Source organism: Monodelphis domestica, chromosome 6 (genome assembly GCF_027887165.1).
Source record: "Monodelphis domestica isolate mMonDom1 chromosome 6, mMonDom1.pri, whole genome shotgun sequence".
Classification (NCBI taxonomy): domain Eukaryota; kingdom Metazoa; phylum Chordata; class Mammalia; order Didelphimorphia; family Didelphidae; genus Monodelphis; species Monodelphis domestica.
The window spans coordinates 301533453-301605541 of NC_077232.1; the positions used below are offsets into that span (position 1 = coordinate 301533453).

Genomic DNA, 72089 nt, shown 5'->3' on the forward strand with positions numbered 1-72089 from the left:
AAGAAATCAAAATGCTGGGAAATATACAGCTAGTAATCATAACTCTGAATGTGAATGGAATGAACTCATCCATAAAACACAAGCAAATAGCAGAGTGGATTAAAGTCCAAAACCCTACCATATGCTGGCTGTCTAGAAGAATCACATATGAGAAAGGTAGACACACATAGGGTGAAAGTAAGAGGGTGGAGCCAAATCTATTGGGAATCAACTGACAAAAAGAAGGCAGGAGTCGCAATCATGATATCCGACAAAGCCAAAGTAAAAATAAATCTAGTTAAAAGAGATAGGGAAGGTAATTACATCCTGATAAAAGGCAGTATAGACAGTGAGGAAATCTCTGTACTCAACATGTATGCACCAAATGGCAGAGCATCCAAATTTCTAAAGGAGAAACTAGAGGAACTCAAGGAGGAAATAGATAGAAAAACTATACTAGTGGGAGACCTGAACCTTCCTCTATCTGAACTAGATAAATCAAACCAAAAAATAAATAAGAAAGAAGTAAGAGAAGTGAATGAAATCTTAGAAAAATTAGAGTTAGTAGACATGTGGAGAAAAAGAAATAGGGACAAAAAGGAATATACCTTCTTTTCTGCAGCACATTCACAAAATTGACCATGTATTAGGGCATAAAAACATTGCAAACAAGTGCAAAAGAGCAGAAATAATAAATGCAACTTTCTCAGATCACAATGCAATGAAAATAATAATTAGTAAGGGAACATGGAGAGGTAAATCAAAAATTAATTGGAAATTAAACAATATGATTCTCCAAAACCAGTTACTTAAAGAACAAATCATAGAAACAATGAATAACTTCATTGAAGAAATGACAATGATGAGACATCCTTTCAAAACCTATGGGATGCAGCCAAAGCAGTACTCAGGGGGAAATTTATATCCTTGAGTTCATATATTAACAAATTAAGAAAGGCAGAGATCAATGAATTGGGCATGCAAATTAAAAAAATTAGAAAGTGAACAAATTAAAAATCCTCAGATGAAGACTAAATTAGAGATCCTAAAACTGAAAGGAGAAATTAATAAAATTGAAAGTCAAAGAACTATTGATTTAATAAATAAGACTAGAAGCTGGTACTTTGAAGAAACAAATAAAATAGACAAAGTACTAGTCAGTCTAATTAAAAAAAAGAAAGAAAGAAACTAAATTGACAGTATCCAAGATGAAAAAGGAGACCTCACCTCTAATGAAGAGGAAATTAAGGCAATCATTAAAAACTACTATGCCCAATTATATAGCAACAAATATGGCAATGTAGGTGATATGGATGAATACTTACAAAAATATAAATTGCCTAGACTAAAAGAAGAAGAAATAAATTACCTTAACAACCCCATTTCAGAAAAAGAAATTGAACAAGCCATCAAAGAACTTCCTAAGAAAAATTCCCCAGGTTCAGATGGATTCACAAATGAATTCTATCAAACATTCAAAGAACAACTAATCCCAATATTAAACAAACTATTTGACAGAATAGGCCAAGAAGGAGTTCTACCAAATTCATTATATGACACAAACATGGTACTGATCCCAAAGCCAGGCAGGTCAAAAACAGAGAAAGAAAACTATAGACCAATCTCCCTAATGAATATAGATGCAAAAATCTTAAATAGGATACAAGCAAAAAGACTCCAGCAAGTCATCACAAGGGTCATCCACTATGACCATGCAGGATTCATACCAGGAATGCAAGGATGGTTCAATATTAGGAAAACCATCCACATAATTGACCATATTAACAAGCAAACTGACAAAAATAACATGATTATCTCAATAGATGCAGAAAAAGTCTTTGATAAAATACAACGCCCATTCCTATTGAAAACACTAGAAAGTATAGGAATAGAAGGACCTTTCCTAAAAATAATAAACAGTATATATTTAAAACCATCAGCAAACATCATCTGCAATAGCGATAAACTAGAAGCCTTTCCAATAAGATCAGGAGTGAAGCAAGGATGCCCATTATCACCTCTATTATTTAAGATTGTACTAGAAACACTAGCAGTAGCAATTAGAGAAGAAAAAGAAATTGAAGGTATTAAAATTGGCAATGAGGAGACCAAGCTATCACTCTTTGAAGAAGATATGATGGTTTACTTAAGGAATCCTAGAGAATCAACCAAAAAGTTACTCAAAATAATCAACAACTTTAGCAGTTTCAGGATACAAAATAAACCCTCATAAGTCATCAGCATTTCTATATATTTCCAACACATCTCAGCAGCAAGAAATAGAGAGATAAATTCCATTTGAAATCACCCTAGACAATAATATACTTGGGAATCTATCTGCCGAGACAAACACAGGAACAATATAAACACAACGACAAAACACTTTCCATACAGCTAAAACTAGATATAAACAATTGGAAAAAACATCGATTGCTCATGGGTAGGATGAGCTAACATAATAAAAATGACAATCCTACCCAAATTAATTTACTTACTTAGTGCCATACCCATTGAACTACCAAAAAACTTCTTTACTGAATTAGAAAAAAACATAACTAAGTTCATTTGGAAAAACAAAAAATCAAGGATATCCAGGGAAATCATGAAAAAAATGCAAAGGAAGGAGGACTTGCAGTCCCAGATCTCAAACTATACCATAAAGCGGTGGTTATCAAAACAATTTGGTACTGGCTAAGAGACAGAAAGGAGGATCAATGGAATAGACTTTGTGTAAATGATCTCAGCAAGACAGTTTATGACAAACCCCAAACCCCAGGTTTTGGGACAAAAATCCATTATTTGATAAAAACTGCTGGGAAAAGTGGAAGACAGTGTGGGAGAGATTAGGTTTGGATCAACCCCTCACACCCTACACCAAGATAAATTCAGAATGGTTGAATGACTTGAACATAAAGAAGGAAACTATAAGTAAATTAGATGAGCACAGAATAGTATACCAGTTAGACCTTTGGGAAGGGAAAGATTTTAAAACCAAGCAAGACTTAGAAAGAGTCACAAAATGTAAAATAAATAATTTTGACTACATCAAATTAAAAAGGTTTTGTACAAACAAAACCAATGTAACTAAAACAGAAGGGTAGTAACAAATTGGGAAACAATCTTCATAAAAACCTCTGACAAAGGTTTAATTACTCAAATTTACAAAGAGCTAAATCAATTGTACAAAAAATCAAGCCATTCTCCAATTGATAAATTGGCAAGGGACATGAACAGGCAGTTCTCAGCCAAAGAAATCAAAACTATTAATAAGCACATGAAAAAGTGTTCTACATCTCTTATAATCAGAGAGATGTAAATCAAAACAACTCTGAGGTATCACCTCACACCTAGCAGATTGGCTGACATGACAGCTATGGAAAGTAATGAATGCTGGAGGGGATGTGGCAAAGTGGGGACATTAATTCATTGCTGGTGGAGTTGTGAATTGATCCAACATTCTGGATGGCAATTTGGAACTGTGCCCAAAGGGCGATAAAAGACTGTCTTCCCTTTGATCCAGCCATAGCACTGCTGGGCTTGTACCCCAAAGAGATAATAAGGAAAAAGACTTGTACAAGAATATTCATAGCTGCACTCTTTGTGGTGGCCAAAAATTGGAAAATGAGGGGATGCCCTTCAAGTGGGGAATGGCTGAACAAATTGTGGTATATGTTGGTGATGGAATACTATTGTGCTAAAAGGAATAATAAAGTGGAGGAATTCCATAGAGACTGGAACAACCTCCAGGAAGTGATGCAGAGTGAAAAGAGCAGAATCAGGAAAACATTGTACATAGAGACTGATACATTGTGGTACAATCGAAGGTAATGTACTTCTCCAATAGTGGAGATGCAATGTCCCTGAACAATCTGCATGGATCTAAAGAACACTATCCACAAGCAGAGGATAAACAAAACACAGATGTAAAGCAACTGCTTGAATACAGGGGTGGAGGGGATATGACCGAGGAGAGACTCTAAATGAATACTCTAATGCAAATACCAACAACATTGAAATGGGTTTGAATCAAGAACACATGTGATACCCAATGGAATTGCGCATGGGCTATGGTAGAGGTGGTGGGAGGGGGGAGGGAAGAAAAGAAAATGATCTTTGTTTCCAATGAATAGTGTTTGGAAATGACCAAATAAAATTTTTTAAAAAATTTAAAAAAGAAAGAATATCATGTTAAGTCTTCTGCTCTTCCAAAGTGGAAGATGCTAAATTTTGTATGAGTCTGATTGTAATTTCATGATATTTGAATTATTTCTGCATGATTCCAATGTTTTCTTGTTGATCTGGGGAAACTGGGATTTGGCTAATACACTCCTTGGTGTTTTCATTTTGAAATTTCATTAAGGAGATGATTGGTGGATTTTTTCAATTTCTATTTTGCCTCCTAGATCTATGATGTCAGAGTAATTTTCCTTGATAATTTCTTTTATGAAAAATTTATTCACCACATTAAGATAAACAGTTAACTACCCCCCCTCTCCACATTAGAGCAGGTATTCTTTGACAAAAAAGATATGTGCTTGTATAAAATTATGCCGTGCTTATTTGTATTATCAAAAATTCTTTCTCAGGGTGTGAGCATATACAAGTCATTCTTTAAACAACATTTCTTTTCTAATATATATTCTCTTTGTTCTCATTTCATGCTTCATAATTTCTTATAGAACTTTTCACTTTTTTTCTCAATAAATAATGTTTATCATTTTTTATGGCTCTGTGACACTTCATCACAATTAAATGACATACCTTATTTAGCCATTCCCCTAACTGACCAGTACCCTTTCAATTTCCATTTTCCATTTCTTTGCCACCACAAAGAATGTTGCTATTTTAGAACATATAGGCTCTTAATTTTTTACCTAATCATCTTAGGAAACAAACCTAATAATGTTATTTCTACATCAAAAGAGATATATAGTGTATAAATGGAGATTTCAAATTTTCGACTTCATTCCCCAGAAGGCCTTAGTATTTCCCAAAATTCCCTATAATCTCTCCTGTGTCTTCATGTTGGTGGGATCACATTATTGGTATCTGATAGTAACTCCTCCCATCTTCTCTTTGGGCAGGATGCAAAAGTCAGCAATGATGATGATAAGGTGGGAATTTTGAAAATAGCTAACCAGCCATGGGCATGTGGTTTTTATTTTGTATCCTCTTTATTCCTTGATTTCTAATAATCATTTAACAAATCTAAAATAAAATATAATATCTTTATTATTTGAGATTTAACTTTAATTTGTATAGTTTGGTGACCAGAAAGAATGAGAAAAACTCTCAATTGTTTTTAAGAATTTTATTTTTAGTCCATGTTTCTCCTACCAAGGCTTTTTGCCCACCCCACACACCCACCCACCTTTTCAAAGTCGCTTCTCCTGATTCCACTCGCTCCTGCTGCTAAATCCCAGCAGCTTGTTTCTACTCTTGCTCCTGCTCCTGTTACTGCTGCCCGCTCTTGTCTCCTGGGTTGTTTCAGCCACCCACTCCTGACCTTCTTGACCCAGATCATTCACAAGGCCTAGACCCTAGCCCTGGTCCCAACCTCAGGCCATAGCAACTCTACTCCTGATCTCTGGCCTCTGACCCAGATCACTCATTCAATCCCAGGCCCAGCCCCAGGACCCAGACTGCCAGTAGCTTCCACTGTGTCTTTGGAATCACAAACCAACTAGTAAAAACTGGTATGTTCTTTCCTTAGGCAACAATTAGCTTCCACCTGGCAGGGGACCTGGGGGAGGGGGAATGTGGGGAGACTCTTCCAAACATGAAGTTGATTACAAGCATGGTGCACTCTATGAAAGAGCAGTGCATTGTCTATTTCAAATAGTTTCTACCATTCATGAGTGCACTGATCCTTTTGATTCTCTTGCCTGACATTCAGAGGAGAAATTCAAATCCCTGCAACCCTTTGCCATTTGGGCCTGCCCAGTCTGAGATTTCTAAAACCTATGTTCTCCCTCACTATAGGAGATCCAAGAGTGCTGATAAAAGAATAATCTTAATAATAAAAGAAATCTCAATGTATAGAAAAGTAACTTTAAAGAGACTAGAGTTTATGTTTTTAAGACTTTTCAGACTCAGTTTTTTTTAAATGAAAGTCTCTGTATGTTATTGTATTTTGCTGATTGTTTTGTTTAAGATTTAATTTTGTGGTTTTAAGTTCATATATTAATTCTTTCAACACTATTCAGTTATACCAAATCATTTTAATGTACTGGGTTTTAACTACTGTTATATTCTGTTACCTTTGCCCTATAACTATACTGGACAAATATTATTGAATAAAACCATATAAAAAAAGCTTTTTTTCTATTTTGACTTTGTAAATTGTCACATAGAGAATGAATGAATTTCATCAATAACTGGTTACAATTGTATAACAACCTTTGGTAAATTTAATGAACTAAATATCACAAATTAATTTTAAGGGGTATTTAGACATGATTTTAGATTTTTTTCCAATAACTCTGATCATTTTGCCTGCCTCTAACAGGAAGTAAAGTCCATTTTAGTAGCTGAAGTGAAATACAATATACTGAGGGGGAGCTGGGAAGTTGATCCCAGAGCATGGTACCCCTGGATGGCTCCCAAAAGAGGGGGCATTGCTCATTTGTAACTCCTCAGCTCACTTCATCCTTTCACCAGAATGATCTCTAGATTGTTGGTGACATTCTTAGACACAACAAGAACAGTACAGAGGTTTTGATTTTTCTAGACCCCTCTGCCACATTTTTGTAATGATGCCAGTAATAGATTTTTAAAAATATCTCAGCCAAGCTTGAAACATTGGTGTACCTGAAAAACTTGTGACAAGTATACATTCTCTTTAAAGGGCATACAGCAGATTCATGTAAAATATGATAGTAGGTTTGTTTACTATTGTCATTAAATGGGCTGGGCTATTAAATTTGAGGATATTGATACTTTTTGAATGTGTACTACTGTTCTTTATTAAAAAAAAAAACCTGTTACTTTGTGAAAATAATTTGTTTTTCACTCACAGTGGATCATGGCCAGGTTTGAAGAGTAAATGGATCTCATTTTTGGTGAGAAACCTTTGTATTCCACCTTTCCTTAACTGACAGTGTGTCAATGATTATAATCTATGTTTTTTTATTTTAAAACTTTTTTTATTATTGTTTTTTTTTGCATGTGCAATATACTATTTCAGTTTAATTTTTCCCTCCTGTTTGTATTTGAAGCACATATCACCAGTATTAAGATTTTCTTTTGCTTTTTTTTGCAGTAATATAAGTTTAAGATACATTTGCCCTAAAGTCAATACATACCCAAAAAGCTTTAAACTATAAAAATTATACCACTGATTGTATAAAAAAATTTATGGTACTTTGCTTAATGAGAATTAAGGAGAAGGGAATACAAATAGAGCCAATGCCAAAGAAGCTAGTTGCATAGTGCCAATCGAGCACAAAGTCAGAGACCAAACCAATCTTATGTGGATTGATGACATTCTGCGCAAAAAGCACAAGGACTTAATCATGTGTGAGACTTGAGGCTGTGGTGCTTGACATATGTTAAGACTGTGACAGAGGCTGGCACATAAGAAAAAGTGCCAGGATGAAGAGTGTGTGAAACTGATCACCTCAATGCAGGAGGGGTCCCAAGGTTTTTGAGTCTTGAGGAGGAGAAGACTCCAGTGGGTAGAGGAGTTGGTTTCTATCAGTCTTGAGAAGCCAAAGACAGAAGGTGGGAAAATAATTTCTCCTGAGGGTTACCCACTTTTCCTGCTGGTGACTGGAAATATTTCCCCCCCAACACTTGACTTTACTTCAGCTCCTGTTGCCCTGAGTCTGAACTGTGGCCAAGGGGCCAAACCCAGAGTGAGTCAACCTGACTTTCTCTCAGGAGGCTCAGGCTGTCAAAGCCTGAGCTCCCCCCAAACTCAAGGAGGAAGGAAAAGAGTTTTAGATAGGGACAGGGATCCCTTTTCCCCACATTCCTTTCCCATTCATCCTTGCCCATTATTCCTTTTCCATTACCTGATTGAATTGACATCAAAAGTTATCTGTTCCCCAAGTTGAGTGAGAGTGAACAGATCAAGGAGAGATCCTTTGGTCTCAAGTAGTGGAGGGGGAACAAAAGGGACAAGAGTGAATTGGGGAAAGCACCTTTAGTTAAGGAGGGAAGGCAGAAGGGGGAAAATCTTCAAACTCCTCCTCTCTCTGAGCCAACCCTAAACATCAATTGTTTCCCCTATACTCTGCTTTGATAAGGGGAGTCTCCACTCTCTTTTTCCTCTCAACACTGAAAGTCTGAACCCCTAGGGGTACAAGTTAATTTCCCCCTTTTTAAAACAAGACACAGGACTCCTTGAACCAAACCCCTTGTGAAAAATACTTTCTATGACAGTACCTAACAATTGGCCATTCTGGCTCCCCTATCCCTGAGAGTGAAGGTAAAATTAGTCCAGGGAAGGACATTTCCCTATCAGTCCTTTTTCCTCTCTTATATAGTATGGCAACTTCTTGTAGTCTTGACTGCAAATGGGTAAGTGAAATATTACTACCTTTTGTCCTACAGACTTGTGGGATAGACATTAATTGGGTCCTGATTCAAGGACCTGTTATGGATTTATTTTTCTTTTACTTAGGATTTTTACACATTAGATTTTATAGTCTATATTTCATCCAGAAGTTATCTTTTCTCTTCTATTTGGATTTTTTCATGATTTTTATTTCTCTTGCCAATTGATTCATACACCTCATAACTCAACCATGCATCCATAAGTGATCCCTGTGTTTTTCAATCACCCTTTTCAGGGGGTATGTGTAATTATTATTGTTTTAAATTGCAAAGTGAATTCTTCTTGATGGTAATTTTAGGTTAAGGTTAAAAAACATTCTATCTATGAATCCAGAAAATTTTTCACTTATCCACAAATTATTATTATTTCAAAGTTGGTATGTTTACAAGACCCACTGGAGAAACTAGTCTTCCACAAGTCTCAGGCAGGTATGTTTAAATGGAGCTTTTGAATCTTTGACTTCATTCCCAAGAATTCTTTAATATTTCCCCAAATTTCCTATAATCTCTCCTGCATCTACACACTGGCAGGATCATATTATTGGTATTTAACTGGCAATAACTCCTCCCATACCCTCTTTGGGCAGGATACAAAAATCAGCAATGATGGTGGAAAGGTGGGAATTTTTTAAATGGCTAACCAGCCATGGGCACATGGTTTTTATTTTGTATCCTATTTATTCCTTGATTTCCAATGATCATTTAATAAACCTCCTAAAATAAAATATAATGTTTTTATTATTTGAGATTTAATTTTAATTTTTGCAATAATTTCCTAGTGCTTTAAACATGAATTCCAGATTTCTCCCCACAGGTTGTTTCAGTCCCCATGGAATTCCTCCACCTTATTGCTTTGAGCACAATAGTATTCTGTCACCATATTCCATTCCATCACATATACCACAATTCTTTTCAGCCATTCCCCAACTAAAGGGCATCCCCTCATTTTCCATTTTTTTGCCACCACAAAGAGCACAACTATGAATATTTTTTTACATGACTTTTTCCTTATTATCTCTTTGGGGTACAAATTCAGCAGTGCTATGGATAGATCAAAGGGCAGATAATCTTTTAGCGCCCTTTGGGCATAGTTCCAAATTGCCCTCCAGAATGGTTGGATCAATTCACAACTCCACCATCAATGAATTAATGCCCCAACTTTGTCACATCCCCTCCAGCATTCATTACTTTCCTTTGCTGTCATGTTAGCAAATCTGCTAGGAGAGAGGTAATACCTCAGAGTCCTTTTGATTTGAATTTCTTTGATTATAAGAGATTTATAATGCTTTTTAATGTGTTTTTAATAGTTTTGATTTCATTAACTGAAAATTGCTTATTTAAGTCCCTTGCCAATTTATCAATTAAAGATGGTTTCATTTTTTCTTCAATTGGTATAGCTCTTTATAAATTTGAGTAACTAAACCTTTATCAGAAGTTTTTGTTATGAAGATTGTTTCCCAATTTGTTGCTTCCCTTCTGATTTTAGTTACATTGGTTTTGTTTGTACAAAAACTTTTTAATTTTATGTAGTCAATATTATTTATTTTACATTTTGTGACTCTTTCTAAGTCTTGCTTGGTGTTAAAATATTTCCCTTCCCAAAAGTCTGACATGTATACTATTCTGTGTTCACCTAATTTAATTATAGTTTCCTTCTTTATGTTCAATTTATTCACCCACTCAGAGTTTATCTTGGTGTAGGGTGTGAGGTGTTGATCCAAACCTAATCTCTCCCACACTGTCTTCCAATTTTCCCAGCAGTTTTTATCAAATAGTGGATTTTTATCCCAAAAGCTGGGGTCTTTGGGTTTGTCATAGACTGTCTTGCTGAGATCACTTACCCCAAGTCTATTCCACTGATCCTCCTTTCTGTCTTGTAGCCAGCATCAAATTGTTTTGATGACCGCTGCTTTATAATATAGCTTGAGATCTGGGACTTCAAGGCCACCTTCCTTCATATTTTTTTTTATTATTTCCCTGGATATCCTTGATCCTTTGTTCTTCCAAATGAACTTTGTTATGTTTTTTTCTAATTCAGTAAAAAAAAAAGTGGTTTTTTTTTGGAAGTTCAATGGATATGGCACTTAATAGATAGATAACTTTGGGTAGGATGGTCATTTTTATTATATCAGCTTGTTCTACCCATGAGCATTTAATGTTTTTCCAATTGCTCAAGTCTAGTTTTAGTTCTGTGGAGAGTGTTTTGTAGTTATTTTCATATACTTCCTGTATTTGTCTAGTCAGATAGATTCCTATTTTTATATTGTCTAAGGTGATTTTGAATGGAATTTCTCTTTCTAATTCTTGCTGCTGAGATGTGCCGATGACTGATGTGGGTTATATTGCTCTCTTAATTTTTACTTCATTTATTTAATTTGTGCCAATTTTTTAGATTTAATATAATTAATTATTCATTTTTTCTTTGATTTGTGCTCTTGTTTGATCACAGAATCTTTCCCCACCCCAAAATCCTCCAAACTTCTTATGATATTACTCTTAATGTGTGAATCATTTATGCATTTTGAACTTATACTGTTATAGAGGGTAAAAAATCTATACCTTATTTTTGCCAGCAGTTTCAGTTTTCACAGACAGTTTTTCTTGAATAGTTATCCAGCCCATGAGGTGGAATACTTGATTTTTTAACACTATGCTGCTATTTGTTTCTGTATTATATTTACTTGATCTGTTAATAATTTTGATAATTACTGCTTTGTAGTACAGTTAGAAATTTTATACCACTAGCTTTCATTTCTTCGTATTTTTACATTATTGTCCTTGTGATTTTTGATCTATTGTTTCTTCAGATCAATTTAATTATTATTTCTTTCTACATTTATCAAATAATACCTTAGTATTTCAGTATGATAATGAATTAATAAATTATATAATATAATATTTTTATTTATTACAGTGACATGACCTGTTTATAAATAATGAATATTTCTAAGAATATTTAGGCCTGATTTTATTTCTATTAAGTGTATGTTATTATGATGTTCATATAGTTATAGTGTATATCTTATTAGATATACTTCCAAAAATATATTATGTAATTATTTTGATTTATTTTCTATCTTTTCCTGTTGGATTTGATTATCTATGTATAAAAATGCTAGAGATATGTTGATTTATTTTATGTCCTAAAACTTTGCTGAATATATTGTTTCAAATAATTTTTAGTTTATTCATGTGCATTCTTTAGACCAGTGATAGTGAACCTATGGCATGGGTGCCAAAGATGGCACACAGAGCACTCTATGTGGGCACACAGCTCTCCTCCCCGATAGTTTGTTATTGGAAAGGCAGAGGGACTCAGACAGAGCTCCTCCCTTCCCCCTTTCCATTGGTCCTAATGACATTTTTTCACTTCATCCACCCCTCTGCCCAGCAGCTGAAGGGCAGCACACAGTGAGTGAGGTAAGTGGCTTATACATGGAAGAGCTGGAAGGGAGCAAAGTGTTTGGGCCACTCCCCTCCCCCTCTCTACACTCTCTGAGGACATTCCTCATTTCAACCACCCCTTTGCCCAGCAGTTCCCAGCAATGGGAACACTTTCTCTCTCCCCTATGTGGGGTAAGGGGGCACAGGGCATGGCACTTGGTCTCAGGAGGGGTCTCTATCTAGGCAAGGGGTTGGGTGAGGTCTGGTACTTGGTCTCTGATATTCTCTTTTTTTTTAATGTATAGCCCCTCAATTTCCTTTCTTGATTTTTTATTATATCTAGTCTTTCAAAAACTATGTTAAAAGAAATTGGTCTTAATGGTTTTGGAGGTGATTTTTAACACTAGAACTAACTTTGTTCTAGTGCAACATTAGGTACAAAATGAGGCACTTACAAGTCAGTAAATAGTTAAGTAGAGGAGTTTAATTCACCTTAACACATCAAGGATATTCAAAAAGCATGATATGTCTCTTAGCTTCTCTAACTTCTACCTACCTATTTCCATATGGAAACATATCTGGTAACCAGATCATAATTACATGAAGAAGATGATGGTGTCTTATGCAATCTTCAGAAATGCACCAACTTTGAAAGGTCCCAGTCCCATTGCTAAGGGTTTTTATGCCTTTAGATTATTAGGGATCTCTATGTAGGAAGCTTGAAACAATCCAATTATGGTTGTAACTTTGTTTTATTTCAGGGAGAATTAATCCCTAAGAATTTGGAAAGGAGGAGGGGCCCATATTATGGTTGACACAAAAGAAATTCCATCAAGAAAATGTTGGCAAACAATAGTATTCTCAAAACTAGGCAACCTTTTTTACCCTGATGTTTGAGGAATAATTTTCAACTAGGAAAAATTATTGTTCATTTTAAGGGAAAAATTCATGCCCATATATCCTTCTATGTTCTCGTATTTTAAAAATGGGTTTGGACTTTATTCCAAAGGTTTTTTTTTTATCTTTGATCATCAACTATTTATGGTCTTTGGATATATATATTTTTTGGTGAATGGCTTTTGTCTTCTTATTTATTTGAATTAATTCTTTAAATATCATGGATAGGACAATTTTATCACATAAATTTACTTCAAATACATTTTAAAGTTGTTTCTCTTTAAATTTTAACAGTATTGATGATTTTGCTTATTCAAAAAATTTTTATGTAAAAATGTCGATATAAAGGGTGATATCACAAATTAGAGAAGCATGGAAAAAATTACCTGTCAGATCAATAGATAAAAGTTAATGACTAAAGAAGAAATAGAGAGGATCACAGGAAGTATAATACATAATTTTAATTACATGAAAGTAAAAAAAATATTCTGCACAAATAAAAACAAAGCAGCCAAAATTTGAAGAAGAGCAAGAAATAGGTAGAAAAATATTTATAATATTTCTCTGATAAAAGCCTTTTCCCCAAGTATATAGGGAATTCAAAGAAATTTATAAAAAAATAAGAACCCAATTGATAAATGATCAAAGGATATAAAAAGGTGGTTTTCAGAGGAAGAATTCAAAGCTGTCAAGAGTCATAATTGAAAACGTATTTAATAACTATTAATTTGATGAATGCACATTAAAATATCTCTGAGCTATCACCTTAAATCTATCATGTTGTTTTATGTGATACAAAAGGTAAAGAAATATTGAAGGAGCTATAGGAAAATAGAGACACCAATGCAATGCTAGTGGAGTTATGAATTGATGTTGTAATTCTAGAGAATACTTTGAAACTAAGTGTAATGTGTACCCTTTGATCCAGGAGTAACACTACCAGGAATTTATTCAAAGAGAAAAAAAAACCCTATATATATAACAAAATACTTAAAGCAGATCTTTTTGTGGTGACAAAGAATTGGAAACTGAGGGGAATCCCATCAATTGGAGAATGACTGAACAAGTTGTGATATATGAATTTGGTGGGATATTATTGTATTGGAAATGATAAGCAGGATGATTATTTCAGAAAAAAACTGAAACTATAACAGAAGACTCTATAAAGTGATGCAAAGTGAAGTGAGTAAAACCAGGACGACATTGTACACAGTAATAGCAAGGATGATCAATTGTAAATGACTGCTATTCTCAAAATGCAATAATCGAAGATAATTCTGAAAGACATATAATGAAAAATGCATTCCATCTCTAAAGAGAGCACTGATGGAATCTGAATATTTTGTAAATTCTATTTTTCTTGTTTTGTTTTTGTTTTTATTTTCACCTACATTTTCATTTACAACATGACTAATATGTAAATATGTTTTACATGACTGCACATGTATAAGCTGAATCAAATTGTTTGCCTTCTCAATGAAATGGGAGTGGAGGACTAAGAGAGAATTTGGATCTCAAATTTTTTTTTCATTAATATAAAAATAATTTACATGTAATTAAATATTTAAAAAGACAAAATAATAAAGAGAAAGAGAGAAAGAGTGCATACACTTCAGTCATGAAGAACAGCAAATGAATACAGTAAAAAATGTAGGAATTAGGCATGAAAAAGAGCAAGAAGGCCAATTTGAACAGCCTACAGTGTCCCTGAAAGGGACATTAAGGCATAACTTTATGTAATACATGCAATAGCCTTAAAAATGTTCAATAAAATCACAAAAAATTTTGAGTATCAGAAAAGATTTCATCCGTCATCTACTATAATATTGGCTGTTGGACTTTCTACTCAAAAAGGACCAAAATTACCTCACTGGTGGTGTCTTTTGACATGTATTAATTGAGTGAGGCAGAGTTGAGTAATGTCATCAGCTTCCTTCTCTCTTTCAGAGTCCTCAGAGTCCAGTGGCAAGACAAAAGACAAGATGTATTATACTTTTTCATTGAAACTTTTCAAAGGACACTAGAAATAAGGACACAAGGTGTAAAATCAGACTGATATTAATTGTATTTCTTCACATCCCTCCCCTTCTTCTTTCTATCCCTCAAGGAGAAAATCATTTTAGGTCCCAATAGTAGCTACTAGTATAAGGTAAGAGTACCAGCACAAGGTCATAAAAGCAATGAACTCCTGTCAAGTGTTTTTATTCCCGAAATATTATGTCATCCTGGAGAATCATTTGGGAAAATTGTATAAAGAAGTTCAATATTACTTGAATTATTTTGCTATGCCTATTTTTAAGATCTTGGATTTTTTAAAACTTCATTTCCCAATCTTCTTTCAGCTTTTATTTTTATTGATCCAACCTATTTAAATCCTCCTGTGCCTACTACATTCAGGATATGTCCTTTGTCAATATCAATGTGTAGCCATATGATGGGTTGTAGTAAAGCTTGGCCAAAACTTTCTACATTCACTCAAACTGATCAACTATTTTATTCTCAAGTGGAAGATACTTTTCTTTCCTTGGAGACTTAGCTTCACTATTGCTGACTCAGTAGCCTTTATGTGTTGCTCATAACTCATTTCCAAACTCTACAAGCTAATTTGGGTGCCATAAATAACAGTGAATATTTATGACACCATTATGAGAAGGATTTAAGAAAATCTAGGCAAATCTTCAGCAACTGCTAGAGGGTCTCTATACATACAGTTCTAGGCAGGTGGTGGTTAGATACCAGCTTTTCTTCTGTGCCACTTTTCAACCCAAACCCATCTTGGAGGTCTTTCTTTAAAGTAGCTTTTTAGTGTCTATACTTCACTTTTCTTTTTTGGCACAATGAACAGATCTTTGAGAAAAGAAACTTTATTACTCAGCATGAAGGACATTAACAATTCCTTCTAAGCAAAATTATATAATAGTATGGCCTATTTGATTACTTAGTTTCATGATGGCCTGAGCAGATAATTCAGAAATGCTATCTTTTCATTCTTTCACCTGTTTAGTGCTAACAAAAAAAGTAAGTTTCATTTAAAAAATATGTATATGTATATATATTTCATTGATGATTTTAAGAGGACTGATACTTCCCAATGATTCAATTCCTCCATGCCCCATCATTATAACAAAATAAATTAAGCAAAATAAATTAACACCTTCAAATGTTTAACAATTTAAATTTGTAGTCCATGACATTTTTATTTAGGCACAGGAGGCAATTTCATCATCAGTCCTTTAACATCACCAAAGACAATGAAAACTTATTCACCTTTATGTATCACTGTGGAAATAGGAAGAACTCAGGTTAAATTTTAAAATTTCACAATTATTAGTCTTTTCTCTTTATTTTCATATAAGGATGTGATTTGTAGGGTCCAATAAATTCCAGAATATAAAAAGAAAATTAAGTAGAAAATCAGTCATATGAATAAGATCAAAATTTTAAAATACCAAGGAAAATACATTTAAGAGTCTTGGTACTCCCCAGTCAGTGTTTCCCTAGTCAACCTAAGCAAACCAATGGTATATGGCCAGTATTGTAGACAGACAAGCGGGGGTACATGGGTTGCTATCCACATCTGGTATGCAGGTGTCTAATTCTCAATCTGGTATTGAAACAAGAAACAGTCAGATTTTTGGATTGGCATTTCTGGTTTCCCCCTGCTTTAGAAAGAAGAGTGTGAGTCCCTAAGGGATTTTTGTCAGATGTCAATAATTTAAAAGCATCTTTTAATAACTATTAACTTTCTAGTCATGATATATGCTTGATTTGTTTTAGAGAAACTACTCCTTTGGAAATGGTTTGGCTAAAAAAAAAGTAGTTCAAATTTCCCCACTTCATCTGTATATATCCCCATAGTTAATAGAGACAGAATGAACTCTGTTCATTTTTGCATACCCAGCTTCCACTAATGCTTGACAGTGTGTAGTTTGTTGCTTGATTTCAAAATCCACTGCTAGAACTCTACCAGATAAGGTTAGGTTGGACAAACTTTATATTTTGTTAGAGGGGTCTTTGACCTAGGGAACCAAACAATCTATGATAGCAGAGAAGAGTTGAATGAAAATAAGGGTAATACAAGGTAGAATGGGTGAGGGATAAAGGAAACATTGAGCTAATGTGAGAATGAGAAAATTTAGGAAGGGTGACATCCTGCTCCCATAAAGGTAGAAGTCCCACGTTTTGCCTTGGTTCAAAACAAATTCAGGTTATCCAATCTGAATTGGGCTTTCACTGCTGTAAGACAGTCTTTGATCTAGTTCTTGATTATATCAGCGATGTCAAATCTTCTCTTCTCTTGTCAGGCCATCTACAGCATCCCTAACTCCCTCTCAGAAATGTCTCACCTCATACTTCTGGGAAAAAAGGAAGCTTTTCCTTAAAAGTTCCTTCTCATTATTTCCACAAAAAAATCACTTTTTTTTGTTTATTTTTTAAATAAACCCTTACCTTCTGTCTTGGAATCAATACTATGTATTGGTTCCAAGGTAGAGGAGTGGTAAGGGCTAGCCAATGGGGATCAAGTGACTTGTCCAGGGTCACACAGCTAGGAAGTGTCTGAGGTCAAATTTGAACCTAGGACCTCCCATCTCTAGGCCTGGCTCTCAATCCACTGAGCTACCCAGCTGCTCCGCACAAAAATCACTTTAATATCATAGGCATCCTCTAATTATTGGCTCCACTATCAGGAGATAAGGTGGAATTTTTCATTACCAATACAAATCCTTTTATTTCTATACTCTTGTCCCTTTCTGACTTTTTATGCAGAACTCATACATTTCCTCTCCCTAATATTCAAATTCTCCTTAACCCCTACCTCCTTTCCTGCTGCTTTCAAATATATTTAGATGTACTTCATTCTTTAAAAGTCTCCATTTGGTCCTACCATTCCCTCTAGCTGTCCTACCATACTTTCACCTTCCTTACACAGCCATATTACTATAAATACCTGTCCATCCTCCATTTCTCACCTTCCACTCGCTTCTCAATGGCTTTCCCCCTCCCCTAATTTTAGTTCATAAAAACTGCTTTCTCTTTTTGACTAAATCCATAACAATTTTTTTTAATTCTTATCTTCTGCCTTAGATATTAAAGGGGCAACTAGGGTAGCTCAGTGTATAGAGATCCAGCCCTGGAGATGGGAGTTTATGGGTTCAAAAATGACCTTAGACACTTCTTAGCAGTTTCCCTTGGTCAAGTAACTTAACCCCCATTTCCTAGCCCTTAATGCTCTTCTGCCTTAGCATGTAGGATGTGAATTTGATCATACTAATCCGAAAGCCAGTGTCTTTTCATTGTGCACCAATAAACTACTCAACTCATAAGATTATAGGATTGAACAAACAAGGATGTTGAAAGTAGAAGTAGTATGAAGAACAAGAGAAAAGTTTGTCTATTAAGGAGACTCCTGTCAGTTAGAAGCAGAACAAATGAAGAGGAATAAAAGCAAGAGTCTTCATGAATAACTAGATAACCCCTGTTATCTTTCTATATTCCACTTTTTTATGAAGTTAAGAACTAATTCATAAATAGTATCCACTAAGACATAAAAAGATTGCAATCTATGTTTAGTGCCAAGGAATACCTATAACTGCAGATAGATAGATGGATAGATAGATAGACAGATAGACAGACAGACAGATAGATAGATAGATTTACATACACACAGATATATATATATATACATATATATATACATATATATATGTATATATATATATATATATATATATAGGCAATATCAAGTAGAAAATATGTTGGGTTCCTCTCCCCACCCCTCACCATATATACTATGTATTTGATAAAAATGTGAATGAGGGTCAGACAGAATAGATCAGCATGGTGGACATAATTGATCAAGTTTTTTCTTGAATAATAGGAAGAAATGATACATTGATGGGATCACAGATTCATTGGCATACTGAGATGTTGGAGAGTAGCCACATTGCAAAAAGGAAAAAAAAAACAATTGCGCAAAGTTTTGAAATACTACTTAGACTTCAACTTACATTTATTTTGAATGGTAGGGTAGGATAGAGGGGTGACTCTCGAGATGAACCCTAAAGGTTCCTTTAAAGTGTGCATTTGTAGCCTCCAGCAACAATGCTGCTTATCCATGCTATAATATATCAAAACCCCATGGTCAATTACTGGTTGAAAACCTAGCATTTGAAATCCAACTGACCTCAACCTTAGATGTGCTGAGTTTTAAATTATACTCTATGATTATGTCTTTTCTGTATGAAATCTCATACTAATATGTGTATTTTGGCAAAAGAAGAAGAAAAACAGGAATTGATACATAGGCTAAAAACAAAGATAATAAGGTTGGAGAAGCCAAGTCATTCTAAGTGCCCCTTTGCATCCAACCAGAGCTATCCACATCTGTTTTCTCTTGATTGTAGCTTGCACTTTCATTTTTGAAGAAAATGAAAAAAAGTAAAAATTAATGTTTTAGATATTTGGGGTTAAATATAGACCGATTCTCAAGCCTGAATTTTCTTAGATTTGACTGATCTAAAAAATGAGTACCTCATGTGTCCTGGAGGATAATCAAATATTTCCAGATATTATATATACATATATATAATATTGATCTGCTATACTGTTTAAAATGTATTTTGACAGTACTTTTTATTGAGGTTAAAAATAAAATACTGAGAAAGTAATTTTCCAACATATCCCTCTTCATTTTCATTTTAAATTTCCTTTCATGGTAAGGACAAGTTTCCAAACATCCCTGGAAAAGTGGATATAGGTTTTTTTTAAACCTTACCTTCTGTCTTAGTACCAGATCTAAGACAGAAGAGAGGTAAGGGCAAGGCATTCAGGGTTAAGTGACTTGCCCAGTGTCTCATAGCTAGGAAATATGTGAGGTAAAACTTGAACCCAGGTCCCCCAACCCCAGACCTGGCACCCTATCTACTGTGCTACTGAACTGCAACTGAGTATAGTTTTAAAGTATAAGTATGAATATAAAGCAATGACATAGACTTTCTTTTGGAATATAGAAAATAATCTCATGTATTATACATATAAACCATTTCATGGGTCATCATGGCCAAAGAAATCATCCACTTGTGATCAACATTGTGAAAAGAAATAGTGATTTTCCTTTAATGAGAAACAGACTATCTAATCATCAAGCATTTCCCATCCAGCAGGCCCAGCCAGAGAAGATGCCTTGGGAATTGCTGGTCACCTCCATTTCAGAAACAGCCATCAGAGGAAAGAGGAGTTAATAAACCATGACTGAAATAGGATGCTTTTTGCAAGCATTTCCCCCATGAGTCAAAGGAGCAGGGAATTGAGATCAATCTGATAGACAGTAAGCTCAGAAGTCAACTATTCCCAAAGGCCTCATTTTAAGAGAAGGAAATGGAGCCTTAGAGAAAGAATGGGACTTTTCCAGAGTAACACAGATGGAGAAGAGAGGAGAGTCAAGACTGGAACCCAGGTTCCCTGCTTCTAAATCTAATGTTGGCTCATTGTAGCAGCATTAAGAATTGTACTAATATGTTAAATGTTGACATCAGCTAAATATTCCCCTCATTGCTCTTTTTCTCACAAGAAAAATCGTGTCAATAGCACAAAGAAAGAAATAAAAATATTTGATTTGGAAACAGTGGCCTGATATTGATATATATTTTTTTAGAAATGAAAACAACCCCATTGATCTTAAACATCTTCTCCTTCTCCCCTGGGACTTAAATGAGAAGAAATGAATGCAAATGATTATTAGATAGTTGAAAATTATTGAGAGCATAAAAAAACCCATAATTCTTTCCAAATATCCACACTTGAATATCTTAAAATCTCAACTTTTCAATGTCCTCAATGGATCAAAGAAAATAAGATATATATAAATAAAACTCTAATCTGACCACACCTTACCTGGACTATTGTAATATTGCAATATTCTCTGGTCTTTTTGCTTCACCCCTCCCTATTACAATCCATCATAAAATAAATAAACAACAAGAAAAATAATTTAGTAAGCAGTTACTATGTACCAGGAAATATAAAAAGCCCTGGAAATACAAAAAAATAGCAAAAAAAAATGACAGTATCTACCCTCTGGGAGCTTATTTTCTAAAGTAAGAAAATAATATATAAAAAGAAGTTGAAAGGAAATGATCATGGTGAGACAATATAGGGAAAGCTGGGAAATTCAGGAGTATGGTCTAGAGAGAAATGACACTAAGGTTATCCAGAACCGCCTCCTTACTATGGAGGTTCCAGGAAGAATCAGTTGAAGATCTTGTAGGGTTGTAAGGTATGGATATAGAGAAGTCCTTCGATAGATAGAGAACTTCCAAAGCTAAAAGTTTTTTGTGACACTGTAAAGAAAAATGTCAGGAAAAAAGAGGAAATCAACTTGGACATAGAATTGACCTTGTGATCATATTGATCATATTTGATAAACCAACAGATCTCCTTGGCCTCTTAAATGAGTCCCTTACTCTGGTCCCAGTTGCTCATACGCAGAACTCCATCTCTAGTCTCCATTCCTTTTTTAACAGCAAGGGTCTAAGTCTGGAATGCACTGTCCTCACCTCTACTCCCAGAAGCTCTAATTGTCAATTGTCAGAGGAGACAATTCTAGAGAATCTGCAAGTAAGTAAATTGAGATCACAAAAAAATTAACAACTTTTTAATTTGTCAAGTCTAATTCAAAATAACGTTATAATGCATAAAATAAATAGCAGTAAACCTGCCAAAGACCATTCCAGACCATTAGGGCTAAAATTACAAAAGACTCACTGAAGAAATAAAGAATGACAAATAACTTGAAGATATTCAAAACTCATGGTTGACCTTGACCAATATAATAAAAACTATGACACTACCTAAATTAATTCAAAGATTCAGTGGTAAACTGATTAAACAGCTAAGGAAATGGTTTAGAGTTAGAATAATAATGAGATCACTTTAAAGAAAAAATATTGGGATTTTACATAGGTTATTACTGAGCGAATTTAAAATTAAATTTAAAGAGAATTAAAAGGGCATAATATAGGCCTCAAACTAGACAGTAAATCAGCAATCATTAAACTATTTGCTGCTGATTTTAAAATAGAAAAAGATTAATGGAATAAACTCAGCAAGGAAGAATTAGAAATAATGTTACTCAAAGAGCCAGAGTTCAAAACCTCAAAAATGTTATCTAGGAAAGACTTACCTTTGATAAAAAACTGCTGGGAAAACTAGAAAATAATCTGGGAAAAAATAATCTTAGAGTAATATCCTATACTATATTTCACAATTAATTCCAAATAGATACATTTTACTTATAAGATTCATTCTATTGAATTTATAAGATTATACTATTAAAAATTAGAAGTGAGACAAATAATATGCTTTTCACAGCTATGGGCAGTATATTAATTCTTACCTAACAGAAACATATAGACTAAAAATTATTTGCAAATAAGGGCATAAGGAAGGATAAGAACAGTTGCCAAAAAAAAACAACCTCTGCAAACTATTAATAGTCATATAAATTAATGTCCCAAATTCATAAGAATAAGAAATCTGTAAATAAAAGCATTGATGAAGTTTTACCTTCCCTAGAAAATTGAAAAAAAAAAAGATAACAAAGCAGGACTTCCAGTCAAGATGGCAGCTTAGAAGAAGCGAAAGTTCAGACCTCAGAAACCCTTCCTTACCGATTGCAAACTGAGTGCTCCTAGGACACCAAAATTCAAGCTGAACAACAGGACAGACCCTGGGAACCCTCCTCCTGGACCTGGATCAAAAGGTATGACCCCCCCAAAAGCCAGAACCCTAGATCACTCAGAGCTAAGGGATAGGCAGAAGGAAGGTCTCAGGACCCATCCCCCCCAACCCAGAATGCTCATCCCATGGCAGCAGCGGGAACCTCAGGGCCGGAAAAAGGGCCTCATGGCTGGCTATTCTGAAGGACTCACATTGAAAGCAACCTGAGCCAGTCTCCGGGGTGCCCAACACAGATGGCAGGGAAACAAAGAGAGAAGTGGGAAGCCTGTAGCCCCCTGGCTGGGTCCTTCCATCTGAGTCTCAAGGGAGGTTCCAGCTTTAGGACACCAGCTGAACCCAATCCCATCAGGAGCCTTCAGAGCTACTAAAAGGACAGAAACTTCAGGGCCGGCAAAGGGGTTGCTCCGAAGAGCTTACCTTGAAAGTAACCTGGGCAAGTCTCTGGGCATTCAACACAGACTGTAGAGGAGGAGGTTTTTTTTTCTTTGTTTTTTTTTTTTTTGTTTTTTTGGTTTGGGGATCATTCCGTCCACACCAGCTGAACTTAATCCCATCAGAAGCCCTCAGAACCCAGGGAGGCCAGGAACCCTCCCCACTTAGAGAGCAGGGTCTTTGGAAAGAAAAGAAACATCAGGGCAGGCAAAGGGGTTGCTCCAAAGGGCATTCCTGGAAAGCAACCTGGGCCAGTCTCTGGGCATTCAAAACAGATTGTGGAGGAGGAGGTTTTTTAATTCAGGACTCATTTGGCCCAAACCAGCTGAACCTAATCCCATCAGGAGCCCTCAGAGCCCAGGGAGGCCACGACCCCTACCCCCTTAGAAAGCAGGGTTTTCTGAAAAAACAGAAACCTAGAGGCTGAGTCAAGATGGCAGCCTAGAAGGAGCAAAGACCTGGCAGCCTGGCCAGAGCTTTGGAGATCCTCCATATTTGCTCCAGTTGTCCAGGAAGTTTAAAACTCAGAGTAAACCCAGCCCAACTAAGCTGAACTCAATCCCATCAAAACTCTCCAGAACACAGGGAAGCCCAGGCTCCCCATCCATCCTCATTGACTGCAGGACTTTAAGCCAATCAAAAGCCTCCAGAGGACAGGGAAGCTGAAACCCCCAACAATCCTCCCCCAGAGACTACACCAAGAGATCTTCAGTTAAAGCTCCAAGAGGGGAGACTGATAGAAGTCCCCCAAAACAAAAAAAAAATGAGAGGAACAAGAGCACAGACAAATATGGGGAGTAAAGAAGGGGTGAATTTGAGCAAACAACAGAAAAAGAAGAAAGAAACCACAATAGACAGCTACTACTCAGCAAATGGAACAGAGGGGGAGAGATCAGCAAACAATAAACCAAAAATCTCAGCAAATTGGATAAAGGCTGTGGAAGAACTCAAAACACAACTAAGAGAGGCTGAAGACAATTGGGAAAAGAACTTAAAAATTAAGATAAGTCATCTGGAAACAGAGGCACTTGAACTAAAATGAGAAAATAGTGTCTTGAAAGTCAAAATCAACCAGCTGGAAAATGAGGCAAAGGAGATGAAAGACGAGGTAAAGAGGATGAAAGACAATCTTCAAAGAAAATCAGACCAGAAGGAAAAAGATGACTAAAAAGCCAGAGAAGAAATCCAATTGTTAAGAACCAGAATAAAACAACTAGAATCAAGTGACCTCACAAGGCAGCAGGACACTATAAAACTAAACAAAAAGAATGAAAAAATTGAGGAAAATGTGAAGCAACTCATTCACAAAATAGAGGATTTAGAAAATTGTTCAAGAAGAGACAATTTAAGAATAATTGGACTACCAGAAGACCACAACAAAAGAAAAAGCCTGGACATAATACTAGAGGAAATTATCCAGGAAAACTGTCCCAAGAACAAGAGGGGAAAGTGGAGTTTGAAAGAATCCACAGATCACCCCCTGTATTTAATCTCCAACTGACAACACCAAGAAATGTTATAGCCAAATTCAAAAACAATCAGATGAAAGAAAAGATATTACAAGCTGCCAAGAAGAAGCCATTCAGATACCATGGAAACACAGTGAGGTTAACACAGGATCTGGCTGAATCCACACTGAAGGACTGAAAGGTATGGAATACAATATTCCAGAAAGCAAGGGAACAAGGTCTACAACCAAGAATAAAATACCCATCAAAACTGACTATATTCTTACAGGGGAAAGTATGGTCATTCAACACAACAGAAGAGTTCCAAGCATTCATAAATAAAAGACCAGACCTGAACAGAAAATTCGATGTTCAACCACAGAACTCAAGAGAATCATCAAAAGGTAATTAAGAAAAGAGGGGAAAAAATCAAACAAAACAACAACAAAAATTTTATAAGAGACTCAATAAGTTAAAATGATATGTATCCCTATAAGAAAAGAGGTCATTGGTAACTCTTAAAAACTGTTTCTATCACCTGAGCAGCTAGAAGAATTATACTCAGAGGGAACAGTGACAAACTGTATAGGATGAAATGACAAGACATAAATAGGCATATAGATATATGCATGCAGAAATACATATACATATATATGTATATATATATATATACATGACTAGAGCTAAAAAAGAAAACAGGTTATGACTAAAAGAAATGGGAAAAGAAACAAATGGGGGTAAATTTATATGTCACAAAGAAGATCATGGGGGGAGGGGGGAGAACATCGATACACTGGAAGGGTAAAGAGGTTGGAGATAAGAAATACTCAACTCTTAGGTACTTGAAACTGACCCAAAGAGGGAAGAACAATCCAATCCATTGGGGAAGAGAATAGATTTGCGCCCTATAGGGGAGTAGAAGGGTAAAAAATGGACTGGTGGGGAGGGAAGCAGTACAAGGGAGGGAGAGGGTGGGGGGGGAATTTTAAGAAGACTACAGGGGAAAATAAGGGAGGGAATAAGAAGGGAGGAGGTAGAACGGGAAGTAAAATAAGGGGGAGAACGGGGGGGGGGGACTGACTAAAAACAAATATTGGTATAGAAGGAAATAGTGAAAGAAGAAAAGGCAGGACCATGTGTAGAAATCAAAATGCTGGGAAATACACAGCTAGTAATCATAACTCTGAAAGTGAATGGAATGAACACCCATAAAACGCAAGCTAATAGCAGAGTGGATTATAATCCAAAACCCTACTGTATCCTGTCTGCATGAAACACACATGAGGAAGGTAGATACGCAGAGGGTGAAAGTAAGAGAATGGAGCCAAATCTATTGGGTATCAAATGATAAAAAGAAGGCAGGAGTAGCAATCATGATATCAGACAAAGCCAAAGTAAAAATAATTCTAGTTAAAAGAGATAGGGAAGGTAATTATATCCTGATAAAAGGCAGTATAGACAATGACAAAATATCTGTACTCAATATGTATGCACCAAATGGCAGGGCATCCAAAATTTTAAAGGACAAACTAGAGGAGCTCAAGGATGAAATAGGTAGAAAAACTATCGTAGTGGGAGATCTGAACCTTCCCCTATCAGAACTATATAAATCAAATATAAAAAATTAATAAGGAACAGGTGAGAGAAGCAAATGAAATCTTGGAAAAATTAGAGTTAGTAGACATATGAAGAAAAATAAATAGGGACAAAAAGGAATACACTTTCTTTTCAGCAGTACATGGTACATTCACAAAAACTGACCATGTACTAGGGTACAAAATCATTGCAAACAAGTGCAAAAGGGCAGAAATAATAAATGCAACCTTCTCAGACCACAATGCAATAAAAATAATAATTAGTAAGGGTACATGGAGAGATAACTCAAAAATTAATTGGAAATTAAACAATATGATTCTCCAAAACCAGCTAGTTAAAGAACAAATCATAGAAACAATTAATAACTTCATTGAAGAAAATGACAATGGGGAGACATCCTTTCAAAACCTATGGGATGCAGCCAAAGCAGTACTCAGGGTGAAATTTATATCCTTGAGTTCATATATAAACAAATTAAGAAGGGCAGAGGTCAATTAATTGGGCATGCAAATTAAAAAACTAGAAAGTGAACAAATTAAAAACCCCCAGATGAAGACTAAATTAGAGATCCTAAAAATCAAAGGAGAAATTAATAAAATTGAAAGTCAAAGAACTATTGATTTAATAATTAAGACTAGAAGCTAGTACTTTGAAAAAACAAATAAAATCGACAAAGTACTAGTCAGTCTAATTAAAAAAAGGAAAGAAAAAAAAACAAATTGACAGTATTCAAGATGAAAAGGGAGACCTCACCTCTAATGAAGAGGAAATCAAGGCAATCATTAAAAACTACTATACCCAATTATATGGCAAAAAATATGGCAATCTAAGTGATATGGATGAATACTTACAAAAATATAAATTGCCTAGACTAAAAAAAGGAGAAATGAATTACCTAAACAACCCCATATCAGAAAAAGAAATTTAACAAGCCATCAAAGAACTCCCTAAGAAAAAATCCCCAGGTCCAGACAGATTCACAAATGAATTCTATCAAACATTCAAAGAACAGCTAACCCCAATAATATACAAGCTATTTGACAGAATAAGCCAAGAAGGGGTTCTACCAAATTCATTTTACGACACAAACATGGTACTGATCCCAAAGCCAGTCAGGTTAAAAACAGAGAAAGAAAACTATAAGCCAATCTCCCTAATGAATATAGATGCAAAAATCTTAAATAGGATACTAGCAAAAAGACTCCAGCAAGTCATAAAAAGGGTTATCCACTATGATCAGGTAAGATTCATACCAGGAATGCAAGGATGGTTCAATATTAGGAAAACCATCCACATAATTGACCATATTAACAAGCAAACACACAAAAATCACATGATTATCTGAATAGATGCAGAAAAAGCCTTTGACAAAATACGACACCCATTCCTATTGAAAACACTAGAAAGTTTAGGAATAGAAGGGCCTTTCCTAAAAATAATAAACAGTATATACCTAAAACCATCAGCAAACATCATCTGCAATGGGGAAAAACTCAAAACCTTCCCAAGAAGATCGGAGTGAAACAAGGATGCCCATTGTCATCACTACTATTTGACATTGTACTAGAGACACTAGCAGTAGCAATTAGAGAAGAAAAAGAAATTGACGGTATTAAAATTGGCAATGAGGAGACCAAACTGTCACTCTTTGTGGAAGATATGATGATTTACTTAAAGAATCCTAGGGAATCGACCAAAAACCTAATCGAAAAAATCAACAACTTTAGCAAAGTTGCAGGATAAAAAATAAACCCACATAAGTCATCAGCATTTCTATATATCTCCCACCCAGTTCAGCAGCAAGAATTAGAAAGAGAAATGCCATTTAACGTCACCCGAGACAATATAAAATACTTAGGAATCTATCTGCTGAGACAAACACAGGAACTATATGAACACAACTACAAAACACTTTCCACACAATTAAAACTAGATCTAAACAATTGGAAAAAACATTGATTACTCATGAGTGGAATGAGCTAACATAATAAAAATGACCATCCTACCAAAACTTATATATCTATTTTGTGCCATACCCATGAACTACCAAAAAACTTTTACTGAATTAGAGAAAACCATAACAAAGTTCATTTGGAAGAATAAAGGATCAAGGATATCCAGGGAAATAATGAAAAAAAATACAAAGGAATGTGGCCTTGCAGTCCCAGATCTCAAACTATATTACAAAGCAGTGGTCATCAAAACAATTTGGTACTGGCTAAGAGACAGAAAGGAGGATCAGTGGAATAGACTTGGGGTAAATGACCTTAGTAAGACAGTCATTGGCAAACCCAAAGACCCCAGCTTTTGGGACAAAAATCCAGTATTTGATAAAAACTGGTGGGAAAATTGGAAGACAGTGTGAGAGAGATTAGGTTTGGATCAACACCTCATACCCTACACCAAGATAAACTCAGAATGGGTGAATTACTTGAATATAAAGAAGGAAACTATAAGTAAATTAAGTGAACACAGAACATGTCAGACCTTTGGGAAGAGAAAGATTTTAAAACCAAGCAAGACTTAGAAAGAGTCACAAAATGCAAAATAAATAATTTTGACTACATCAAATTAAAAAGGTTTTGTACAAACAAAACCAATGTAACTAAAATTAGAAGGAAAGCAATAAATTGGGAAACAATCTTTATAACAAAAACCTCTGACAAAAGTCTAATTACTCAAATCTATAAAGAGCTAAACCAGTTGTACAAAAAATCAAGCCATTCTCCAATTGAAAAATGGGCAAGGGACATGAATAGGCAATTTTCAGTTAAAGAAATCAAAACTATTAATAAGTACATGAAAAAGTGTTCTAGATCTCTTATAATCCAGAGAGATGCAAATCAAAACAACTTACCTACCAGATTGTTCAACATGACAGCAAAGGAAAGTAATGAATGCTGGAGTTGATGTGGCAAAGTAGGGACATTAATGCATTGCTGGTGGAGTTGTGAATTGATCCAACCATTCTGGAGGGCAATTTGGAACTTTGCCCAAAGGGCGATAAAAGACTGTCTGCCCTTTGATCCAGCCATAGCACTGCTGGGTTTGTACCCCAAAGAGATAATAAGGAAAAAGACTTGTGCAAGAATATTCATAGCTGCGCTCTTTGTGGTGGCCAAAAATTGGAAAATGAGGGGATGCCCTTCAATTGGAGAATGGCTGAACAAATTGTGGTATATGTTGGTGATGGAATACTATTGTGCTCAAAGGAATAACAAAGTGGAACAATTCCATGTGACTGGAACAACCTCCAGGAATTGATGCAGAGTGAGAGGAGCAGAACCAGGAGAACATTGTACACAGAAACCGAAACACTGTGGTACAATAATCAAATGTAATGAACTTCTCCAGTAATGGCTTTACAATATCCCTGAACAACCTGCTGTGATCTATGAAAAAACAAACAAACAAACAAACTATCCTCAAGCAGAGGACAAACTGAGGGAGTAAAAACACCAAGGAAAAGCAACTGCTTGACTACAGAGGTTGAGGGGACATGATCGAGGAGAGACGCTAAATGAGCACCCTTATGCAAATACCAACAACAAGGAAATGGGTTCAGAGCAAGGACACATGTGATACCCAGACGAATTGCGTGTTGGCTAGGGAAGGGGTGGCAGGAGTTTGGGGGGGGAGGAAAAGAAAATGATCTGTTTCCAATGAACAATGTATGAAAATTACCAAATAAAATAATGTTTTAAAAACTTCAAAAAATGAAAAAAGATAACAAAAAATGAGAATAGTCAATATTGGAGAGTTAGTAAGAAGTTAGAAACATATAAGTAGTATTAATGGGGCATTGAATTGATGTATCTGTTATAAAAAGCAATGTGGAATTATATACATTAAATGGATAATTAATTTCATAAAGTTAAAGTATTTTTTTTACCTAAAGATTTCACTACTAGATCTATATACAATCTAGGGTCAATGATAAGGAAGAAAGGCTCCATATACATACATAACATTCCCTTTTGTAGTGACAAAGAACCTGAAACAAAGTAGATACCCATTGCATAGGAAATGCCTAAACAAAATACTTTACATTATTGTAGTTGTACACATTAATGCAGGGAAATATTACTGTACAATAAAAATGATGAATTTCATATTCATATATATAAAAGTAATTATAAATATAATAATATATAATAAATTATGATGGCCAAGTCTCTTCCCAAAAAGACACAAAAGAAGGTACCTTCTATCTTTCTCTGTCAAGATGTAGGTTGATAGGAATGGAATCACTGTACATTTTTATTTGTTGTTCAGCTTTTTCAGTCACATTTGACTCTTTATGGCCCCATTTGAGGCTTTCTTGGCAAAGATACCAGATTGTTTTGCCATTTTCTCCCCCTGTAGCTCCTTTTCCAAATGAGGAACTTAGGCAAACAGGGTTAAATGACTTGCTCAGGAGTGCACAACAAGTAAGTGTCTGGGGTTACATTTGATCTCAGGTAGATGCGTATTACTGACTCCAGCTCCAGCACTCTATCTACTGTTCCACCTAGCACATTACATATTGCACGTCACATCAGACATTTCTGAGGTTTTGATTAGTTTGGTCAAACTTTTTCATTGTCTTCTTTTATCCTTACAATGTGTGACTTTCTAGTAGGCTATGACTACATTGGGAAATATAAGTAATTTTAAAACAAGATTCCTTTTTTTCCATTTTAACAAAAATTATAACTTTTTAATGTGTTAGAAAGTGATTTGCTTATGGCAACAGAGGAAGGAATGAGTTCCCTAGGTTGCTCAGAAAAGTCTTCAGGCAGAAGAGATGATTGATGACTCAGCCTGCTTTGCTCACTAGTGACATCTTGTGGTTACAAAATTATTCAAATATTTATTAAGCACTTATAAATGTCAAGCACTATTGAGGATACAAAGAGAGGGCAAAAGTAGTCCCTACTTTCAAGGAGCTTACATCATATTATATAGAACCTCAGAGTTAGAAGACATCTACATCTAGAGTCATACAAATTAAATACTCTCTACAGCATACTCAAGACGAGAAATCTTTTGGGTAGCTCTGATTTTCCATTGTTTTTCATTTTATTCAGCTTAAATTTGCCTATTTGAATCTTCCACTTGTTGCTCCTAATTTTTCCTCTATAGGGCCAGGGAAACAAGTCTAAATTCTCTTCCTCTTGACAGATTTTCAAATACTCAAATCCATACCATGTTGTTCTAAAATCTCCTCTTCTCTATTGTGAACTTTAGATTTACTTCGCTCTGTTTAGTGTAACAAAATAGGAATGTCTACACCCCTACATAAGGATTAAGTATTGAGAAGGATGGCCTATGACAGACATGTGCTAGCAAATGACAAATCAGAAACAACTGACAGGCCCCTGGGCTGTCCTAAGTCAAGCTTAAGCTACCATTGGTACAGGTGAGACACAGGAAAGTGAAGTAAAAATGGTCTATATACTTTGCATCACTTCCTTTATTGTTTTTTTTTTTTCAGAGAGGTGGTTCTGGTGGCAATGTGCTGAGTGTCTTGGCATTTTGGCATGGTAGCAGCTATTGTCCAGGTTTGGTAATGAGAGACCTTGATACACTACTGGGGAAGCTTAGTAACCTAGTTCAGGAGAGGTGTCTTCTCCAAGCTCTCACGGAGTTTAGGCTGATTCTTTTCTCCTTTACCTTCCAAAACACTATCCTCTTAGAAAAGCCTCTAATCTTCTTCAAAGACCTCCTGGCAGAGGTCTTTGAACTCCCCCTGGCACAGGCCAGGTGGGAGAAATCCTATAATCCTTCCCTCTCTCTTCTCCTTAATTTCCTCCCTCTATATTAATTAAACCACCATAAAGGTCTAAATTGATTTGGGGATTTTATTTGGGATATTCCCTGCTGACCAATTAAATTTAGATTAAGTCACTATCCTAAAATTTCCCCTTACACTATGGGAAACAATTTTGACTCCCTCAGCTGATTCACCAGGCTCATCACCTTCCTTATTGTCCTCCTCTGAAGGTTCTAGATGTTTTTACAATCTATAAAAACAAAAACTAATATAATATTCAAGAATGAATAGAGAGGTTATCATTATCTTCTGGAATTTGTATCTAAATTAGAGAAATATTAAGTTCTACATACTTACCTGGCTACTATATCAGTCCATTGTCATACATGGAGGATATAGCCTGAGAATGCTATATCCATTTCAGGAAATTTACTGCCTAGACATGCCTCTCATATCCTCCAATATCATATCCTCCAAACCATTGGGGGGTTTTTACACCAAAATATGACATTTATCTCTCTTAAATTTCATTGACTTGAAACTAGAAATCTTATAGGTCATCTAATTAAAATATCTCACCTGAAACTGATGAAACTGAAGCATCAGTCTATTAAGATTGTATTCACCTAAAGACCTAGACAGTGATAGTCTTTGTGAATATTGTTGATTAGTGTATTCACCACATTTCTCAGTTTTCCATAATTTGCAAATTTAGTAGGCATACTATTCATATCTTCACCTAAGTCATTGATAAAAAGGTTTATAGATCCCTTGGATTCCCAGTGGAGACTTCCTAAAATGATAGCATTGAATTACATGGAAGAGATAATGTAATCCAACATAAAAGAAAAGAAAACATTTCTCTTAGATGGTTGTGAAGAAAGTAGATATATTGGGTCATTAGCAATTTTTAAATAAATATGATTTATCAAAATCTGAGGTTTCAAGTAATTTAAAACCAAACCAGAAGGACTACTTACAAAAACAAACAAACCAAAAAAAAAGAAGAAGAAGAAGAAGAAGAAGAAGAAGAAGAAAAAGAAGTACAAGCGGAAAAAACATGAAGATACTAAAAGTATACAGGGAAATATTGGAACATTCACTTCAACAGATAAATAAGGATTTATTAAACATCTATGTTAAAGAAAAATGCTTGATCATGACCATTGCAATACCAGATTACCAAATAAAATTAAAATACTTATTGTCTTTGGACAGATGATTTAGTGTTAACAAAAAATCTCCCTCAAAGTAATTGAATTGAACTTTATAATCTAACATCAGTTATAGGGAAGGAAGAGAGAGAACAATTCATTCAAGGGCCTCTACATTTTGTACAAAAGTTTGCACATCTAGTAAGTGTCTGAGGCCATAATTTCAGGAAGATGGGTCTTCCTGCCTTCCTGCCTAGCTCTCTATCCATACACTCTGCCACATACCATAAGAATGCTATTTAATATATTAGAAACAAGAGGAAGCAGTACAAAATGTCCTAGGATAGTCATACTGATATGGGGACAGAAAATTCTGAATGAAGTCTGGGAATTTTAGTCTAAGCAAATAAAAATTTCCCTTACCCTGGACAGGAATTATCACAAGAAGTTGGGTTGGGAAGATTTGGGATTGGGAATCTGGCTGCAATTATGCTAGGTGAAGAACTACTCAACTACCCAACTAAATCCAACTACCCAACATCACAGCGGTAGCCTCCAGATTAGCAGTTATATGGAGAAAGAGAGAGTGAGTGGCAATCCAGCATGAAATCCAGCTCTGATTTGAGCTCCATCCTAAATTATCTCCTTTGCTTATTCAAATCCATAAAGAGGTAGGTGGTAGCTAAGGATGAACTAAAGTTTGAGATCTGTGAAAAGCTAGTGAGGAACTTTTACTCTTCCCATCCAACCTCAACTGTCACCTATACCTAAAGATCACAGGTAAACATTCTTCTTAATGGGTGAAGGGAAGGAGTTGGGAGAGGGAGAGAATTTGGAACTGAAAATAAAATAAATTTAAACAACAAAAAAGGGAAAAAAGAAAAGAAAGGAGGCATTTATTTAGTTGAAGATGTTTCTGTTTTCAGATTGCTTATGATGTTTGATTTTCATGGTAGTTTTAACATTGTAGATTACTTGTTATAAAACTATGTCCTGAGGACATATTCAGACCCTACATGTGCTGAGGTGAGACAGTGCAATATAGATTCCTGACCTTTACCATCAGGAGGTCTGGCTTCCCATCTTGGCTCTTATTTGATTGACAATGACCTTAATTGTAAACAAGAAATAATACTTCTTGCACTCTATATGACAGGGCAGTTGTGAAGAAACTGCTTTGTAAACCTTAAAATACTTTCAAAACATGAGGATTAAACCAGTTTTCCTTCAAGAAAAGTATCTTGGCACAAAATATTTATGTTGCAAAGGTAAAACAAGAAGGTTGAGAATGTCCTGCTCCCTTATTCCTAGCCTCTGGCTGAACCATTATTTTGTTTTCATTCAAATGCCAAGGGTATTTTTGTCTCCTTTCACCTCTATTAGATACTGAGTGAGGGAAGCACATGTATTGAGTTCTTCAAGGTTGATACCAGACTATGGACAGGACTAAGATCATAGATGATGAGACCCAGAATTGCAAGGCAACTTCAGTCACATAACTTCATTCACTTTTCATACACATTAAACAATGAGGTCCAGAAAAAGCAAGTTACTTATCTAAGGTCACACAGGAAGTCATTTACAGAGCTGCCTTAGGAACCCTTTCATTCTAGATCTATTATTAAGCCGCACATACGCTGAGTACCAATATATAAGGTTAAAAGCACATGTATTGTTGCTATAAAATCATCATGAAGTAGTTTATTTATGGAGTTATAATTATATTTACAGATCATTATTTGAGTATTTTGAGCCTCATTTCCAGGAATATTTTCATGCTTCATATATTTTTGTTTATTAGTTGTTAATTTTTTCCTGCTGCTCCTCTCCCTAAAAGGCATGGTCCTCTCTTCAGAATTTCCTTATTAAAAAAAATAATGATGCCATCATAAAGGTAGGAATTAAAGAAAGATAGAGTAGAAGAAGGATAAAATTATTAATGCAGACCACATGTGCCTCAGTCATCACTACTGAATAAATGATTAGAAGAAAACATATATACACACAGAAATACAAATATAGTCACAAAATATTTCAAAATAAAAAGTTTTGGGGGCATAATTAGAAGCTTTGAAAATCTTTCCAGCAGTGTTAGCATTGGAAAGAATAAGAATGACTGGAGAGTGATATATATTATGCTAGACAATGGTGTTTCATGAGCAACCTTCCTCTTAGCCCATATTCTGGGTAATGTGGGTAGGTAAGGGTGTTGAGAAAACATGTCAAATCTAGTCAAGTCTTTCCTTCTAAAATAAATACAAAATTACATATGTTTCTTTATTATGTTCTACATTTTCATTGTAAACTCGCCCTAACTTTTCCTATTTTGCTCTCAAATTTCCTTTCTCCATTTCATCCAAATGATATAAAGTAATAGAACCAATAGCACAGATTAAACAGTAAAAAATGAGGCTTTTCTACGTCCCCAAGTTCTAGAGTCTCTGGGTCTGGAAAGGTTTCAAACACCACGTGCTCTAGCCTGCATCTGAATAGAAATGTCATCCTTTACTTAACAAGTGCTTATTCAGCCTCTATTTGAACGGTTCCAGTGAATAAAACCTTCTAATACCCAAAGAAGCCCCTTCTACTATTAGAAAGAAATAAAGAGGGCAGCTGGGTGGATTGGAGAATTGAGTCAGTCTCAGAGAGGGGAGGTCCTGTGTTCAAATCTGACCTCAGACACTTCCTAGCTATGTGATCCTAGGCAAGTCATTTAACCCCCATTGCCTAGCCCTTACCACTCTTCTGCCTTCGAACCAATATTGGTAATTCTAGCAAGAATTAGAAAATGAAAGTCCATTCAAAATATCTCTAGACAATAAAATATACCTGGAGGTATACGTACCAAAATAAAATCAGCAACTATATGAACTCAATAACAAAACACTCTTCATGCAAATAAAGTCAGACTTAAATAATTGGAAAAATTTTAATTGCTCATGGATATGCTTAGCCAATATCATGAAAATGACAATTGTACCTAAACTAATTTAACTGTTCAGTGCCATACAATCAAACTACCAAAAATTATTTCATAGAAGTAGAAAAATGAAAACAAATTTCATCTGCAAAGACAAAAGGCCAAGAATATCAAGGAAATAAATGAAAAAAATTAAGAAAGGATGCCTAGTTGTAATAGATATCAAACTATGATATAAAGTGGTAATCATCAAAACGATCTGGTATTGGCTAAAAAACAGAGTGGTGGATCAGTGGACTAGATAATCAACACATCACAGTTAATATCCATAGCAACTCAGTGTTTGATAAACCCAAAGGTCTATGCTTTGGAGGGGGAAACTATTTGACTAAAACTATGGGGAAAACTAGAAAACAGTTTGGCAGAGATTAGGCATGGACCAACATCTCACACCTTACACCAAGATAAATTCAAAATAGATATTTGTTCTAGAAATAAAGGGTGATATCATAAGCAAATTAGAGGAATATGGAAAGGTTTACCTGTCAGAATTATGGAAACGAGAACAATTTATGACCAAACAACACATGGAGAACATTATTAAAAATAAAATAGATCACTTTTATTATATTAAATTTTTAAAAGTTTCATACAGATAAAACCACTGCAACCCTTATTACAAGGGGAATAACAAATTTGGGGAAATATTTATATCAAATATAGGTGACAAGTCTCATTTCTCAAATACATAGAGGGTCAAATTTATAAGAATACAAAACTATTCTCCAAACAAGAAATGGCCAAAGGATATGAACAGGCAATTCTCAGAGGATGAGATTAAAATTATCCATAGTCATATGAAAAAATGCTACAAATCAGTATTGATTTGAGAAATGCAAATTTAAAAAGCTCTCAGATACCACCTACTAGATTGGCTAACATGACCCCAAAAAGTAAAACAACAAACATTGGAGAGGATGTGGGAAAACTGGGACACTAATACGCTGTTGGTAGAACTGTGAATGAGTCCAACCATTCTGGAGAGCAATATAAAACTAAGTTCAAAGGGCAACAAAACTATACATACCCTTTAACCTAGTAATGCCATGACTGGGTCTGTATCTCAAAGAGACAGATCTGAAATAAGGGAAAAGGACCTACCTATACCAAAATATTTTAGCAACTTTTTTTGTTGTGATGAAGAATTGGAAACTTAGTGGTTGTTCATCACTTGGGGAATGGATAAATAAGTTGTGGTATGTGGTCATAATGGAATACTATGACCCCATGAGGAACAATGAACAGAATGAATTCAGAAAAACCTAGAAAGGTTTATATGAACTGATGCAAAATGAAATGAGCAGAACCAAGAGAACAATTTATGCAGTAGCAGAAATAGTATACAATGCCAACTTTAAAGGACCAAATCATCATCAGCAAAGTAAGTCTCCAATATAAGCACAAGGGACTCCTAAAGAAAATGTTCTCCATATCCAAAGAAGGAACTATTAGAATTTGAATGCAGATCACAACATGCCATCTTCTTCTATATATTATTCAAGAGATTTTTATTGCATGTGCCATACGTCTTCTATCATGACATGAAGAATATGGAAATATATATTACATGAACGTATGAGAGGGTAGGGAGGGAGAAAATCTGAATTATAAAATGTCAAAAAAAAAACCCAACCAATTGTCAAAATTGTTTCTACATGTAAGTGAAAAATAAAAAATAAAATAGAAAAATAGTAATAGATGGAGTCCATCTATTTGGTCACAACTGCTTCAAAAATTAAAAAAAAAATCTATTTTAATTCTTAGAATAACCCTGTAAGGTAAGGATTGTTACTTTCATTTTTCTTTTCTTTTTTTTTTAAATCCTTAACTTCCATCTTGGAGTCAATACTGTGTATTGGCTCAAAGGCAGAAGAGTGGTAAGGGCTAGGCAATGGGGGTCAAGTGACTTGCCCAGGGTCACACAGCTGGGAAGTGTCTGAGGCCAGATTTGAACCTAGGACCTCCCATCTCTAGGCCTGGCTCTCAATCCAGTGAGCTACCCAGCTGCCCCTCATTTTTCTTTTCTTGAATGTCAAGAGCATGGGGATCCAGTCACATTTTTAATTATATAATTGACATAATAAATCCCTTCTACCAAGTATTCTACAATTCATTGTCTTAGAGATTCAACTTGGAACACAAGAATAAATATCTGCTATTAGATGAGGCAGCTAAGATATGTCAGATGTTGGCCTTTCTGCTGTCAAATCTGACCATATATCCACTAAGGCTAGCTGACTCTTATAAAGGAAGTACTGCACATATGTCTCTTCACATCCCTCAACTTTTATAGATGAAGAAATTGAGGCAGCAAAATGTTATGAGCCTTGTCCAGTATTTATTACATAGCAGTGTCAAAGCAGGTAGCTATGTCTAAATTTTCCTGAATCCAACTTCAGGACTCCAGTCATTATAAATCAAGGTCAGGGAGATGAGAGAAAAGGGGGCTTGTTTTTTGTCTTCAAAATTTCATAATACTTTCTGCATTTCACCTAAGAACTCATTTTATCTACATATTAGCTGGCAATATTTTACTTTCTAATGTAAGAAAACCCCTTAAGATCTGGGAATTTTAAAAGTCTTGGGTCATTAAAAAAAGAATCCATTAGATGAAAAAAATTAAAAAAGATAAACCAGGAGTAAAAATGAAAACAGACCTCCAAATCTGAGTCCTAGTTAATTGTGCTGTCATCACCATCTGTAAGATTTCCTATTGTGCATAGGAATCTATTGAATCACTCAGAATAATCCTAAAGAAGGAAGGAAAATCATAGACCTCAAAATAAATTCTGGAAATAGATGTGACTAAAGACCAAAAAGAAAAACCACTAATTGTCTTGAATTCAGCCCTGACCACCAGATCTCCAAACTCACCCATTTTGGAAAATAAGATGCAATGACTTCATTTTTCCTCCTATTTCATGAGCAAGAGCAAAACTCAGACAGAGAGTTTAAATAAAGAAGATTATTTTGAAAGGAGAATTAACCAAACTCACTGGTAACTCTGATACACAGGAAGACTTATAGTTTTCAGACATGCCTTGCAAGGGGAAAAAAGTCACTTTTTCCACAGGGCTCTGGCAGATTTTTCATTAAAGTTTATTATGGTTTTGGCTTATTCATAACCCCATTACTTTATGACTCACAATATGCCAAAAGAAAAAGGCAAGAACTGGCATTTGCTGGCAGAGAGAAAATTAGCTGACTCTTTCTGACTATGAATTTAACTCAGAAGCCCCTTTTAACTACTCCAGGCAGACTTTCTAAGATCTATTAATGTGGGGTGGGGAGAAAGGGGGGATTGACCCCCTGAAGGATATTTTTCTCCAATATGCCTTTCAAATCCAATCCTTAGACTCTGGTTACTAGGCTGCTTACCCAAGACATTACAATATCTCATCCAAGAATCAATTACTAGTACAGTGATGGACCTTAAAATCTACCATTATGAGGGCCATTAAAAGGAGGTATGTATGAAAAGAGATGAATGTAATAGCTGTCTTTGAGTATTTGAAGGGCTATCAATTGGAGAGGAAATACTTATATTCTGTTTGGCTCTACAGGCTACAAATGATGCAAATTCTAGAAAAGCGGATTTAACTCTTTTTTTCAAAGGTTTTCTCCTTACATTCATCAATCAATCAATAAAAATTTATTAAACTCCTACTATGGGGTAGGCCCTATTTTAAGTACATATTAAGGACCTATTACTTAATTCTGAATCATAGGCTTTAATCTAATGATCTGGTAGTTTCAGCATCTAGAACCCACTAAGGATAACCACCAGTTTCTTTTATAAGCACAATCATTCCTAGAGGGAAAAGAATTTGAATTTGATTATATAGGAAGTAACAATATTTCCCAAGACGTAACCTATGAAGTCTCAGTAATTTACAGCACTGTGCAGGAAATGTCTACCCAGGAATAGTTGAGTTTCTTCCCCTAGAATGGTGCAATACTCTCAAAACTGTTTTCAGAGTTTCACCTTTGCTTGCCTCTCTTTAAAAAGATCCTTCTTTCTGAACCTTTCTCTATCATATCTAGACAAAACAAACCAAAAAAATAAATAAGAAAGATGTGAATAAAATCTTAGAAAAAATAGAGTGAATAGATATGTGGAGAAAAATAAATAGGGACAAAAAGGAATACACCTTCTTTTCAGCATTACATGGTATATTCTCAAAGATTGACCACATATTAGGGCATAAAAATGGCAAAAAAAAAAACTACAAAAGAGCAGAAATAACAAATGCAAACTTTTCAGATCATAATGTAATAAAATACTAATTAGTAAGGATACAAGGAGAGGCAAATCAAAAATTAATTGGAAATTAAATAATATGATTCTCCAAAATCTGTTGAAGAACAAATAATAAAAACAATTAATAATTTTTTTGTAGAAAATGACAATGATGAGACATTCTATCAAAATCTATGGGCTGCAGCCAAAGAAGTACCTGGGGGGGAAATTTGTATCCTTGAGTGCATATATTAACAAATTAGGGAGGACAGAGGTCAATGAATTGGGAATTAAAAAACCTAGAAAGAGAACAAGTTAAAAATCCCCAGATAAAAATTAAATTAGAAATCCTAAAAATTAAAGGAGAAATTAATAAAATTGAAAGTGAAAGAACTATTGGATTAATAATTAAGACTAGAAGCTGGTACTTTGCAAAAAAAAACCAAATGCACACACAAATGAAATAGATCTACTAAAAAAAGAAAGCAAAAAACAAATTAACAATATCAAAGATGAAAAGGGTCACCTCATCACTAATGAAGAGGAAATTAAAACAATCATTAAAAACTATTTTTCCCAATTATGTGGCAATAAAAACAGCAATATAAGTGATATGGATGTATATTTTCAAAAATATAAATTGCCTAGATTAACAGAAGAAGAAATAGAATATTAACCCCATATCAGAAAGAGAAATTGGACAAGCCAACAAAGAACTCCCTAAGAAAAAATCCCCAGGACCAGATGGATTCACAAAGGAATTCTATCAAATATTCAAAGAATAACTAATCCCAATATTATACAAACCAGTTGGCATAATAAGCAAAGAAGGAGTTCTACCAAATTCCTTTTATGACACAAATATGGTACTTATTCCAAAGCCAGGCAGGTCAAAAATAGAGAAAGAAAACTATAGAACAATCTCCTTAATGAACATAGATGCAAAAATCTTAAATTGGATACTAGCACAAAGACTGCAGCAAGTGATCACGGGAGTTATTCATTATGATCAGGTGGGATTTATACCAGGAATGCAAGGATGGTTCAATATTGGGAAAACCATGCACATAATTGACCACATAAACAAGCAAAGCAACAAAAATCACATGATTATCTCAATATATGCAGAAAAAGCCTTTGAAAAAATACAACACTCATTTCTACTGAAAACACTAGAAAGCATAGGAATAGAAGGGTCTTTCCTAAAAATAATAAACAATATATATTTAAAACCATCAGTAAGCATCATCTGCAATAGGGATAAATTAGTACCTTTCCCAATAAGATCAGGAGTGAAACAAGAATGCCCATTATGATCTCTATTATTTGCTGTGGTACTGGATACACTAAAAGTAGCAATTAGAGAAGAAAAAGAAATGGAAAGTATTAAAATTGGCAATGAGAAGACCAACCTATCACTCTTTGTGGATGATATGATGGTCTACTTAAAGAATCCTAGGAACTAAGAAACTAGTGGAAATAATAAACTACTTTAGCAAAGTTGTAGAATACAAAATAAATCCACATAAATCATCAGCATTTCTATATATTTCCATGATATCTCAGCAGTAAGAGTTAGAAAGAGAAATTCCATTTAAAATCCCCCTAGATAAAATATTTATGAATCTATTTTCCAAGAAAAACACAGGAATTATATGAACACAATTACAAAATACATTCCACACAATTAAAACTATATCTAAACAATTGGAAAATAATTAATTGCTCATGGGTAGGATGAACTAACATAATAAAAATGACCATCCTATACAAATGAATTTACTTATTCAGTGCCATATCCATCAAACTACCAAGAAACATTTTTACTGAATTAGAAAAAAACTATAAGAAAGTTCATTTGGAAGAACAAAAGATCAAGAATATTAAGGGAAATAATCAAAACAAAATGTGAAGGATAGGGGCCTAGCAGTACCAGATCTTAAAACTGTACTATAAAGCAGTGGTCATCAAAACCATATGGTACTGGTTCAGAGAAAGAAGAGAGAATCAGTGGAATTCACTTAGAATAAATGACTTCAGCAAGACAGTCTATGATAAACCCAAATACCCAGCCTTTGGGACAAAAATCCAGTATTTGACAAAACTGCTGGGAAAATTTGAAAACAGTATGGGAGGTATTGGGTTTAGATCAACATCTCATACTGTGAACCTTAAAATTTCTAAGACCCTACTTCATAAGATTAGGATTGTAAACCTTAAAAAATTCCCCATTGGGACCATTCCCCATTTGGGCAGTGAAGGTACTTAGATCAGGAATGTGAGACCTCTACTCCACCCCTACTTAAGCCTGCTTTAGGGGAAGAAACTCCTTGCTGAACAATGAAAGATACTTAAACCCATACTTATAGTAGGACAAAAGTTCTTTAAGCTATGCCTATTTTAGGACTAATACAAAGGGGTGCTAAGTACCTATAAAGGTCAGGCAACTTGTGAATTTACAAGGAACAAAGAGGTGAAAACTTACTCAGAGAATCTAGTCTACACTCAGGAGTGAATTACTCAAAAGATTAGTCTACTCATGTGTGAACTAAGAATGGTCTGTCCTTTGAAAAACGTCTACTGTGATTGGTAGATATAAGGACTTAGGGGAGGTGACAAAGGAGAAAAATGCCCTTTAAATAGGAACTCAGATTCATTCAGAGGGTCATTCAGATTGAGGATTGAGCTGGTGGAGGAAGCTGAGATGATGCTGGCCTGGTGTCACTAGAATCCTTGCTTGGACAAATCTTGTGGTGAGTGATTAAGGACTGACTGATCTTTCTCTTAAGGGCTTAGGCCTGGGTTGGCCAGGGCTGCCTGGGCTGGCCTATACTTTTCTCATTATTCCCCTTTCTCTCTCTCTCTCTCTCTCTCTCTCTCTCTCTCTCTCTCTCTCTCTCTCTCTTTAATTCCTCATTTGTATTAATTAAAATCTCTATAAACCCAGCTGACTTGGGTATATTTGAATAATTGGGAATATTTCCCTGGCGACCACCTTATATTTGATTTTAAAAAACAAGAAACTGTAGTGAAAACATATTTTCTGCGGTCACAATTTGCTCATCCACTCTTTTATCTACTATAAATTAAGTCTTCCACTATTTTAATCATCACAGTTTAAGGCCTAAACCATTTTAACTATTACAACACCCTACACCAAGATAAACTCAGAATGGGTGAATGACTTGAATATAAAGAAGCAAACTATAAGTAAATTAGCTAAACATAGAACAGTATTCTTTTCAGATCTTTGGGAAAGAAAAGATTTTAAGATCAAGAAAGAATTAGAAAAAATACAAAATATAAAATAAATAATTTTGATTACATTAAATTAAATTTTTTTGTACAAAGAAAACCAATGCAACCAGAATTAGAAGGGAAGCAACAAATTGGGAAATGATTTTTTTTAATAAAAATCTCTGATAAAGGTCTAATTACTCATATTTATAAGTAGCTAAATCAATTGTACAAAAAAAGCAAGTCATTCCCCAATTGATAAAAGGGCAACAGACATGAATAGACAATTTTAAGATAAAGAAATCAAAACTATCAATAAGCACATGAAAAAGTGTTCTAAATGTCTTATAAGTAGAGAAATGCACATGAAAACAACTCTGAGGTACCACCTCACACATAAGAGATTAGCTAACATGTCAGAAAATGAAAGTATTAAATGTTGGAAGAGATGTGGCAAAATTGAGACATTTAGAATTTATTTTTTATTTTTTTTAGAATTTAGAATGCATTGTTGGTGGAGTTGTGAACTGAAGCAACCATTCTGGACGGCAATTTGGAACTATGCCGAAAAAGTACTAAAAGACTGCCTGGCCTTTGATCCATCAATACAACTGCTGGATTTATACCCCAAAGATATAATAAGGAAAAATATCTGTGCAAAAATATTTATAATGTCACTTTGTGGTGGAAAAAAAAATTGGAACATGAGCGGATGCCCTTTGATCGGGGAATGGCTAAACAAATTGTGGTACCTGAGGAATTCCATGTGAACTGGAACAGCCTCCAGGAATTAATACAGAGTGAAAGGAGCAGAACCATGATAACATTATACAGAGACAGATACACTGCAGCACAATCAGATGTAATGAACTTTTCTACTAGCAGTAATGCAATGATCCAAGACATTTCTGAGGGACCTATGAGAAAGAATGCTATCCACATCCAGAGAAAGAACAGTGGGAGTAGAAATACAGAGGAAAAACAACTGCTTAATCACATATGTCAATGGGGATATGACTGGGGATGGAGCATCTAAATGATCATCCTAGTACAAATATCAACAATATGGAAATAGAACTTGATCAATGACTTATGTAAAACCCAGTGGAATTGCTTATTGGCTATGGGAGGGGAGTGGGAGGAGGCAGAGAAAGAACATGAATCATTTAACCATGGAAAAATTTTCTTAATTAAATATTTTTTTTAAAAAGAGTCTTCTGTAGCAGAGTGGCAAATATGACAGTAAAGAAAAATAATGAATGTTGGAAGGGATGTGGTAAAATTGGGACACTAATGCATTGCTGGTGGGCTTGTGAATTAATCCAACCATTCTGGAAGACAATTTGGAATTATGCCCAAAGGGTTTTAAAAGAATGAATGAGTGACAGCTAGATGGCTCAGTGGATTGAGAGCCAGGCCTAGAGATGGAAGGCCCTATGGTCAAATCTGGCCTCAGATACTTCCTGGTTGTGTGACCTTGGTCAAATCACTAAACCTGCATTCCCTAGGCCTTACCACTATTCTGCCTTGGAATCAATACATAGTATTGATTCTAAGACTTAAGATAAAAGTTTATATATATATGCATACCCTTTGATCCACCAATACCACTACTATGCTTGTGTCTCAGTCTCAAAGAGATAAAAAAAAATGGAAAAGGATCTGTTAGTAGAACAATATTTCTACCTGGACTACTTTTGGTGGTGGCAAAAAGTTGGAAAATGGGGGGATATTCCTTAATTGGGAAATGGCTGAACAAATTGTGATATATAATGGTGATAGAATAATGATTGATTTCTATAAGAACTGGAAACACCTATATGAATTGATGTGAAGTGAAAGGAGCAGAACCAGGAGAACATTATACACAGAGACTGATACACTGTGGCACATTCAAATGTAATGGACTTCTCTCCTAGCAGCAATGCAAAGATCCAGGACAACCCTGAGGGACTTATGAGAAAGATGCTATCCACATCTAAAAAAAGAAATGTGAGAGTAGACTTCCAGTAGAAAACATGATTTATCACTTGTTTATATGTGTATAGCATTTGGGATTTTGGTTTTAAAATATTTGAAGTGATGCACTTCATAAAGGAAGTCCTGACACCCAGAAGTTCAATTAATGGAACCAATATTCATTTATTAATCTATTGATTAATAATGCTTACCTAACTGGTCAGGACAACCTTCCTAGTGAAAGTTCCACTAGACTGAAATTACAATGCAGTTTTTATAGGGTGCAAAATACAAAGCAAATAATGTTCATTATGAGACATGATCTTGATGGAGCAAGCAGCCTTATCATCTAGAAGCTATATTGGCCAGTGGCATAGGGTATCAGGCATTCCTTATATATATATATATATCTTCTCCTAGCTGCCAGCACTAAGGGAGTTATTTTCTCATGGATTCTAACTATTTTGAGCTGACTGACATTCACAGGAAAGCTCAGTTCTGATTTCTAATTTCCCAGAAAAAAACAAAAACAGGTTTTTCTGGTCAATGACTTGGTTTACCTCACTTAATATTACTATATTACAAAAAGGAATAGTAATATGGAAATGGGTTTTGAATAATAGTGTATGTATAACCCAGTGGAATTGCTTGTCAACTCTGATGGGGGGGGGGTGGAGAGAGAAGAGGGAAAGGAAAGAACATGAATCATGTAACCATGGGGAAGATTTTTAAAAATAAAATAAAGATAAGGGAACAGAAAAAATAATAAAATAAAATTAAAAGACTCTTCTCTATAGTCTTTCATCATTTCTCCTTTTGTTTCCTGAGTTATGATGGACCTCAGTGTCCATATAGTCTAACTTATGTGTCCACAAGAATCATTTGCAACATGCCCAACAAATTCACAATCCATTAAAAAAAACAACCCTGTAGCAAATAGTAAATAAATGAGTCTACTCTGAAACAATCCATTCCATTTTTGGATAGCTCAAAATGTTTGGTTTTTGTCTTAAATGAAGCTTAAAGCTGTCTTTTGTCAACTTCCATTCTATTGATCCTAGTTTTATCTCTTGATCCAAATATATCAAATATAACCTCCCTTTAGCTCTTTAACATCTTTTCAAACATTGGGTCCCTTCTGAGTCTTTTCTTTTTTTAGATTAAAGATTTAGATTTTAGCTTTAGATTAGATTTTAGATTAGATTTAGATCAAATTGCCATTTCTACTTATCCTCATATGGCACAGTTTCTTATTCATAAATTTAAATTAATTCACTTGTTTCTTTGTTACATTAAAATTCCCAGGTAACTGTCTCAATTTCTCCCCTCCCTGCAATAAAGAAAGCATAATTTAACAAAAAGATATATGTCTCAAATCCAGTTGCAGACACTTCTGAGCTATGTGACTCTTGGAAAGTCATTTAACCCTCCTTGCATAGCCCTTACTTCTCTTCTATCTTGGAAGGAATACCTTTGATTCTAAGAAGGAAGGTAAGGTCTTAAAAAATAAAAGATTATAGAAGCAGAGAAAAAGTCCCATCAGGGCAGAAAAACCCAAACTCAGATATCCAGCAAATAAACAGAGGAAAAAGAATAGAGTCAATAAGGAGGGGGAAAGAAGGGAGAAAAATGAGTAAACAATAGAAAAAAAAAGAAATTACAATTGACAATTTCTATTTGGATAATGAACAAAGAACAAATAGAACAAAGGAGAACCAAGGAACACTAAGCAAAAACTCAGAAACTCTAGCTAATTGGACTCAGTCTCTGGAAGAATTCAAAATACAATTCAAAAAACAATTAATAGAGTTTGAAGAAAATTGGGGGAAGAATTTAAAAAGCCAAATAGATCATATGGAAACAGAGGCACATGAACCAAAACAAGAAAATAGTTTTCTTAAAGCCAGAATTGACCAATTCAAAAATTAGACAAAGAAAGTAAAAGATTTTTTAAAAAGGACTTACAAAGAAAAATAGATAAAAAGGAAAAGGAGGATCAAAAATTCAGGGATGAAATTCAGTCTTTGAAAATTAGAACTGAACAATTATAAGCAAATGACTTCACAAGGCAGCAAGAATCTAAAATACAAAATCAAAAGAATAAAAAAATTGAGGAAAATATGAAACACCTCATTCATAAAACAACAAAAATGGAAAATAGATTGAGGAGAGACAGTTTGAGAATTATTGGACTACCTGAAATTCATGACCAAAGAAAAAGCCTGGACATCATTCTACAGAAAATTATACAAAAAACTGCCCTGACATTCTTGAATAAGAGGATAAAGTAGAGATTGAAACAATCCGCAGATCACCTCCTGCATTAAATCTCCAAATGACAATGCCCAGGAATGTTATAGCCAAGTTCAGGAACTTCCAGACCAAGGAAAAGATACTACAAAGTATCTTTGATAAAAAGATAAATAGATAAAAAAAAAACAATTCAAATATCATGGAACTACAGTCAGGATTATGTAGGACCTGGCTGCATCCACATTGAAGGACCAGAAGGCATGATATTTATTATTCCAGAAAGCAAGGGAACTAGATTTACAACCAAGAATCAACTATCCAGCAAAAATGAGCATGTTTTTTTTTTAAACCCTTACCTTCCGTCTTGGAGTCAATACTGTGTATTGGCTCCAAGGCAGAAGAGTGGTAAGGGCTAGGCAATGGGGGTCAAGTGACTTGCCCAGGGTCACACAGCTGGGAAGTGTCTGAGGCCAGATTTGAACCTAGGACATCCCGTCTCTAGGCCTGGCTCTCAATCCACTGGGCCACCCAGCTGCCCCCCAAAATGAGTATATTCTTGCAAGAGAAAGTATGGTCATTTAATAAAATAGAAGATTCCCAAGCATTCCTGAAGAAAATACCAGACTTTAACAAAAATTTGATGCCTAAATACAGAACTCAAAAGAATCACCAAAAGGTAATTAAGAAGAAAAAATTAAGGGACCCAATAAGTTCAAATGATTTATATTCCTATATGAAAAAGATGATATTGTTAACTCTTAAAAATTGTCTATCGGAAGGCAGGACCCCAAGAATCAGTACCAGCACCCCACTCTGCCACCGACAGTCGAGACTTGAGCACCCTCGAGTGGAAGCCCTGCAGCTGAACAGCTCTAGCCTCCGCTGCCCCCGCCGCCCAAGACCAGCTGGAAGATGAGCACAGGCTTAGATCCTGTGGTCATTGTCTCCACAGCCAGGACTGTGATAGGGTCCTTTAATGTTTCTTTATCTACTGTCCCTGTCCATGAGCTGGGCTCTGCTGTCATTAAGAAAGTTCTAAAAATGGCCTCTGTTACTCCAGAAGATGTGTCCGAGGTTATTTTGGGGCATGTTTTGTCAGCAGGATGTGGCCAAAATCCTGTTCAACAGTCCAATGTGGGAGCTGGAATCCCCTAAGTCCTGCCAGCTTGGAGCTGTCAAATGATCTGTGGATCAGGCCTCAAAGCTCTCCAGAACGGATTCTTAACCTGAGCTGGAAAATCTATAGCTAATGCAGAAATTATTAATGAAGTTCTTTCTGCTCTCAAACTGCCTAAAGCCCTAGCTGTAATTCATTGCTCTGCCCATACAGGTGGCTCTGACCCTGTCTCTAGAGGAAATGATCGAGCAGATGCCACTGCAAAGCTAGCAGCTATAGAAGGGCCTGAATTAATTTTAACATTAATAACTACTAATGATTTAAATTTACCACTTTCCTATAATGAAAAGGAAGTGGAAAAATGGAAACAAAAATTCAAAGCAAAACAAATTAATGGAGTATGGGTGTCATCTGAAGGAAAACCCCTGCTCCCTAGAAGTTTCTATCACCAAATTTGCCAATCTATTCATAAAAATGGTCATTTTGGCACCCAGGGCATCGTGGACTCTGTTAAGAGAGTATGGATAGCCCCTGGTATAACTACCATAGCCTCTAAAGGGTGTTCAGCCTGCTCTACCTGCCAGGCATATAACCAACATGCATTTCGTGGAAAAGCCTTTGGTGGGTGTCCTCTGGCTTACACACCTTTTGAACATCTACAGATAGATTTCATAATGATGCCAAAGGCTGGATGTTATAAATTTTGTCTGGTCATAGTAGATCAACTAACCAGATGGCCGGAAGCATTTCCTGCGACCCGAGCCAGGGCGGATTTTGTTGCAAAGATACTTTTAAAGGAAATTATTCCTCATTTTGGCCTGCCAGCACATATTGATTCCTATAGGGGGAGTCATTTTACTGATTCTGTTCTAAATCAGATATATTCTTGTTTGGGAATAACTCCCAAATTTCATGTTCCATATCATCCCCAGATCTTAGGCCAAGTAGAGAGGATGAACAAAGAACTTAAAACTATGATGGGCAAATTATGCACTGAGACCCATTTAAAATGGCCTGAAATTCTCCCTCTGGCCCTATTTTATCTTAGAAGCAGGCCTAGAGGAGACTTACATATTTCACCATTTGAGAGGCTTTTTGGACATCCGCCTATACAGGCTAAGCCTTTTTCCCCGGCATATACCTCACTATTAGGGGGAGATATTACTATTGCTTCCTATATACAGGAGTTACAGCACAAACTACGTGAACTTCATGAATCCAGAGCTGCAGTACAAGCTGGACCACTAGACTTTTCTCTGCATGACCTGAATCCAGAAGATAAAGTTTATATTAAGAATTTCAAGCGTACTGGAGCAACTCAGCCTTCGTGGGAAGGACCATTCCAAATATTGTTAACTACTCCAACATCCATAAAGATTGGAGAAAAGGACTCTTGGATTCACTGCTCACATGTGAAGAAAGCATCTTCTGCTGAGACTGATTGACTGAAACCTATTGCATGCATTGGAGATAATAATCCATAAACAAATGGATGCTGTTTTTTGAGAACACATTGAATTACTGATTTTTTCCCAATTTTTTATTATTGCTTTTCTTTATTTTGATTAGAATATTTGATTATTTCTCATTTTTTGTACTGAAGGTACACATAATTAATATTAATATTTTTTTTTCTACAGTAATACAAGTTAATAGATATATTCTTGCTATAATGTCAATGCACAAGCTTTAAACTATGGGAACCTGCCATTTATTGATAAAATATTATAGGACTGTGATTAATGTTTGTTTCTGATTCCAGAAAATGGGATAAAAAATAAGGAGCACAGACTTAACCTGAATAGTGCCAAAAAGAGCACACAGGAAATACTAATGTGAGACTCGAGGTTGCGATGCTTGACATACATTAAGTCGTAGGACTTCCTTGTATCTACACTCTCTGTGAAGTACTCATACAAGTACAAGTTTGACTATCATGCTGGCTCCCTATATCCCTGAGAATGACCAAAAAAAAATCATACGAGGGAATGACATTTCCCTATCAAAATAGAATTCTAGTTACTTTTCTTCTTATATTATGGCAACTTCCTGTAGTCTTGGCTACAAATGACTAAGTGAAATATTACTGCATTCTGTCCTACAAACTTGTGGGATATAAATTACTTTATATTGGACCTATACAAGGGCCTATTTTGAAAAATTTTCCTTATTTTTTAAATTATTTTTCTCTTCTTTTGATAATTGACTCATACACCCCCATAACTCAACATTGCATTCTGAGTTGAACTGAATGTTTTTTAACACCTACTTCAGGGGGGATTGTATTTTAATTTAAAATCTAAGAATTTTGATTTTTTTTGTTTGATATTGTATTTTTATAAAAATCCAAGAATTTTGATTTTTTGTTTAAGATTGTACTTTTTTAAAAAAATTCAAGAGTTTGATTTTGTTCGAGAAAAGATCTTCAAGAAAGAAGCTTGAAACTTTTATATCCAGAGAATGAACTGTTGCAGAAAAATGCCAGAAAACCTACACTTCATCAAGAAGATCAAGAATGAACTTTGAATATGATTGATTGAACTGAACTTTGATTGATCATTTATTGTAAATGTACACATTTATGCCAAAAAAGGACTGCCCCTAATTTGGCTTTCTGTCAATGCACCTAGCAAAACATTGGTTTTGCTTTCTTTTCTTTTCTATTTCCTCTCTCACTATTCTAATTTTTCTTAGAAAATTGAATATTGTGTATATCTATAGTTAGAAGTGCATTTAGGATTACAAATTGATTATGTTAAATGATCAATGGGGAGACTAGTCTCCCAATGATCATCAGGGGGGATTGTAAACTTTAAAATTTCATAGACTTATGGATGTTAAAAATTTTACTCCACATTGATGAATCCTCCAATTCCCTACTTGAAATAATTGCCTACCAGATAGTGAGAACTCTACTTGAATGTGAAAACTCCTTGCTATGGGAGTATCCCTACTCCACCCCTACTTAAGACTGCTTTAGGGGAGAAAACTCCTTGCTATGGGAGGACCTCGATTCCACCCATACTTAAGACTGCTTTAGGGCAGAAAATTCCTTGCTAAACAATGAAAGTACTTGAAAACCATACTTATAAAGGAAAGGAGTTCTTTGCGCCATGTCTGTTTTTGAAATTGATACAATGGGATGCTAGGTGCCCATAAAGGTGGGGAAACTTATAAACTACTTAGACCTAAAAGGTGAAAACTTACTCAGAGGTTTTCTCTTAATGAAATTAGTCGACACAGCAGCATTTTTTTTCTGACTTACTAAAGAGATTAATCTACTTAGCTGTGAATTCAAAATGAGCTATCTTTTGGAAAACATCTACAGTGATTGGTAGATGGAAGAACTTAGGGGAGGTGACATAGGAGATTTTGCCCTTAAAAATGAGAGCTCAGATATGAGCTGGAGGTCATTCTGAAACATTCAGATTGAGGAGGAGGTCAATTCTGAAACATTCAGGTTGAGGAGGACTCATTCTGAAACATTCAGATGGAGGAAGGACTGATTCTGAAACATTCAGATGGAGGAGGGAGCTGGTGAAAGCAGCTGAGATAATGCTGGCCTGGTGTCACTAGAATCTTTGCTTAGGCAGACCTTGTGGTGAGTGTTAAAAGACTGACTGACTGATCTCTCTCTCTTAAGACTCAGGTCTAGGCCATGTTGGCTTAAGGCCCTTCATACTTATTTCCTTTTTCTCTCTTTCTCTCTTTTCTTTAGTTCCACATTTGTATTAATTAAAATCTCTATAAAACCCAGTTGACTTGGGTATTTGAATAATTGGGAATATTTCCCTGGTGACCACCTTATATTTGATTTAAAAACCAAGACACTGTAGTGAAACATATTTTCTGCGGTCAAATTTACTCACCCTCTCTTGTATCTATCACAATTTATATCTTCCACCATTTTAAATCACTACAGTTTATGGGCTTCACTATTTTAAATCTCACAGGGCTCAGTCCATTGGATCTGGAGAGTCCAGTGTTGTCATAGCAGGAGGCATGGAGAGCCTGATCAAGGTGCCTCATTTTGTACACTTAAAAACAGGATTGAAAATAGGTGAAACTCCCTTGAAGGACAGCGTGATCTGTGATGGGCTTACGGACGCATTCCACAACTACCACATGGGGATTACAGCTGAAAATGTGGCACAAAAATGGAAAGTGAGTAGAGAAGACCAAGATGGATATGCTCTTTTGTCACAGAAGAGGAAGGAGAATGCTAAAATAGCAGGCTATTTTTACAAAGAGATTGTGCCTGTTTCTGTGCCTTCTGGAAAAGGACCTGTGGAGGTGAAGACGGATGAATTTCCTCGCCATGGAAGCACTCTGGAGGCCATATCCAAACTCAAGTCTTGCTTTCTGACAGATGGATCAGGAACAATAACTGCTGCCAATGCTTCAGGAATGGATGATGGAGCTGCTGCTGTGGTTCTTATGAAGAAATCGGAAGCAGAAAGACAAGGTCTTACACCATTGGCACAGATTGTATCCTGGTCACAAGTTGGTGTAGACCCTTCCATTATGGGATCTAGACCAATTTCAGCCATCAGGCAGGCTGTTGCCAAAGCAAATTGGACACTAGATGATGTTGATGCATTTGAAATCAATGAAGCCTTTGCAACCCTGGCTGTAGCAGTATCAAAGGAGCTCGGATTGAATCCAGAAAAGGTCAACATTCAAGGTGGAGCCATAACTTTGGGACATCCCATTGGGTCCTCAGGGTGTTGAATTCTTGTTACTCTGTTACATACACTGGAGCAGATGGGTGGAACTCGTGGAGTGGCAGCTCTCTGCATTGGAGGAGGGATGGGAATAGCAATGTGTGTTAAAAGAGGATGAAAGGAAAACCTTCATCTCAAAAAGTGATTGAACAAACTGTAAAAATGTAGTTAATTTTAACTCATTGATTCTTAAAAAACAAACTTATTTAACTACCTGTGAAAACATGTTTCGGGGACCAAAAACAGCAGAGGAAAGATGTTTTTATTTTCTTTCATCTCCTTTATAAAAACTCAAGTCAACACAACAGGTTGTTCTATTTTTTAAAGACCAACTGGTACAGAATTAAACTAACAGTAATATTGTTATAAATAAAATCTGATCAGTCTTCAATAAAAAAATAAAAAATAAATAAAAATTGTCTATCATCATCAGAGTAGCTAGAAGAAGTCTACTTAGAGGGTAGAGTAGTTAACTTTATAGGATGATATGTCAAAAAATATAAAAAATTAGGAGTAAAAAGGAGGATAATACTAAGAGAAATGGAAAAATAGGGTAAAAGCAGTGAACTTTCTCTTATTGGCTAAGAAATTGAAAGGTAGATCAGTGGAACAGAGAAGACACACAGCAAACAGAAGTAAAAGATTATAGTAATCTTGTACTGGACAAATCTTATATTTTTGGGATAAGAAATTAGTATTTGGCAAGAATTGATGGGATAACTGGGAGCTAGTTTTGCAGAAACTAGGTATAGACCAATATCTTACACCATTCACTAAGATAAGATAAAAAATAGAAAAATAGGGAACATTATCCATCAGGTTTATGGAATTTATGAGTCAACAAGTGATGGAGAGCATCTTGAAATATAAAAAGAATGATTTGGAATATAACATTTGAAAAATATTTCTACAAATAAAACAAATGCTGCCAAGATTGGGAGGAAAGTAGAAAATTAGGGAAAAATTATAGATTGCTTCTCAGATAGAAGTCTCATATCTAAAATATATAGAGAACTTTGTCAAATTGATAAGAATAAGAGCCACCTCAAAATGATAATGGATAAAGATATGAACAAACAATTTTCAGATGAAGGAATCAAAACTACAAATAGGTATAATATATAATATATATAGTGTGTGAAATCATTACTAATGAGAGAAATGAAAAACAAAACACCTCTGAGATATTAACTCATTAAATGAAAAAAGGACAAAATGACAAATGTTGGAAGGGATGTAGAAAAAAAGGGGACACTAATACATTATTGGTGGAGCTGTGAACTAGAACAACCATATTGAAGAGCAATTTGGAATTACCCCTAGAGAGTTATAAAATTGGGTTTACCCTTAGGTCTGTTTCCCAAGGAGATCAGGAAAAAAGGAAAAAAACCCACATATTTGAAAATATTTATAGTAGCTTGCTTTCTTATTGCAAGGAATTGGCAATTGGGGGAGTACTCATAATTTGGGAAATAGATAAACAAATTATGGTATATGATTTTGACGGAACATTATTGTGCCATAAGAAAAAATGAGTAGATTGATTAAAAAATTTAGAAGGAACTATATGAGACAATGAATGGTGAAATAAGTAGAACCAGGAGATCATTATAAACATCCACAGAATTAATACTAGGGGATTTATTATATAGATATGAAGAAAAATATGCTAAACATATAGGAAATTTCTGACCACTTTTGTACAATATTCTTTTCCTTTGTGTATAGAAATGTTTGTTTTATTTAGTTCTGTAACAAAAAATAAAAATAAAAATGCCAAAATATGATTATTATATTAAAAAAGTTTAAATCACTAATAGCTGAAGAAATCTAAATTAAAGCATTTCTGAATTCCCACATCATATCCAAATCAGCAAAATTATCTAAAAAAAAAAAGGAAATAAAACAATTTGGAGGGACTTCAGTGAAAACAACCAAAAAAACCCACTGTTAATGTATTGGTAAATTAGCAAGAATCTCAAATTGATTAAACTTTTATAAACTTTTATCTTTGATTCTGCTGCTAGTTCTATATTACCCAACACACACACACACACACACACACACACACACACACACACACACACATTTTAAAAGGAAAGAAACCACATATACAAAAATATTTAGAGGTCCTCTTTTTGTGGTAGCGCAGAACTGGAAAGTAGGGAAGTTTCCTTCCATGGGAGAATGGTTGAAGAAATTATGCTATGTGATATAATAGGAGAATATTGTGCCATGAGAAATGACAAAGGAGTAAAATTCAGAGAAATCTTAGACTTGTATGAAATGAGACAGAGTAAAGTAAGCAGCACCACAATTTAAATAATAACTACATTGTTAAAACAAATAATTTACACCTCTGATTGTCATGGTCATTTGAGATTCTAGTGAATTGTTGAAAAAGCATACTTCTTATCTTATGTAGAATGAGACATATACATTTTTGGAATAGGCTAATGTGGGAATTTATTTTGCTTAAAAATACTCATTTGTTGCAAGAGGTTTTTTTTTTCTTCTTTTCCCCAAGACTGGGTTAGATAAGAAAGCAATGATTTTTGCTAATTAAAAAAATAAATTTAAAATTAACTTTTGGAGACAGAACTAAGAAAATTTGGCAACTGACTGAATATATGTGGTGAGAATGAAGGATAGAATATAGCAATTAGTGTGAGAATCAATTAACCTGATGATGTTCTCAAAACGAACAGCAAAAAATAGGACAGTGAGTTTGGAGAAAGATAATAAATTTATTTTGGAAATGTTGAGTTTGACAAAGTAAAGATATGGTTTTAATGATTACATAACCTAGATCAAGTAAACATTAAAAATTATTACATTTAATTTGGAAAAGCAAAATTATATTAAAAAAGAAATATTCATTTTGAGATACATGAAAGAAGATTACATAAAAAGAGTTTATATCATGGGGTTGGACCTTAGGTATGCTGAGAGTAATTGGTGTAGATACAGTATCTAACAATGGAGCTACTGAGGTTACTAAGTGACAGAGTATAAGTACAGAATTTAGGGCAGTGCCTTGGAGTATAGTACACCTTGTATTAATGTACAGAATATCATTTATTGATGAGCAAATGAGACTAAGGAGTGACCAAACAGGTAGGAGGTGAACAAAGAGAGTACCAGGACGAGTCAAGAGAAGAGAAAATCTAGACTTAGAGGGTCATTAAAGTTCTAAAATAATTCAGACAATAAAGAAAATAAAAGACTTAGAAGAAATCATTTGTCAATTAAGAGAACATTAAAGGAGAGGAAGAAGAAACTCAAAGTATAGGTGAGTTTTCCTAGGACTTTGTCAGTAAAGAGAAGAAATACAGCATAACTAAAGAATGATTGATACAGAATGAGTGGCAGAGGAGAAAGGAATTTCTCTTCTCTTAGATGCAAAGAAAACAGCTGGCATTTGGAAACTGTATTTATTTAGTCAACCACTGGATTTTCTTCTTTGCATTAAGTTAGTTTTGAAAACAAGATGGCCATCTACCATGAATTGGTCTGACCATGAATATGGAAAGCAGGATCAAAATCCAGTGGAGAAAGATTCTCCCCAGCTTAGGCAATATGGAAGTGGCACTAATGGGAGAAAGAACATTTGTTATTGATAATAATTTTCCAGAGTGCATACATGTTCAGATCATATCCTAAATATTTTCCTTTTAAATCTCATGAGATAAAGATGTGTATAAAGAGAGCCAAAAAGCTGAGTATTGTGGAGAGTTTGCTGCAATTTTTGCCCAAGGACACCTTGGTACTAAATCTGCTGAGGCTGCTTTTACTATCTTTTCAAGATTTAAAAATTTTTTTGGCATACACACACACTCAAAATACAAGGAACATGTATCTTGTGATCTCCAAAACTACCCCCACTTCTCTCATCTCATACTTAGAAATTAGTCATAGGAGAGAATAGATGGGATTTTTTCCCTATGATGCTTTTAGAATTTTAAAATTTTTATTCTGTACTTCCTTTTATGCAAGTTTGCTTCAATGACCCCAAAGCTTGGAAGTCAAGATGTACTCATCATCAAAATAGGTCGAGGAAATTTGTTTTTGTTTAATTCTTTTCCATTTGAACTGAATCATATCTAGACAAATTTTGTTTCTCTATTTTACCTTTTTTACTCTTTTATTTTACATTTTTGAAATTTTCAGAAAGCCATTAAAATTCTTTCTTGTTTATTCACTGAAATTTCTCCCAGTATTGTTTTTTTTTTCATTTATAAAAGTTATGTGTACTTTTTTGCTTTTATATCACCTATATTTCCCAATTCATTACTTCCTCTCCCCATCCCTGCAAACAATCCTTACAATAATATAAATAAGAAGGGGGAAACTTTATCAAAATTTACTAATATGATTACAAAATCTGAAATTATATATGATGTTCTTTATCCACAGTCCTCTACCTAAGATGCTAGGAAAGGTCCTATTTCCTGTCTCTTCATTAGAGTGAATCATCCTTTATAATTGCATAGCATTCAGTTTAAATTGTTCCATTGTTTCTGTTTGCATTGTTGTAGCAATTTTTCATATGCTCTTTTTTCTATTTCTATTTCTTTCATTGCATCAGTTATATGTCTTGCTATCTCAATATTATATTCATCATTTCTTATGTAAGTAAAGTAAGAATCCATTGCACCTGTATATCAAAACTTTTTTGACCTCATTAGACCAAATATCTCTGAGTTAAAAAGTAAAGTCATTTTAGTAAATTTCTTAGCATAATGGCAAATTTCTTTCAAGAATGATTGGAATAATCTGTGGTTCCTCAAATGGTGCATTGGTTTACCCATTTGTCCACAAAACCTCCAGCATTATTACTGTCTTTACATATTTGTCAATTTTTGGAATGTAAGGTAAAATTTCAATTCTTTTGATTTGCATTTCTCTTATTTTTGTGGATGTGGAAGTATCTTTTGGTGGTGTCTATATATATATATGTCTATATATGCATAGAAACATGTACATGTAACACCAATCCCAGCGTCCATTTGTAAGGAACTCTTTCCTTTTTAGAGACCAGTGTCCCATGTCTGTGTGATGTTCACAGTTGATGAAAGCAGGTTTCACAATGAATACACGTAACAATTTTCAAAGAAAATCCATTTATTCAAATTAGCAGTAAAACAAAAATCAGAGAAGCATATAAAGAAGAATAAATACAAGACAATAGAGAATGCAAGAGCTCTCCCTTTGGAGTGAGATAACTCAAGTAAAAAAGAGAATCACTAATTTTCCCCAAGTTCCCCCAAATCTCCAGACTCTTAGCTCCTCTAATGTCAACTTCTTCCAAGAATTTTTTTAGTTTCAGCACCCCAAAGTGGAATTGGCATTTTCCATTTTCTCTCTTAAAGTTGAATGCCAGAAGAACCTGAAGCATAAAGAGACACAGAGATTCAAAAAAAAGCTCAAATAATACTTCTAGAACCTGAAGTTAGGGGAAGAACTCAAAGCAACTTTGAAGACTGAAAAAGAGAATGCCAATTGCTCTGGCCAGTTCTGCCCCATACTTCACACAGGACAGTGCATCATCTCCAACAATAGAGCAATTTGTAAACCAATGGGTTTTGGAACTGGGGCTGCATTCATTTGTCTGAGCATCATGAATAGTAGATTTTCATCAAAGACATTTGACATAAATACCCTTTCCACTCTACATTTGTCCTTTTTATCCTCAATATATTGATTGGCTTCATAAAAAAAAGACTTTCCAATTTCATGCAACCCAGGTGATCTGTTTTCTTTTTTTCCCAATCATCTCTACATTCACTATATGGTCAAAGTTGTGAATGTTGGTGGATCTGTTCCTCTTCTATTTTTTAAAAGTAATATACTCTTTAATGAACAATGCATGTATTTGTTTTGAATATTAGCATATGTTATATTACTTTAAACTTAATTTCTACCAAAGAGATTGAAGTTTACCCCACAGTTATGGTGAAATATATATAGCAATTTTAAATAAATAAATAAAAATATAGTAATATTAAAGAATGATTGTTCTATAAAGTACTCCTTAGATTGTTTTATTGTTATAGTATTCATTTCATAAAATAATTCTAGTATTATGCTTATTTATATTGTACTGAAATGGCTTCAATTATTAAGTGATTTTTGTTTGTTTCTTCAAGGAGAATTTTGCAATTGCAGCCACATAGATTGTTGGAAGTAGACTGACTCTCAGATATTTTAAGTATTTTGTATTTATTTTAAGTAGAAGTTCAATTTCTATTATTCTTTCCTGGATTTTAAAATTGCTCCTTGGGAATGGCATTGATTCTTGTGGATTTGAATTATAGTTTGCATTTTACCTAAGTGATTAGATTTCACAGTTCTTTTACTAATCATCTAGGATTTACTAAAGGAAACCATCAAAGCAAATAAGAATGCTTTTTTCTTCATTACTTTACTTTTTTTTTTCTTGTTTTGCTAACATTTCTAGAACTAAGTTAAATAACATGATATGAAGCAGCGTACTTACTTTACTCTGACAGGCTGTGAGTGTCTAGATTAATATTTCTCATCATATTTTTAAAAATTCTCATATTCTTATATTTTCTAGGTTCTTTTCATCATATATGAATTATATGATTTCATAATACTTTTCTCAATATCTCATTATTTGATGTTAAATATTTTTGTTCTTATTATGCTTATTTTCCTAAAGTTAAACCATTTTTGCATACTTTGTAAAACCCATCATTCTTATAGATGAATTTTTTTTTGGCAAGGGGGTTACTGTCATTTCCAACTTTAAAATTATATTCAACAATATTATTGGTTTATTGTTCTATTTATTCCTTTTATCCTTCTCTAATTTAATTTTTATGATTATATTTGTCTTATAAAATGTTTTCATCCTTAATTTTAGGAATAATTTGCATAGCATAGATGTTAATTTATATTTTTGATAGAATTTATTTTCTGTAAATCTGTCTATAGTATAGTCCGTCTTTTTTTTTTTACCCTTTGGACTTTCCTTTAAAGCTACTTCAATTTCCTTTCCTAAAATTGGACTGAGATTTATGTTACTGTTAATTTGTATGTTTGTATTTTCATAGGTAATATAGTATTTTTTTGATTTCTCTATTTTGTTGACATAGTATGCCAGTTCTAACTTATTTTCATTTCTTTTCTTTTTGTGATTTAATTTTCTTAATTTTATTTTATTCCTTCTCTTTAGTCAAGTTATTCTTTTAAGAAATTCTTTTATTCTTTTTAAGAAATTCTGTTATTCTTTTAAGAAATCAGTTTTCAGCTTTATCAATTCAGCAGTCTTTTAAATCTTTAATGTATGTTATGCCTCTAATGTTCAAGATTTCATCTTCTCTATTCATTGTGGATTTGCTTGTTGGTTTTCTGATTGTTCAAATGCATGTTCAGTTCATTAATAATGTTTTTCTATCTTCTTAATATATACATGTCAGCAATGTGATTTTTTCCTTAGCACTGACTTAGCTGCATCCTATAAATTTTGGTTCACTGTCTTATAATTATCATTTTCAATGTTATTGTTTCTATTATTAGTTCTATGATCTAGTTCGGATTTTTTTTTAATTTAGTCTCCTTTTAAATCTATGTCCTTTGCCTCTCTCCCTGTATTGACTGTCACTTTATGTCATTGTCTACAAAGAATTGATTTAGTATTTTTGCTTTTTAGAACATATATAATAAAAAAGAGACTAGAGCTGGAAGTCAAATGGTCATGGCTCAAGTCTTAACCAATTAATTGATTTGTGACAGTGGGTAAGACATTTCACCTCTCTTGACCTGTTTTCTCATCTGTGAAACAAAAGAGCAAGATAAGAACACTTCTCATATTCTCTAATTTTTCTAATTTTTTTTGGTTAATTTGGTTAAAATGACATTTTAAATCAGTATATAGTCTGAAAACAAATTTTAATTTTTTGATATTATCTATCCCCATGTCCACAGAAAAGCACATGACTCCAGGTCCTCTGAGAAAAGACCATGTCCTTTCTATCAAACCTGCTGCACTGATGACATTCAAAGACATTTATTCATAGTACAGCTTTCCATGCCAGATTTTCCAAAAGACCCCAGAGCCCCAACTCATCACTTCATAGAACCTGGACTGGCCCTACTTCTCTCCTTTGTTACTCACCACATAGCTCAGCCCAAAGAACCCTGGGGAAATGGAAAAGACTTCCAGATGGACCTATTTTAATAATTGTTTTCCTTTAAGGAAGAAGACTTTGTGAGAAATCTAACTAAGCACCTTCTACCCCAGATGGGTTGGAAACATCCTTTGTCCATATGCTTTGTGGCTCTTTTGGCTCACCTCCAAGAGGTCAATAAGAGGTCAGGTATTGAGTTGGTAGTTTCTGCACCATGCTGTAGAAACAGAGGGTTACAGACCACCTCCTCAATCCTACCCCCACCTGGAACTATGGACTCCATAGAAAGAAAGAAATGGCACAATTGAAGCCATGTTCAGTCATCCAAATGAAAACATCAAAAGATGCAGTTAAATATGTATTATAAAAACATGTCATGGAGAACTATTTTTAATACTGTACTTTTTCTCTTCCTTGTTTTTGTTATGGGCAGGAAGGATACCTTTTTGCGGTTCGGGAAGGATGCCTTTTGCAAGCATGCAATGACTCCAAAACATAGCTTAAAAACAAAAAGATATTTATTAATTTAGAAAGTAATGTTGAGAGTGGCCAGGAGGATAGCAAGGTAGAACAGCAAGGTGGGGAGCAATTCCCTGGGAGGACAGCATGAAAGAAAAGGCTGTTCCCCCATGGGGTAGTTTATTCTTGGTTATAATCATGACTATTGTTCTCTGGAAGATCATATTCCAAGTTCTCCAATCTTTTAATGTAGATATTGCTAAATATTATGTTTTCCTGACTGTGGTTCCATAATATTTGAATTATTTCTTTCTGGCTATTTGCAATATTTTATCCTTTAAACTGGAGCTTTGGTATTTGGCTATACTATTCCTAGGAATTTTCATTTTGGCATCTCTTTCAAGTGGTGATCAATGAATTCCTTTAATTTCAATTTTATTTTCTGATCCAAGAATATCAGGGCAGTTTTTCTTCATAATTTCTTGAAGTATGATATCTAGGCTCTTTTTTTAATTGTGGCTTTTAAGTAGTCCAAGAATTCTCAAATTATTTCCCCTTGATATGTTTTTCAGGTCATTTTTTAATGAATTATTTTACATTTTCTTCTATTTTTGAAATATTATTTGTCATATATGTATGTATTTAAACATGTATCTCCAATGTTGACCCAACTTCATCATAATTAATGATTTCTTGATGAACTTGTGAGCTTTTTGTTATCCGTTCTTTAAAGTTTTGACTCAAAATTCATTTATGATAATAATACTTCTCCTGGCTTGGGTATTTGAATAATATTTGTCTCATAAAAGGAATTCCCTCAGTTTTTGAGGGAAAAAAACTGTCTGTGTTATTAATATAAATTCTTTAAAAGTTTGATGGTATTTATCTGTGTCAGGAGTTGTTACTTTCACTTTTGGTAATTCCTTTATATTTAATTCCATTTCATTTTCAGAAATTAGATTATTTAGTATTTCTAGATACTCTCCCATTATTAAGGATATATTACATTAAAAAAAAACAACTCTTACCTTTCATCTTAGAATCACAAATTTGTATTGTTTCTAAGAAAGAAGAGGGATAAGGGCTAGGTAAAGGGGATTAAGTGATTTGCCCAGGTTCACACAGCTAGGATGTATCTGTGGCCAGATTTGAAGCCAGTATATACTTTATTTTCTATTCAAATATGTCACTTTCATTTTATTGGGTTGCTTACTCTAACTAAATTTAAAGTTATTAATTTTGAAAACTTTTATTACTTTCCCCCTAATTTTGCTTTTTGAACTTAAGATTTCTTTTTTCATTTCCCTTTATATAAAGACAGGATGCTATCCAGGCTATGTTTCTTTGTTCTTCAAACTCCAACCTCTCCAATCTGTCCTCTTCTCAAGTAGTACCATAATTCTTTTTATTAATTTTGTTTTTCTTTCTTCCTTTTATTTTGCCAAAATTTCTGCTTTCTTTTCTCTCTGTAATTTGTTAAAAATCCTCATTTGTAAATTACCCTTAAACTTAATTTAAGCTTTTTTCTTTTTTGAAAAATGATTTATTTTTATTTTTTCTTCAATTCTCTCACCTTTCTGTCTCTTGTAGATTTTTACTCTTTAGTTTGTAGATTTTATACTTATCTATTTCATCTTTAACCTTTTTTATTCTGCAGGGAAATAAAGCTACAAAGATATATATTTTGAATTTCCTCTTCTAGGCGTTTTTTCCTACTCTTTTCACTTCAGTCTCTCTCTTGTTTTGTTTTTATCCTGTTTTTCCACATTTCCAAGTCTTCTTTGAGACAAGTAATTATTATCTTTTCACTATTATCCTGTCACCTATCCAATATCTGACACGACACTCTCTTATCATTTCTTATTTACAAAAAGTTCCTGTTATATTATCCCCTCTCTCAAAATCTATTGATTCACTTATGGGGGGTTGATCAAAGTTAAATGTTGGAATATTATTGATACTCTTCCTCTTTCTTTTGATTCATTATTTCTCCTAAATCATGAAGCATTTGAATACATTTTTGTCTCTTGGGTAATTCCTGCTCTACTGTTTAATATTACTTTCTCTGTCTTCTCTTTTTATTTCTCTCTTTTACTCTCTCTCTGTCTCTCTCTCTCTCTCTCTCTCTCTTTCTCTCCTTCTCTCTCACACACACACACACACACATACACACACCCTATGAATATGAGTTAATTATTTTTAATGATAATTCCTTATTTTAATTTTTATTGTTTTTTGATCAGTTTGTAAGCTAAATAAAGTTTTCTTATCTTTTTTTAAAGAGATGCCTCTATATTGGGAGGTTGGGTCAAATTGCCAATGAAATACCCATTTTTAGGCTAGGTACAAAGTGCTCTGTCTTGTATCAACCTACACAGAGCTTGGTGAGCCTCTATTCAGAAATATATGAAGGAAAATCCATTTAACTCCCTATTTCCTAGTGTACAATATATTTATTTTCTGTTACCTAATTGCATGTCGACTTTTTAGTCTTTTAATTAGTTGCTAAGACAAAAATGATTGTGAACACAAAAGATTTGAAAGGAATAACTTACTATCCCTCCTTTGAATGATTAAGAATTGTTATATGCCTCTCCTTTCTGCAATAGGTAACAATGGTGATGAAAGTGTCAACTTCTTTGATGCTGTTTCCCAATCTCACTCTCTGGTCACGAGGTGATTATGAATCACCACCTCTGTCTTCATCTCTGTTGTATGTATTCTTGTATAGGCAAAGTAATGGACCGGGTTATGCACTTGCAATCTTTGAAAGACTTCGAGAGTAATGAGGACTTCCATTAGTATGAGAAATTGGGAGCAACAGTTGCAGCCCTGGAATGTATTAATTATTCTTTTGGCATGGAGACTTACACAATAGACATATGGATATTCAAACTTCATAATGATTATAGAATGTCAGTCGTGATCTATTTCTTATATTCTAAATAAATTTAATCTTTTTGCTTAGGTGATCGTTAGCATCCTTTAACAGCAATTGTTATTTCTGTTATTCCTGCAATTGGTCTCCATCTAAATGTTCAGCATCACCCTTTTCTCCTATGGTTCCCAAATTTCCTCAGAAAATTTTGAAATGGGGTGCTGAAGAAGACTTTGGAGAGTCCCTTAGGCAGGAAGGCTGCCAAATCAGTCAGTACTTAATGAAATTAAATCGTACTACTCATTGGAAGGTCAAATTCTGAAGCTATATCTTAAATACTTTGGGCATATAATGAGAAGACAGTACTCATTGAAAAGATCCTGATGTTGGGATGGATTGAATGGGAAAGAATAAGTGGATTGTAGAGGATTAAATGGCTGGAGATCAACATGGAATCAATGAGCAAGAGCTTAAGTAGTTCGAAGTATTGTTCTCCCTTTTTAGAGGATCTGAGGCTTTGAGTTGGTTCATGTGATAGAAAAAACTGCTAGAATGGCTTCCAATCCTGGCTAGCACTTTGTAGGTGAATAATCTCCGTCAAGATACTGAACCGTTTCAGAGCCTAAGTTTCCTCATCTATAAAATATGGATAATATTTGTACTATGCACTTCTCAGAGTTTCTATAAGGCAATGACTGAAATTTTAAAATGCTATGAATCTCTTCCTTTGCAATTTGTAAAAGAGTATAGATTTAGAGCTTGCAGGGAACTTGGAGAGAGATCTTCCAGTCTAAACTTTTGTTTTTACAAAATGGGAAGCCTGAGGTACAAAGAATGGAAATGACTTGTTCTAAAATATGCACCTAAAAATTCAGAGATACAGGTATCCAGATCCAGAGATCCTTTTATTCAAACATCCATTATCTTTCTTTGTTATCTTTCTGTTATCTATCTGTGTTAACTCAGAGAACTTGATTCATATTAGCATACCGGAGGGGAGGAAGATAGGATTGGGGAATCATATGATCTGCTCTAATGTTTCCATTGCAATAAGTCTAACTGTTTTCACAAAATCACAGTGTATGTGGACAAGTAGGTGACTCAGTGGATAGAGAACCATGCCCAGAAACAGGAGGTCCTGGGTTCAAATTTGACTTCACATACTTCCTAGCCATGTGACTGAGCAAATCACTTAATTCCTATTCCATTGTCCTTACCTCACTTCTACCTTAAAATCAATACATACTATTGATTCCAAGATAGAAAGTAAGAAGTTGTTTTTTTTTTTTAATCAGAGCAATATGCTCCAATATCCTGGAATCCTGAACTCTCTGCCCAAATAATATTGCTATAGAAATGGGAAACTCAAGCAGTTAACATAAATGAGGTCAATATTTTTGTGATATCTTTAAAAATTTGGCTTGGAGGCTTCTTGGAAGAAGAAGTTTGAAGTGAATAGTCTGTTTTCTATCTTTCACAACATGTGAGAAAATGTCATTGGCAGGGTCAAGGCACATCTGATTTCTAGACGCAAACTCTTTTGCTTTCTCCCTCTCTGGAACTTAATGGAACTCTGGAACTTGGCATTCAGGGTAATGGCACTCAGAAGCAATGGGAACACTATTGGCTTCCTGCTCATGAAGGAGGAAGCGATGGAGAGTTATAATTCAGAGCTCTGCTGGCCATAGCCCAAGCAGCCAGTGATTCTTTGTGAAGTTTACTTTTTGATTCCTATACTCTCTCTCAACTCTTAACCTTCACATTGTTACATATGTTCTTTATTAAATTACCAAGAAAATCCAGTGACCACTGATTGGTAATTTTTGGTGTGACTAATGATAGTGGCATGGGGAAATTCAGGAGAGTTTTTGATACCTGTACAGAACCAAGAGACATTCTATGTCCACATTGTATTAAAAAGGAGAAATGAATACTGATTCCATAAAGAAGGCAAAAATTGTAAGAATGTTTTAGCTGCTTGGGCTGAAGCCAGAGATGGAAAAGGAGGGTCAGACCTTAATACCTTCCTTAGAATTTTAGCAAGCGAACATTCTATTGGCTCATAGGTTAGAATTCTGTCCTTCCACCTCATCTTAACTGAGCCATAGAGGAGGAAGGGAAGGAAATACATCTAAAAATCAGACATCATTGCCAGCATCATCTCTTTTTCCACAAGTTGGGGAACTAACTCTTCCTTTCCAGCTTCTTTCCAGAAGCCTTCAAAGCCAGATTCAAATATGTTGTTAAAATGATGCATTATGGCCCAGCTCCTATTTGAATGCCCTATCTCCACAGCAACACTATCCTAGCAGGAGCTGGAAATCCCAGGATTGGAAAAAATAACATTCGGAAATGAAGATACCTCTGTAAGATAACTGACAAATGGTCAGCCAGACTCTTAGCAATCTCCTGGAAGGAAGAACCCACTGCTATTCCCTTTTTGGACAGCTCAGGTAAGAAACTTTGAAAGCTCTTTCTATTTTGTTTTTGTTTTTTTCCTTTTTTTAACAACCTTAAATTTTACTTTTTTCAGTTTCCAGCTTTCATTGTTCCTAGTTTTACAACCAAGAAAACAAACTTAATCCCTCTTCCCCTTGATAACCCTTCAAACTTACAAAGAACATGCCCTCTCCACCAGCTCTTCTTTTCTCTAGTCTAAATATTCTCAGTAATTATTTTCAATTAGTTTGCATGTTGGCATGAGCTTAAGGCCCTAAAATATCTAGACTGTTGAATTCTGGATGCTGTCTACCATATCAATATCCTTCCTAAAATGTGTTATTATCAAAAAGGAATATAATATTCTTGCTGTGGTGTGACCAGAGCAAAGGTCCATGGAACATTCCACTCTGTTCCTATTCCCAATTTAAGATCCAGACACTAATTAACTTCCTTAGTTGCCATATAACAGTATTGACCTTATTTAGTTTACTAGTGTAAAAATGGAGATTTGAACCCCAGACTTCAATCCCCAGAAGTCCATGCTAGTTCCCAGATTGCCCTATAATCTCCCTGAATCTCACCTGAGTGGGAGATCACAAATTATTATTTAAAGGGGCTCTCCGTCTACTCCTGCTCTCTCCCTACTTCCACTTCTTAGCACATGTGGCTCTCTACCAGGCAGGCAAGATGTAGAGTGAGTGGTTGTGAATGGGCTCTCTGGGCCTAGACACGTGCTTTCTATATTTGTATTTTCTTTATTTCTTAATCTTTCATAAACCTCTAAAAATATAATACTTTTAGCAGAGAAACTAATTGTAATCTTAACACCACTAAAACACTAAGACCTATTTAAGACAAACTACTACTTAAACAGGTTTCCATTATTTTTCATCTGTAAAATTACCTTCTTGAACCTCTCAAGTATTACTATGTGCCAGCCATTGTGCTAAGCACTAAGAAATACAAATATAGACAAAAAATAGTTCTTTTCCTCAAGAAGCTTACATTCTTTTTTTTTTCCCTCCAGTAATGTTTTATTTTTCCAACTTACATGTAAAAAACAATTGTTGGCCTTCATTTTCTAACATTTGAGTTCTGAATTCTCTCCTTCCCTCTGTCCTCTCCTCCCTCACTAAGATGGTACCCAATCTGATATAGATATTACATGTATAACCATGTAAAATATTTTTTTCATATTAATCATATTTTGGAAGAAGACACACAACATACACACACACACACACACACACACATACATACAAATGAAGAAAATAAAATGAAGTGTTCTACTTCAAAAAGCATCCAGACTCCATCAGTTCTTTCTCTGGAGGCAAAAAGTATTTATTTTTGTCATAAACACTTTAGAACTGCTTCAGACCATTGTATTTCTGAGAATACCTAAGTCATTCACAGTTGTTCATCAGCCATTTTTGATATTTCTGTGTAAAATATTCTCCTAATTCTGCTCATTTCATCAAATCAGCTCATGTAGGTCTTTCTAAGTTTTTCTGAAATCTTCCTATTAATCATTTTATAGCACAATAGTATTCTATAACAATAATGAGTTATTTAACCATTTTTCAATTAATGGGCCTCTCCTCTACTTCCAATTCTTTGCCACCACAGGAAAAAAAAAAGCTACAGTAAATGTTTTTGTACTGTGACAAGGAAATCACCTTAAAAGACTGATATATATTAATTTAAGGTCGCCAAGGAATTCAGCTATGTAATTCCTAAATGAAAACTCAAGTCAGCAGTCAACCTTTTATGGAGTTTTTAATTACAAACAGGAGGAAGAAAGGTAATTAGAGAGAGAGAGAGAGAGAGAGAGAGAGAGAGAGAGAGAGAGAGAGAGAGAGAGAGAGAGAGAGAAAGGGGAGAGAAGGGAATAGGGCTTAAATACCCCCTCTGCTTAGGCTGGGCCAAGAGGCCCAAGCCCTTAGATAGCTGAGACAAAGAAAAGAGATCAGTCCCTATCACTCACATGACCAAAATGGAGAAACAGTCTCAGGGGCCTCCACCTCCAGCCTCCTTCAGAGCAAGCCCTCCTCTCAGACCTCTCCAGGAGCTCTCCCTCCAGGAACTCTCTCCTCTCAGACTCCTTCAGAGCAAAACTTCCCAGAGCACAACCTCTCAGAGGAAAACCTCTCGACCCTCCAGTCCTCAGACCCCGCTATCTTTAAGGAAACCATCTAAGTTCCCTCCCCTCAGTTCTCACATCTACCAATCACTGTCCATGTCTTCCCTGTGCCAATGGTGGCTCTAGCTTAACCCAGGACCACCCAGAGGTCTACCCCTTTGCACATGTCTGCTGAAGGTCATATTCTCAAATAATTAAATCTTGATCCTTGCTGCAGCCCTTCCTAAATCCTGTTACTCTGAGTAGGGTGGAGATTGTAGTTTCAAGACCTGGTTCTGTCATTCCAAGTATCTCTATTGTATCAATTCTAAAATCAATCATGACTCAAAGAACTTCCTGTTCTATGCTTAAGCATAGGTCAAAGCCCTTTCCATTGTTTAGCAAAAGGTTTCTGTCCTAAAGTAGTCTTAGGTAGGGAGGAGAAGGATCCTCCCATGCCAAGGGGGTTCACATTCCAATAGAGTTCTTACTATCAGTAGGAAATTTTTCCAAGTATGACATTTTCCAATGGTGAAATTTCCAACATTCATAAGTCTAAGAAATTTTAAGGTTTACAGTACCAATAAGTCCTTGTCCAATTTTTTACATGTCCATGGAATACAGGCCTATTAGTGGTGTTGCTAGACCAAATGTTACACAGTTTCATAGCACTATGCGCATAGTTCCAAATAGAACTTACATTCTGATGAGAGGAGACAACAGATTAAAAAGATCTAAAAATATGGAAGGGAAATGATGATAAAATCTGGAGAGTCAGTAGCAGAGCTAACAGAAAATTAAAGGATACCTGTTCTGTGGCCCTTCTTCAAAATGGACATTATGGGTTTCTCTCATCAATCTAAGATGTAGGTCATAGATGCAGTAGGATGTTCTAGGACAAGGTTGGAGGCTGTTTCAAGAAGGTCAAGTCTAAGGAATCAGAAGAAGAGCAGAAGAAGAAGCAAGAAGAAGAAGAAAAAGACCCTTCAGATCTTTTCCATATCTAAGTCTAATATCCCATTTTTGTCTTCATATAAGATTTGGTTAAATATTTTGCTTATATCTAGGAATATTATCTAAAGCATCTAAGTTGTACTGGTCCTGAACCAATGGATATAGTGCTGACCTGGGAGTCAGCTCCATAATAGTAAGTCATCTTACAAGCTATGTAACTCTGAGAAAGTAACTTTACTTCTATCTTCCTATTTCCTCAATTATAAAATGGAGATAACAATAGTATATACCTCTTAGGTTTATTATCAAGATCAAATGAGATTCTATTTGTAAAGTGCTTAGTACAGTATCCAGGATACAACTTTAATAAACTTGTTTAAAAACAAAAACAACTTAATAAAAGCTTGTTGCCCTTTCTCTTTCCCTAGAGCAACCCCTTGATCTATCAGTCTAGTAACTGTCTGACACTGGAGCAAGGTTTGTCTGATGCAATCATTTCTTGATATATCCCCTTAATGTGACCTTATAGACTTGTGTCATGAATTGCAATTAGGCTTGAGGGCTTATAGATCTCAGATCAACTTTCTTCTACTTTTTGAATATCAAGAAGGTACAGTGCCTTGCTTGTTCTCTCCAATCTTTCAAAGTTCATCAGCGTCACATCCATCCTGTCCATGGATCAGTCATCTAATTAGAGATTTTACAAAAAAATTCTCATGATTTTTATTATTTCCTTTCTGGAATGGGTTTTGTGCTATCATTTGAATTAGAAGAGACAATAAAGAAGAGATCTCTGCTTGGACACCATGCCAGCACAGGCCAGAATTCCTACAGGGTATTTTCCAGTACTTCATCCAGTCTGGTTTTAAATGACTCGAGTAATGGACTTCTCTACCATTTCCTTTGAATGGCAATTTCACTGTCCAGGCTGTCTGATGATTAAACTTTTTTTGTCTCTTATATACATTCTGACTAGACAGGACTATGCTCCATTTCATCCCATTTTTTTTTAACTCTTTGGTGCTGAGAATAGCTTTTCTCTATCCTGCTTTGGCCAACATTTAGATGGGATTTGGTTTCCTCAATTCCTCCTCCATATATCACTTCCTAGAGCTTTCCTTTTGCCCCCCCCCACATGTTTCTAGCTTTCCTCAGATGCTTGTTTGAGAAGTGACTTAGTGAGAAGATAATAAATATTGCAGAATCCCAATAGCAATTCAAGGTGCCTAAATGGGCCCCCAGAGAAGGGATTCACTACAACAGTAGTACATCATGGAACAGAGTTCTGACCATTGCCAAACAGAGCTGGGATAATGCTTAGCAAAGACTTTGCAATCCATTGGGCATTTTAAATGAGTACAGAGTTCTTTTTCAGAGGAGCACTGGACAATGTAGGAAAAAAGTAGGAAATCTCAACCTTATATTTAAAAGTAACTCATATAGATTTGAAATGAGGGGAAAAAATTAAATTCCCATGTAAATAATTTGAACTATGCTCATGCAGAATTATCTAGGTAAAAAGGGGCACATTGCTTTGTGAGAAATTCAGATCAACATTTTCCCTGATCACTCTCAAGTATAAGGTACCCTTAGCTTACGCTCACCACATTAGCTCCCTTCCAGCAAAGA

At 34.8% G+C, this 72089-nt stretch overlaps 1 pseudogene; it reads left to right on the forward strand.

Annotated features, from left to right (window-relative positions):
* Positions 1–48494: 48494 nt before the first annotated feature.
* On the forward strand, positions 48495–53849 carry LOC100017999 (acetyl-CoA acetyltransferase, cytosolic-like; annotated as a pseudogene).
* Positions 53850–72089: the final 18240 nt, after the last annotated feature.